General features: G+C 41.7%; 1 long non-coding RNA gene and 1 pseudogene across 2 annotated transcripts; both read left to right on the forward strand.

The window, feature by feature from the left end:
* The first annotated feature begins 18,821 nt into the window (after positions 1-18,821).
* LOC130865239 (uncharacterized) lies at positions 18,822-40,763 on the forward strand. 2 transcript variants are annotated; one of them, XR_009056087.1, is made up of 4 exons: positions 18,822-19,255; positions 19,823-19,981; positions 24,275-24,397; positions 40,652-40,763. It is a non-coding gene; the product is annotated as an uncharacterized LOC130865239 (long non-coding RNA). The 2 variants fall into 2 exon arrangements; XR_009056086.1 differs by lacking the exon at positions 40,652-40,763 and adding an exon at positions 38,151-38,355.
* Positions 31,891-34,252, forward strand: LOC130865235 (melanoma-associated antigen D1-like; annotated as a pseudogene).
* Positions 40,764-65,979: the final 25,216 nt, after the last annotated feature.

Genomic DNA, 65,979 nt, shown 5'->3' on the forward strand with positions numbered 1-65,979 from the left:
TATCTGTGTGACAGCTAGAGGGGTGTCCAAGCCAGTAACCAACCACATCCCTGTCAAAGTCCTTGTCGGGGGGGGATGAGGGACAAAACTGCTACCAGGGCCTAGACTGTGGTGTGGCAGGGCTGAGAGCAAAGCAGAAGGCTCCCAAACAGGAGGGAAAGGCATGGGTCGAAGACCCTTCAACCACTGCAGCAGGTTTTTAAGTTCCCGGCTTCCTCCCTCTCCTTCTGTGTCTCTGTCTCTCTGTGTTTCTGCCCCCCCCCCACCATATCCAGGATCTCATGTAGCCCAAGCTGGCCTTGAACTTGCTACTTGAGAATGACCTGGAGTTTCTGATCCTCCACCTCTGCCTTCACAGTACTGGATCACAGGCATGCATGACCACACTAGGTTTTTATTCAGGGCTGGGGATCAAACCAGGACTCAAGCACTCTTCTGAGATACATCCCCAGTCCATAAAAAGAAGTTTTAAAAACACTCGCCCACCTTGGGTTGAGGATGTGGCTTGGTAGTGGAGCATTTGCCTGGCATGTGGAGGGCCCCGTTCTTGACACCCAGCACTGAAGAAAACCTAAAAATAACCCTTCATCTCATTCTTCAGTGGCCTTCATTTCCCTTTCTCCGGTGCTTTTGCTGCAGTTCAGACCTGCTGGTTCCACCTGCTGCTCTCAGCGCCATCTGCCTGCTGTCGGGTGGCCTCTGTGGTGGTGGTACCGATGCCATTCGTTCTCAAGTTGCTAGCCAGCGTGTTGTCTGCAAGTGTGGGGGCCAAGCTACGTTCCCTGTCACTCCGTCTCTGTGGCCCAGCCAAACACTGGGGCCTGTTTGACTTCATAGGCAGCTGTGTAAACTTCAATCCAGACTTTTTTTTTTTTATTGAACCTGGGTTTGTGTACATGTAGATTGATGGTTCTCAACCAGTGAGTTGCAACCCCTAGGGGGGGAAACATTTCAGATATCCTGTATGTCAGATATTTACATTACAATTCATAACAGCAGAAATAGTTATGAAGAAGTAATGAAAATAACCTTATGACTGGGGGTCACCACAGCATGGGGAACTGGATTAAAGGGCCACAGCATTAAGGAGGATGAGAACCACACTGTAGATTATAGCTGCAAGAAGGGGAAAACTGGGGCAAAAGATACAGGCTTTTCCCACGCTGCTTGGGCTTGTCCTTCCTCCCTGTCTCTACTGTCCTTGACATGGAAATCTTTATCAGCGTCCAGCCAACTGGACACTGAGGGGAGGACACAATGCCAAGTATGGTAACCATCCTGGGGAAGCCACGTGACCCGCTGTGATAATCTGGTTGGACTCCAAATAACAATGTCTGTCTGCCTTGGATACCTGCTCCAAACCATGTTCAGTTTCTCCTACTGCACTCCTGGGGAGGTGGGCTAGGAAGTCCCATCAAAAGCCAACACCCCCCAAAACCCACCAATCTCACACCATGGTCTTCAAACGAGAGTACTACCACATCCCTAGGAAGATGTAGGCCGCACTTCCCTGAGAGTTGAGCTACTTACCCCTCGGTCTAGGATGGAGCTGGAAATGCCCACAAGGGCTACTGACCCAAGAGTCAGACTCGGAGAGCTCCCTGGCTGGAGGAACCCATCTCAGGAGTGCCATGGAAGGCTGCTACCTACACGAGGCCTCTGTTTCATCTGTTACCTTCTCTTCTAGATGAAGCCAGTGGGTCACAAAGATGAACTGTTTGATGCATCGGAGAGAGACAGGCTGGAATGTCCATCTCAGGTAGGAGACACTGGGCTGGGTGAGGTGAGGTGTGGGTGACAACGTGAACTTCACTGAAAAGTGGGGTGTTACTGAGACTTTAGCCCTGAGAGTCTTGGGCCTGCTGTTCTGGACCTGAGCACAGGTTGTCCTAAAACTGATTCCTGTGCACTGTGAGAGCAAAGTGAAGACCCTTCATACCTGTGGGCATCACAGGAACAAGGCCACAGCTCACCTGGCCTCCAGTTATGGTCCCGCTAGCCTTCTTGGGGCCCCAGGTGCCACATCAAGGCCTTCCTATACCTCGGGAGGCAGAGCTGATGAGGTCCTAAGGAGTCTTGAAGGTTGTATCCTAAATATGTGCCCAAAATGTAATAAATCTATAGATAATTTTTCCAAAGACATGGATGAGGAAATAACTAAACATCAATGACGGAAATTTCTTCTCTCATGGAATGCAGGTTGATTTGGGGGGAGGGTTGCTTTCTTGATAGCAGAATTAGTAAGTTTTTTGTGATTAGGCAAACCTCTTTTCCTCTTTGTTCTGACTTCCAAGAAGCCTAAAATGAGGTCTTCTGTCTGAGATTTCTGTGTTTAACTGGGTGATACAGACCACTGAGACAGAGAAGGAGGAAGTATCAGAGATGAGTAGCTTGCAAGTGGGCTGTTTCAAAGCCCTGGGGACCTTCTTCAGGAGGCCATCAGGAAACAGAAAGAGAAGGGGCAGGGAAAGGTCTGGATTCACGGAGAAGATAGGTGTGAAAACTCAGTGTTAGAATCCAGCCACTGCCCAGGCCATAACACCCTCAGCAGCCTTTTCCCAGTCACAGAAACTGACAGATACCTACCAAGTCCCCGGCTAACAGACCCCTGGGGCCAGGGTCTCTGCACTGGGAAGAGAATTTATACGCAAGGGGATGGGGATATTATCACATACCTTCTTCCCCAGCCCTTTCCCTGGCTTATGTCCAGCTCACAGACTTCTACTGTGAAACCAATCCCCAATCTCATTCTGCACCAAGGCTCTGTACAACTCTTCAGAGACCCCACCAGGCTGTCTCTCTCTGGGCTCTGAGCTGTCCTTGGAGCCCTCACCATGTATGTTTTATCTGTCTGCTTGTCTGTGACACTCCTAACTTTTTTTTTTAAAAAAAAATAAACTCCTTACTCCCCAACACCCCTCCTCAGTGTCTCTCTTGGACCCTGCCCCCACCTGAAACCTTATATCATGAACGTTTCATTGTAGTTGGGAGCTGCGGGCCTCTTCCCACAGCCCGGCTCATGGTTGCCTGGCTAGCTTATGCCCCAAAATAATGACACACAAACTCTATTCTTTTAAACACTGCTTGGCTCATTTCTATTCATTTGTGTAGCACCCCAAGGTGTGCTTACCGGGAAGATTCTAGCCTATGTCCATCCTGGGTCGGAGCTTTATTGTGTCTGCCAGGGAGAGGGGAGCATGGCGTCTGTCTCTCAGAGGAGCTGCCCTGCATCTGAGCTCACTTCCTCTTCCTCCCAGCATTCTATTCTGTTTACTCCACCTACCTATGTTTTAACCTATGAGGGCCAAGCAGTTTCTTTATTACTTAACCAATGAAATCAACAGATTGATATATGACACTCCCACATCATTTCATTTAACCATATCGAAGATGATGGGCTTGATTATTATGGGATGGAGAGCTCTGGGTCATGGCTATATGTTACCTTTCTCTGCAGGAGAGCCCCTATCTGTTCACCTACAGAAATAGCAACGACCAGGCCAAACAGCTGAAACCCATAGGAAGACTTCAGGTAAGGGCAGGACAGACGTGAGTCTTTGTAACCTTCCACATGGTTCATTGTGTCCTAAAAACTCCACTGGCCTCTGGGCACACCGAGAGCTGTGGAGTTCTGGAAACTGCAACAGGTACCTGAAATTCAGCCAGGGAAGACTGGGGGGCAAAGGACCTCAAGTGTATGTGTGGCTTGCTCTTGGTGGCCCGGATCAACACCATCTTAGACCTGACTCCATGTAGCTCTCACAGCTACATGAGGTAGTTGGGGTTCCACGGCACTGTGGCAATTTGAAAAGAGACCTCGGATCCTCCACTAATCTTTGGCTAGTCCTTGAGCCTTTAATCTGAGGAGGAAGAAAATAGAATTGTCAGGGTAGAGGGAGAAGGGAGTTGAGGTCTGGAACCAGGTAGTTTGGGGACCAGATAGCCTTAAAGTCCAACCTTACCTGCACTGTACACATCTGGATTGTGGCTTATCATCTCAGAGTCACCTGGATTCTTCCTGCTGAGATTAGATAGGACACTTTGCACTCCTCAGGGCTCAAACACCGAAAGACTGACGTCTTTGCTCTCAGAGAACCAGGACAAAGGTGGATAAAGATGACTTGGTCCTTCCCTTTCCATGGGAGCATTCGCTCCAAGTGGTAGAGTGAGCTTCTACTCTTTAAGAAATGCAACGAGAAAGATTCCTGAGTTACCAACGGGCCCCATATTTTCTAATATCATAAATGCACCTAGAAGGAAGCAGGCACAGTGAGATGAAGCCACTGCCTCTACCTTCAAATCCAGAGTCTTCCAGATCCTGGCTGTGTGTGGATAAGAAAGGCCCTCAACCTCCCAGCGCCTTTGGTTTTCATTTGGGAAGTTGTGACTGTGATAGTCTCACCATGTGGAGTTACAAAGTGTATTAAGAAAGAGAAAGCATTTACTCCAGTGTCTGGAATGCAGGGAATCCTATCAAAGTGTTGCTATTGGTTTCTATATATTGCTGTTTTCCCTCAGGATGCATTATTAAGTCTCTCCTATACCTCTAGAACGGAAGCTCAGAGGGGCAAGGACTCGGGGCCAGGGCCGAGTCGTGATCTGTTAGCTGATGAAGAAGATGTATAGGTGAATCCTAGACATGAGATTTTAAAACATGAATAAAGCACACTGCTAGTCTAAAAGGACACAGTTTGGTAGAGAAATGGACACACCAGCCAGCAATTACAAACACTATAGTAACTGGAATTAAAATTTTGTGTTTGGTCTTCTGGGAATACAGATGAAGAAAAACCAACTCAAAAAGTTAAAGATGACTTTCCTAAAGATGATCTCAATTTTGAAGGATGACTAGGGGTGAACCTGGGAGGCAGAAGGGTAAGAAAATGAAGAGGAAAGAGTTGGAGGAATGCCTTAAGCAAAGGCTCAGAGGTATGGGAGGGTATCAAGACTTTGGTCAAGGACAGACTAGAGTCGGGAAGTGTTAGGATCAATGGATTTTATGCTGAGGTTAATATATGGCAGCAATTTATTTGTCCAATCAACGAATAGTATTTCCTAGATGCTTGGCACCATTGTCATCCTGGAGGACACAACAATAGGCAGCATGGACAGAAGGGCCTGGCTTGGCTGAGAATCTAGGCAGGGGAAGGTCACAGTTACATCTTCCTGAGAGAGAGAGGGAGACCATTGCGAAGGGAGAGGAGGGGACCTCCAGCCTAAAGGAGGTGACACTGATGAGGACCTGCAACACTGTAGACAGGACTATTAACGGCTTGAGCTCAGGTGAAGGAGGAGGAGGAGACAGATTGGAGCAATGTGTTATGGACAGTGAGCTATGAGGTTGAAAGAGAGAGAGATCTTAACAGACATAGTTCTGTTCTGTTTTAATTGTGAGTGGTCGTTTCCAGTATATAGGGCCAACCCCCAATCCTCTCCCCCAAGTTCTAGTCCAGTTGGTGCATTTGTTCATCCCCTGCGTGTCTCATATCAGGTGAGAGAAGGCACAGAGTTTAGCTGTTTGGACAAGGATCCCTCGGACACTGTCCCTACCACAGGTACATGGTTATTTGTTGGTGGGTTTTCCCCTCCCTTGAGGGCTGGAATTCAAGTCAGAGCAACTTTAAGATAGCAAGGACTCCCAAGATCAGGGTGAAGGTGGGTGAGAAAGGTCCAGGACAGGTGTTTATGGCCCTGCCCGAGGCTATGAGGTCATGTTTATGTGTGATTATTATTTAACTAAAATAATAGCATCCTTATCAGAAAGCTTTGACTGGGCATTGACCCCATGTCAGCCATGTTATGTAAGGAGCCTAAGGATTGCTGAATGCATTGTTCCTATCTTATAATCTTGATGGGTGAATTTGTTCTTTAAAAAAAAATACTTGTAAACAGAAAGCAAATTAGCCAGTTCATACTTCTTACCCAAGGAACGTGGAGAATGTGTTCAAAGTCCGCACAGAATGAGGATGCCCAGCAGATTAAAAAAATTGGCATTGCTCTCTATATTTCCTTTCCCTTTCTTTCTTTCTTTCTTTCTTTCTTTCTTTCTTTCTTTCTTTCTTTCTTTCTTTCTTTCTTTCTCTCTCCCTCTCTCTCCCTCTCTCTCTCTCTCTCTCTCTCTCTCTCTCTCTCGCTCTCTCTCGCTCTCTCTCGCTCTTTCTCTCTCTCCTTCGTTCCTGCCTTCTTCCCTATCTTCCTATCTCCATTTCTCTCAAGACAGCGTTTTATCTGTATAGCTCTGACTATCTTAGAACTCACTCTGTAGACCAGGCTGGCCTCAAACTCAGAGAGCCACCTGCCCCTGCCTCCCAAGTACTGGTGTCAAAGGTGTGCGGCATCACTCCTGACTTCGCTATATTTCTGAAATGCTGCTGGACTCTGAATAGGAGCCTCACAGAATGTTCTAGGCAGTCATTAACATCTTCCTGAAGAGGAAGCTACTTAAGCACTGCAGGTTTTTCCACGGGTGAAGCAGCTTGAGAAACGATGCCCATACATATGGGAAGTCATGTGATGGTATTAGTGGGACTCTGGTGACTCAGAACCTTAGCTACGACATTAGTGCTGTAAGCTCTCATGCTGGCCATTGGAGGATAATTAGATACACTCATTTCTCAGTCTGCTTGCTTGTTGATTTGTTGGTGAATTGTTGGGTAGCTCCTGTAAGCCGTTCAGGAGTATCCATCCTGGCTGATCTAATTTAACTTCTGACGTGGATTACTGAAAAGGGAAAATTGAATTTGGAGAAGTCACAATACCTACAAGGAATCTTACATCTGTTGTAACATTGTCTCCTTGTGTTGTGAGCAGAGCAAGTCAGGACCATGGTTTAATTTGCCTTTTCCGAGCATCTTGCTTTTTCACAGGCAGATTAAGACATATAATTGTCAATTAAAAAAAACAGAGCCTAGATACAAAACATATTCTTTTTCAAAGCTGTAATGTAACAGAATAGGCGTTTGTGTTTATTCTGGTATCTAAAGTACAAAGTATCTGAAGTCAGGACCTTAAGAAGAAATCTATTTAGCCCATGGTTTTAGAGCCTGAATATCCAACATTAGATGGCCTGTCTCTTTGGCTATGCCCCTTGTGGCAAAGTTAAAACATGGTACAGAGATGGGAAGAGAATTACTCAAATCCAGAGGTTAAACTCACAGACCGTGTGCTATGTGAATTATTTAACTACAGGCAGGCGGCAGCATAGGTTGGACTCAGCAGGGGCGGCGAGGAGGGGACATGGAGTGGTCCTGTGCGTGGAGGGCAGCTAACAATGGCACTGTGTGCGGGTCCTGCTGCTGCTGCTGGGCACAGGCAAGTATGGCGGGCGTTTGCACTGGGCGGGGCCGCAGTGGGTTGGCTGGGCTGGAGACAAGTCATGTTTCCTGAGCTTCATTCGCTCACTCGCCAGTTCCACAGCGGTGGCAGAGTAGTTGCACACAGAGGGCTGCTCTGGGCTGTGTGGAGGGGAGGGAGGCCCCGGTGAGAGAAGTGGCTGGTGGGTATCCAAAAAGCCTCATGTTTGGGTGCCAACTGATGGGGGCGTGGTCTACCGATAAGTTAGAATTAACCAGACCAGCTTAATATAATAGATTCAGCTTTTAATAAATGGAGGAAAGAAAACTTACACAGCCAGGGTTCCAGCGACCAGGAGCGCAGGGAGCAAAGAGGAAGAGGCGAGCGCACCTTGATGTTTTATTTGTTTTTTTGTGGCCCCAGGGGGACATACCCTAAAAAGAATGTGATTGGCTGAAGTTCCCCATCACCCTACCATCCTCCTCTCTTTGTTCTTCCTCCTCCTTCCATTCTCCCGGATATTGCCTTCTATATATTCTCTCTGCCTGCTGACTCTGCCTGTCTTTACTCCTGTCTTGCTATTGGCCATTCAGCTTTTTATATATGAACCAGGTGAGGTCAAGATCATGATGGGAAAATCCATAGTGACAGCTGACCTGAGCTCATGAGAACTCACAGACTCTAGACAGACAGCTAGGGAGCCTGCATGGGATGAAACTAGGCCCTGTGCATATGGACAACAGTTGTCTGGCTTTTATCTGTTTGAGGGGACCCTTGACAGTGGAACAGGAATCTGTCCCTGGTGTGTGAGCTGACTCTTTGGAGCTAATTCCTTATGGTGGGATGTCTTGCTCAGGCTTGATGCAATGGTGAGGGTTTTTATCCTGTCTCAACTTCATATGTCAGACATTGTGGACTCCCCATGGGAAGCTTTACTCTTTCTGAGGAGTGGTTGGTGTTGAGGTGGGGGAAGGTGAGGGTATTGGAAGGAGGAGAGGAAGGGGTTATGGGACATGAATAAAAATTTTAAAATAAAATAAGAAAAAAGAAAAATCAATTATGGTGAGCATTGAATCAAAATAATTATATAGTAGTTGATGGTAACATCTTTAAAATTATATCTATTAATATGACTTACATACATTTATTTAAACCAGAAAAAAGAGTGTTGTATTTCTTGATTAGTTACTTGATTGTTAGATAATCTCTTTCAAGGAAAAAAAAGCCCAGCCTTATTCTGTCATAAAATAACAATATTTCCAGTACATGAATCTCACAATATCATGTATTCTTTTCTGGAAAGTCATTTGTATCACTGGACACACAGTAGCATAGGCATTGAGTACAAGTTTCTGAAGACTCAGAAGGACGGGGTCATACCTCCAGAGCAACGTTGAGTAGGATGAAATGATAAGGTTCATCCAGTATACGGCCACAAAGACACTCACCAGAGCCAGGATGGTCCAGGTGGCTCTTTGCTCTGGGGAGTGTCTTACAGAGAAGCTGCTTCTGTGGAGATGCAGTGATCGCCTATGATGCCGGAACAACAGAAACACCATGTATGCACTAGAGAACATCATGAGCCCCACAAAGAAGACATCCCTGGAAAATGTCAAGATAAAAAACAGTCCCCTCCTAATGGGGGTACTTGGAGATATCGAGCAGTATTCACTGATCACAAGGGGATTTGTCTGGCTTGTGTTGGAATAACCTAGAGTGTACAAGATGACATTACTACTGAAAGACAAATTGAGAAACCAGAAAAACAAGAAAATACACATGATATAATTTGTAAGTGTTTGTTTGGTTTTAACCACCCAGTCAGTGTTTGGGCTGATGATGATGGCCTGTAACACACTCAGGAAGCAGGTGATACATATGGAGAGGCCCCTCATCACCCTGTGCAGGTAAAACAATGCCTTGCATTTGGAGTCATTCTGTAAATTCAGTGACTCAAACAGGTTTGGAGACCAAAAACCTAATACAATGAGCAGCATCACAATATGAATGAGGGCCAAGTGACATGTGATCAGATCCATGGGCTTAATTCTGTAGTCTTGAAGGACCATGAAGACATGCAGCAAAAGAAGGAAGGTGCTGGCTGAGATTCCAATGCCAATTTGGAAATAACAAATGTTCTTAATGATGACATGAATGTACATTTCATTTATCTCCATGACAGAGGGAAATATTCTGTATGTAGAAAGAAGGAGATGTAGGTTGAGAAAGGAAGGAAGAAAAAACTCAATGTCATCATTAAGATTTTCTTTAAAATAACAATTTTTGAGAATTTTGTACAAATGTTTTTATTATATTTTCCGCTTACAAATACTCCTTGATCACCCATCTTCCCTATGTGCCCAACTTTGTGTCCTCTTTTAAACCCATAAAGTCCAATTTGAAATTTTATTTTATTTATAGATATGAATGCTTTGCCTGCATTTATTTCCATATAACACTTGTGTGCCTGATACCTACATAATCCAAAAGATTATATAGGATCCTCTGTAACTAAAGTTACAAGTGGCTGTGAGTCTCTATGTGGGTGCTGGGATTTGAACCCAGGTTGTCTGGAAGAACAGTCAGTATTCTTAACTTCTGAGCCATTTCTGCAGCTTCCACATCAAGCTCAATTTTTGTTGTCCATATACTCCTGGATGTTCAGCCATTACTGGAGCACGGTGACTTATAAGTGAATACTAAGAAAACTGACCCTTCCTCCATCCACAGCGATCAATTGCCTGTAACCCCTTTGCTAGGAATGGTCCTTCCTGCCCACCTCCCCTCTGCATTCTGGGATTTGGTTGGTTTAAATTTGTACAGGTGTTGTGTCTGCTGTCATAACTGTGAGTTTAAACTGTGTGGCCTCCTGGCTGTGTGCAGAAGGCACTGTTCTAATCCTCCAATACCTCAACTCTTGCACTCTGTCCCCTCTCCCATAGTGACCCCTGAGTGCTTGGAGAGGAGTGTGTGATACAAATGTACCTTTTAGGGATGAGAATTCCTTATTCCTTCACTCTCAAGAGATTGATCTTATGTGAGTCTCTGTGTTACTCACCCTCTACTTAATATAGAAGAGTTGAGAGCTGAATTAACCCATGGTTATAATGACAAGTCAACAGAAAACCTGTTTAACACTAGCAGAATAGAATTTATCAGAATAACGGCAGTAGGGCCCACGAGCTATCCAGCCTGAAATGGTGCTGAGTGTGGTTTCTGTCCTATCGCAGTTTCCTCAGAGATTAAACCTTCCATCTTGGAGGGAAGCTCCTTAAAGACTGGATGTTGAAGGAGACATAAAACCACTAATATCTTAAGACAGGATTTTTACTGAAAGGAGAAACAGCTGGATGGTCTAAGGGAGATCAAGCGTTCCTTCTTGTAAGAAAACTCAAGCACAGGAAGTAAACAACTCAAAATAGGGTCAGGAACTTTTTAAAACTGGCCAAACTCTCCAGTCCCTTCCCTTCCCAAGCATATAGAAGCAGTAAGGACTGCTGAGACACCCTCAAAGAGGGTGAGGCGACCCGAACAGCCTGGAAAGGATACTTTTCTACCCATGAGCTGTGTATGCAGGGCATGTAGTGAGCTCCAGATTCCCAGCTTTGGGTGATGTAAGGTGAACTTCGGTGGTATCTGTCATTAGTTCACTGTCTAGAGTGATTAGACAATTGTTTGTGTCTCCCTTGTATTGTTACACAACAATTTCATTTTGTAAATTAGGCCTTAAAACTGATCATAAAGTGGTTGATTACCCCAAAATCCAACATGATGAATTTTATTGTGTTTACTTACAGGCATACAGGTAAGGGGTTCCTTATAGGAGTAGAGATGACTCAAAGACAATAGACAATAGACAATCATCACAAGAGCAACTGTGTTACCTGTTTTCTCTTCTATCAGGTTCAGAGTATCAAGTGTTATGCTGATATCCAAAAATCATCGTCATATGTGCAGTTTTTGACCATCTTTAATACACATCAAGGTGATTTTCTAGAAGCCTTTCTTGAGGTTCCACTTAATACACCATTGCCCTTGAAACACCTCTGGCTTCAGTAAATAGAGATGACGCCCCTTGTATTTCAGCAGAATATTTCTGCTAGAAATTAGACATTTAGCAGTAATGTCTAAGTACCTTGGACACTGCTACTGAAAAGAATGACAGGCACCATACTGCACTATATTGCTAGGATTCAGGGCAAACTACTTTCTCAAATTATCCTAGTTAAACTTTACAACAACTGATTATATATAATTATACATAGGCACATTTATATAATACATTACAAGCCTCCACTAAACTGGGATAAAATAGTTGTAGCTATATAAATAACAAATATAATGTTTCTATGCCATTCCAAGATCTTCGGCTCACCTCTTTCAGTCATGCATCCTTCTGTAAATGGTGTTGAAAAGGCTTGAACTGCTGGATCATCAGACGGCATCCTCTATAAAGTTCACACGGTCCTGGCTGCTGAACTTGGGCAAGAAGAGACCATGGTTATCACGGGGCAGAGGCAGGAGCTACCATGCAATCATTTTATGGTTCCTCTTGGAAATTTGTCTACACCCACAGGAACTAATAACCGAACATTTTAAACAATATGAATGTTCATCTAAAGGCATTGTGTGCTGATTATCTGATTTTTAAAGTTCACTTTGTGTTCTGCTCTCAACACTGAAGCATCTTGGAATTTAGAATAATACAGACATGACCTGTGAACAATGTGTAAGAAGCAGTTTCAGAGAAGTCACCTATAGGTTAGTCGTAAAGAAAAGGAAATTGAGTCTCCTTAATATGCCAGGGAAATCAAAATTTGGACACACCAATTAGTATTCACTATAAAAAGAAACAAGCATAGATTGCTGATCTCAGGATGAAAATCCATGAATCTCAGGAGATGCATGAGGCAGAACAAGTTCACCTTCCTAATTCTGGTTTTCCCATAAAATTTGTGTAAATTTAATTTAAACCTAAGGTGTAGGTATGTGTAAATGTGTACATACATGTACATACACAGAGTATTCATATGGATAAAGTAAGGAGCATCACTATTAAAAAGACTAGCAAAACTATCTGTACCAGAAAATTTTTATGTCAACATCATCTGGGAAAAAAAATCTCAATCGAGAAAATGCCTCCATCAAATTAGCCTGTAGGCAAGTCTACAAGACACAGAGATGCTGAAAACAGTGTTTGTGAGTGGCCACTCTCAACTCTAGTTCTGAGAAAACAGTAGGTGGCAGAAGTGCCAGTGTAGAGACAGAACACAGAAACCCGGCACAGGATCCTGAATGCAGCCGTGTGGTGAAGTGGAATTCTCTATAAAAAGCACTCTCTCAAAGTCTTACAATCTCAGGATGTCAGGAAACCAATAGGGCATGACACTGTGGTCCCTAAAACCAGGACATGCATCCTGTACTTCTCCATGGAGACAACAGGAGACTCCAGTGCCTGTGTCAGATGCTTGACTTGAGGGAAAGGAGCACTAAAGCCTTCACATTGCAGGCTCCTTGCCAAGGGCATCCTGGCTTCATGGCATTACCCTTCTAAGTGCATAAAATACAGACTTTCCACATTAATAATTGAAGGCAAACAATCTGCAACATTTAAAACTTAAATGAATATTGATATCAAATTCCTGGTCAAATGGACAATCCTGTGACAGCATTTTTTCCACTTTTACAAAACCTTCTCTGCCTTCCATTGTAAAGACACATAGATATTAGAAAACTTCTTCACTGAGTTCAGAAATTGTCAATAATATAATAACTCAGAAACTAAGCAGGATTTTAACTTATAATTCAGTGAATAAATCTTTAATAAATTGACCTAGTTTGATATTTGGGGTGAAAAAAATCAAGTTCTAAATATTTCTATATTATGCTTTCTCAAACATATGTAATCTTGTCTAAAGGTTGAAAACTGTATTTATTTCATTTCTATAATCCTTACCCAAATTAGTATTCTGATCAGTATTGTAAGTTCCATTTAATGTGTAAAATACTTAGAGATCTTAAAATAATATTTGAACATCACAAAAATTATTAATAGCAAAATATGTTACTTTGAGATAATTTAATGGTCTCCAAAAGTTACTTTGATAATCATTATGTAGTAAAATAAAATGATTAATTTGGCCACAGGCCAACATCTAATTATTGTATAGCAATAGAACACTTTTGCAATGATGCAATAAAATAGCCTTAAAATATGAAAGGATTACATAATACAATCAGTGAATATACACATGAAATTTTTATTGAAATGATTTTAAGTGTCTCCTGACTTTCAAAATATGAGTACAGCACAGTGAATTCCTTCAGAAGTGGTGTATTCTACTAGAAGAATTGCAAATGGATACAAACAAAAAGATAAACTGTAGTACGACTAATAAAAACTCAGAGACTGATACTGGGGTTCAACCTGAATGTCAGAAAAGCAAAACAGTAAGCCACTGACACTTACTTCCACCTCAGTCCAAAACGACAATCCTAATTTTGGACTGAGGTAGAGGGAACAGCCAGAAGCTGACAGTTTTACATTGCTGATCTTTAGATTGAACCCCAATATCTGTCTCTGGGTTTTTATTAATTGTCCTACAACAAACCGTGAAGGTATCCTTAAAAAGCCAAGATATAAATCCAATCTAATATTTCAGAAAGATATAAAAAACAAAAGCCCTTATCAAAACTACAGATATATGTGTTATAATTTTTTGTGAAGTTGTTCTTTTCATGTATGCTACTTACTAGGATTCAGTGAGCACACAGAAAATGTCCTGGACAGATACAGCTCTGTTGCTTTAGTAGAAACCATCCTAGTGCCCCAGGCTCTCCCCCAGGTCTTCAGCCTTAAGCACTTACTGCAAATGAAGTAGAGAAATAAGCACAAGGCAGCCTGAGAATTTTCTGTGAATGAAGTGAAGGGAGGCCCCAGATAGGGTTATATAGAGGGTGCACCATCCACTCCTCTCCCACTGCCCTGCTAGTCAAGTCCTGCTCTTCACCAGGACAGCCCTGGCCTGGGAATGTAGAAGGGGGCGCTACCAATGGGAAAACTCAGCTTACCTAGTTTGTAAAAAAACAACATAGAAGGACCAGCTGGGCTGTCACCTCTTCCCTGTGGGAACTCATTTTCCCAGCCACATCTGTCTGGTACTCTGGATAATCCCAGTCTCATCCACTGGAGCTAATTACAGCTAAGAGTCTGTCTCTGACGAAAAAGTGACGCTGTGTCAGACACCCAGCGATCTTTGGGAAGTTCCTGGGAGCCTCTGCACCTATTCTGTGCCTTGGGAGGCTCCACAGAGGACAAGGTGCTGTTGTACAAATTAAGCATGCATAGAAAAGTGCTCTGAGAACATGAATTAAATCAGGCAGATGATTTCCAACATGCTGGGAAAACAAGTTCAACTACAAGGCAACCAGCACTGATCACACTCAAATATAGAAAAACACCCTTGAACTCTGTCAGTCCTGTGTTAGGAGATGAAACAAGACCCTCAGCCCTTACAGGATGTAAAGTGATGATGTGAGTAACTGCTAGTGCATCATATAAAAACACTAACTGTGAACTTGCATCTTCATGATATCCTTAAAATGAGAAGGGAACTGAGAGAAACCAGAAACCTAACAACATATCATACTGTTTTCATAAACTGAAAAGACAACAGATAACAAGTGTGTCTGCACCACTACCAGGATCAGAAAATGTAAGTTCAAGCTTGTACAAGACAGGTACAAAAATTATTTCTCAATAAGCTCTTTAAGAACCATGAAGGTTCAAAATAAAAATGACGGAAGAACTATTTCAAAATATGATCATACATATATACATATAAAATCCAAATGAATTATTGTGTTTATATGTATAAGTTATTATTGATTCATATTAAATTATATACAAACTTTCTGTGGTGATCTCCTTTCTCTCTTTATCTGTCTTCCTAAAGGGTGAATATAAAGATAAATAGAACCATACACATAGAGATAAAATAACCAAATACTATGAATGGGTACTTGGAAATCCAAAATTAACTAAAATTAATTATGTAAATATAAAAATGATACACAGGCAGTATAATTGGATTTTGTATCACTGAGTGCAGATTCTAAATTAAATTTATCTCTAGCGAAAATTCATCAACTGACCAAATACCATGGACTTAGTTAATTTTTACCCTAAAAAAAGTTATGCCTTCGTAACTACCATTAATACTCTGCCCATAATATCAGAAAGGTGGTTTAATATTTGTTAGAAATGAAATATGTATTTCTACTGTTGTCTTACAGATCTCATCATGTCATGCCCCATGTCATACCCTGCCTCCACGCTGACCCTGGTCTGAAGTTTAGCCCAGCTTATGAGTTCACAGTCACAACCCTGCCCTAAACACAATCTTCAGACAGAACCACAGTACCATACCCCACACCCCAGGACAGTCTGAGGAGCCCTGCTCCTGCCCCAGCTTGCTGTGTCCACATCAGACACACAAACAACAAAAAGTACACATAACTCAATCTCTTCACAAAACACAAACAATATGAAAGGTCAAAACAGGACGTCTCTGCCCCCAAACCCACCTGTCCTCTAGAAATGGTCTGCAGTGAGAATTATGTAGTTAAAATACCAGGACACAGATCTTTCAAAGTACTATCGTACACTAAATCAAATTAATAAGTAAATTTTTAAAAGACACAAATAAGAGAATAAATTAAAGAGAATAAATGCCCAACTGATATCCAGGAAAACACAAATATAAGGCTGAAAGAAAAAACAAAACAACAACAAAAAAAAAACCCGGCAATCCAGGATTTGAAAACCAAACAGTGAAGAGAGCTAAGTCTGAAATGAAGATGGAATGGAAAACTCAATGTCCCAGTAACAGAACTCCAGGAAACACCTTACAAGTAGAGGATAGAACACCATGTTACAAAGTAGAGGAATTAGACCACACAAGTAAATATGAAAAAATTCAAATACTAGAAAAGAGTATGCAGGAATTTTTGGGCGTTATGAAAATATAAAATACTTAAATTATAAGCATTGCTAAGGGAGTAGTCCAGGTCAATGGCATAGACCAGATCAAAAAAAATATGGAAGAAAACTTTCCCGAATTAAAGAAAGACATGCCCGTACACAGAATACCAAATAGACAAGATGAAAATAAGAAACTCCCCAAGTTGTACTATATGCATAACACTAAATATATATAACATAAAAAGAATATTGAAAACTACAGGAGAAAAAACACAAGCCACAAGTAAAAGAAAGAGCTCATCAGAAAACCAACTGATTTCTCACATAAATCTTTGGAAGCCAGAAGAGCCTGAAGCAGTGTACTTCAAATTCTAAAACACAATGCCAACCTAGACTCCTATGCCCAGCAAAACTACCTACCATAGTTGATGTCAATAGGAGACACTTCTATGATACAAACGATTAAATGAATTCATGTGCAACAAGCCAGCCCTGTAGAGAATGCTGGAAGCAATAATTTGGTGTAAGAGACAAATAAATATAGGCTAGAGACTGTGGAAAGAAATCAAAGCAAAAACTGCAGAAACAAAAACTGTCTAGGCACACAAGCTACAAAAAATGCCTGAAATCAGCACACAATTTTCAATAATAGCTTTAAATATTAGTGGCCTTGAATTCTTAATCAAGAGATATAGGCTAGTTGAATGGATTAAGAAACAAAATATATCATTCTGTTGCCTAAAAGAAACTCAGATCTAAAGGAAAAACACCTTCTCAAAGTGAAAGGATGAAAAAATATTCCAAGCAAATAGGACCAGGATACAATCAGCATTGCTAGCCTCGTATCTGAGAAAAAAGTATTTTAAACTAGAATAAATGAAAGGAGATAAAGTTGGACAGTACATGCCAATCAAGAAAATAGTTAATCAAGAAAACGTTTTGTACTTTTTAATTTAAAAACTATCTTTTTTCATTTTACATACCAAAACCAGTTCCCACTCCCTCCCTTCCTACCATACCCTTCTCTTTCCCACACCCCACACCATCCACTCCTCAGAGAGAGTAAGGCGCATTAATTTGAGGAAAGACCAAGGTCCTCCCTACTATATCGAGGCTGAGCAAGGTATTCCTCCAAAGAGAACAGGTTCTAAAAAGCCAGTACAAACAGTAGGGATAAATCCTGCTGACAGAGTCAGCGGCCCCCTCCAGTCTGCCCAAGCCATACAACTGTCATCCACATTCTAAGGTCCTAGTTGGTTTTATGCTGGTTCCTTCCATGTCCTGCCAGAGATGGTGAGCTCCTATATCTCAGGTAAACTGTTTTAGTGGGTATCCCCACCATCTTCTTCACCTCTTTGCTCATATTCTCACTCTTTCCATTATTTGACTGGACTTCAGGAGCTCTGCCCAGTGCTCAGTTGTGGCTCTCTGACTCTGCTTCCATCAGTTGCTGGATTAAGGTTTTATGGTGTCATTTAAAATAGTTATCAATCTGACTACAGGGTGAGGCTAGTTCAGGCAGTCTCCAATACTGCTTAGGGTCTTAGCTGTCTTTTGAATTCCTGGGAATTTCCCTAGTGCCAGCTTTCTTGCCTGTCCCATAATGGCTCCATCAATCAAGATATCTCTTTCCTTGCTCTCCCTCCCTGTTCTTTCCCCATCTCAACCATTTTGTTTCTTCATATTCTCCTTCTTGCTCCCCTTCTTTCTTCCTCCCCGCACTCGTGCCCTCCCTTCTCCTTCACTCCCACGTTCCCAATTTTCTCAAGCGATCTTGTCTATTTCTCCTTCCCAGGGTGATCTATGTATGTTTCTCTTAAGGTTCGCCTTGTTACGTAACCTCTCTGGGGCCATGGACTACACGCTGGTTATCTTACATCTTATATCCACTTATGAGGTAGTACATACCATGATTACCTTGAATAAAGCCTGTGTTACCTCACTCAGGATTTTTTTCTAGTTCAATCCATTTGCATCCAAATTTCCAGATGTCATTGTTTTTGTTTTTGTTTTTTACCACTGTGTAGTACTCCATTTTGGTTGAGGGGCTTCTAGGCGTTTTCCATGTTTTGGCTATTATACATACTGCTGATATGAACATAGATGAACAAATGTCTGTAGTATGTTTGAGCATATATCTTTGGATATATGTCCAAGAGTGGTAATGTCCTTTTCTCTGAGTGCTTCCCTGAGGCTGTTATTGTCAGGTAGATGGAGACCAAAGCCACACTTATTCCAGTTCCTGTGGAAATGGAGGCATGGTGAAGAGGTGGGAAGGAGTCAGACAGAAGGACCATCGACTGCGTGGACCACTCTGTTATCCAGCAGTGTGATCCCAATGGTAGAGCCAACTAAGGTCCCTGGAAGTTGAATTGGTCTGCAGACCCAGGGAGGAAACCCAAAGACAGGCTGAGCCATTCAGAGCCAAGCCAGCCTGTAGCTCTTCACCCCTCCCCCATCCCGGCCACCCTCCGACAGGAAGTACTAGACACACCTCTAACGTCCAATTCCTGATGGGAATCCTCACCAGTAACTGTTCAGCACACATGGCCTTCAGCATCTGGAAGACGTGGAGCGGAGCCACATCAGACTCAGCAAGACCACCATGATCCTGGGGAAACATAGGCCAAGCTTAGTGACACATGAGAGCCTCCATGAGCTGGGCCAGCTAGGCCACCAAGCTGAAATCCCATACAGGCACGCAGGAGTTTTCAGAACAGCAGATGGGGGCCAGAGGGGTCCTGAAGCAGGCTTATCTGCAAGTAGTGTGAGCTCAAACCCTGACCCTCGACTTCTCTCTTGAACACATGGGGTCGAAGACAGCACCAGCAGCCATTGCAGCCTTGCACAGCTCCTCTGTTCCCAGCACCTTCTTCGGCTAAAGGGCCCGCTTCTGCAGTGTCTCTGACTCCAGTCCTGTGGCAGTCCAGACAGAGTCCAACCTCACAGACTGCCACAGTTCCTGCAGCTTGAAAAAAGGTGAGCAATGGGCCCAAGCTGCACAGCGCCTCCTACTGTTCAGCTGTTTCCATGCAGGGTCCCTGCAGGTCCCACACAGACAGCTCCACCATAAGGGCGGGGTCCAGAAGGACGGTTTATAGTTGATCAATTGGCTGGTACTGAGCACTTAGTGTGCACAGAGCAGTGTGATAGGTGTAGGGATAGTGTGGTGAAAGCGGCACTCAGAGAACCGTGCCTGGCATACTGGGTTTTAGTAAATGCCTGTTGGGTGAGGGGTTTCAGGATTGCATGTAATTATCTCTTCTGCCGAGGGTCACTAAACAACTTTTGCTTTCATGCGCAGACACATTCCTTGGCCCTGGGATGCATAAATTTAGGCCTAAAGGGGAGCTGACCTCATCATTGCACGCACATGCCATTGTGGCCAACTGCTCTTGGTTCCATACTTAATGGGGTTTTGTATTAAACATGTGCATTTCCCTGGCGGTTTTTTCCCAGTAGGCAGGGGGCGTGGCATAATGACACAGTGTAATGTTGCCATTCCCAGTTAGTGTGGCTGGCTGATAGTGGCACCTATTTTTGCAGATGGGTGGACACACACAATGATCAGAGATGAACTCAGCAAGTCAGCTTGGCTTGTGTGATGAGAATGGTAAATGTCTGACCCGCCACCATGAGACAAGCGTCACTGCCACCCGTGCAGAGTGGACCTGAGGATGTAGTCCAGGAATGCGCGTGCAGAAGGTAGAGAACCAGGAGGGGCATTTTGGATTTGTGCAGAGGCACTCTGGGAGATGATTTCTCCCATAATGCTTTGTTTGGGCATTTTTAGCCTTGCAGGTCCTTTGCTTATATATGTTTCCATGTATGTGTTTTCATGGGTTTTGTGTGTGTCTCTTTGTGCATGTTTTTATGCTTTATTTTTATTGTTGGTTTGTTTTGTTTAATTTGGTTAGATTTTTTTTCCAATATGACTCTTTGTGTGTGTGTGTGGGGGGGGGGGCTTGGATTGAATAGGTAGGTAAATGGAGAGGATCAGGGAGAAGATGAGAGAGGAGAAACCAGGACTGGATTATAGGGTATAAAAATTATTTTCAGTAAAAATAGATATATGGGATGAAGAGTCTCCATTCTTAGAAAACATTGTCCATTGCTGAGAGTTTAGAGCCTCTATTTAGTACTCAGCCTGTCTTCTTTCTTCCCTGCACTGGGCACAGATATCCTGGATCTGCTTGTCCTCCTTGCTTCTCACCACCTACAATGTGAACCTCTGGCCAGTCACCAGGGTCCAGACCTCAGGACTAAACCCTGGGGTGAATTTGCAGTTCTGGCCCTCCAGGCTGCAGACATGGCTTTCCATGTTGAATGTGGCATCTGTCACAAATGAGGATCATAGTGCAGGAAGCTGCTGGTGACTGTGAAGAGCCAGGGCAGGTCGTGGGGAATGAGTTTGGCTCCAGGAACAGACATTACAGGATGCATGTGCATCTATCTGGTCCAGCACCTGCTTCCCAGGGCAGAACATCCAGATGCTTGCTTGCAGAATTCCATAACATTTCCTCAGGATTTTTGCATAACTATGGCCATGATGTACCTGTAGGTCCTGTCTCTTCAGTTTCTCATGGGGCTGATGGACTTGCATGGGTGGAGGTGGTGGCTCCAGGATCCAGCTCCTATTGCTCAAAGCCCCTAATCCTACTAACAGGAGGTGGATCCCGATGTTGTGCAGCACTATGCTAGCATAAGAGCTGTTATCTCTATGAGATCAGCTGTGACTGTAAGAGTGTATTTCCTCAGCCCGCAGATGGCTCTAATCCTTCATAGAAGTAAGGGCAAGGAAGGTTCATTGGACTTTCCCAGGAGTCACTCTACCTGGCCATTTCCATACGATTCTGCCCTAAGCACACATGGCCTGGACTCCAGAAGATACCAGAGGGTGAGACTGAATGAGCTGAGGGAGGTTAATAGAGTGTTCTAAAGACACACTTAGGCACTCAAATATTTACACACTTTTTCAAATACATTAACATGGCCACAGATAATCTCTCTCTCTCTCTCTCTCTCTCTCTCTCTCTCTCTCTCTCCTCTCGTAGTTGGCTAGTGTTTTGTCAAGATGACATAAGGTAGAACATTTGGGAAGGGGAAATACCTTAGTCATATTGGCCTATGGCCAAACCTGTAGTACATTTTTTCATTGATGATTAATGCCAAGAGTGCCCAGCTGACTATGGGCAGTACCAAACCTGGACAGTTGGTCCTGGATGGAATAATAGACCAGGTTGAGCAAGCCATGGGAAACAAGCCAGTAAGTAACACTTCTCCATGGGCTATGAATCAGTTCCTGCCTCTGTGCTCCTACCTTGAGTCCATCCCTCACTTCCCCAGAAGATGGAGCATAACCTACAAGTTAAAGTAAACCATTTCCTCTCCAAGTTGATTTTGGTCATGTACTTTATCACAGGAATGGAGACCTTAGCTAAGGCTCCCATCTTTCCACATTCTTTCTTCTTTAGAAATACACACTGTTCTACTCTCATAGGCTCACATAACTTACACATCATATACTCACAATTACTCCCATTTTTCATGGAATTATATTCTGACAATATTGAAAGCTCACACCCCATCACATATAAATGAACATACTGTCTTGTTCGTGCCTGTAAGAGTATGATTTAGTGTACATGGGTTTGAGTGTAGGATTGTGGTTTCTGGGTATGTGCTTGAAAGTATAATAGAATGGTGTGTGCCTTTAATCATTTGACACAGAAATGACTACAGACATGTGACATTGCCATGTATACACACAATCACAGTCCTACCTTTACACATTCTTCATACATTATTGCACATACTTACACACTCTGTGCTAGTTAGTTTTGTCAGCTTAATGCAAACCTAGACATTAACTGAAAAAAGAAATCTCAATGGAGGAGCTGTCTCCGTCAGTTTGGACTGTGGGCACATCTGTGAGGCATTTTCTTAGTTACTGTCAGGGAAGGAGGGACCAACCCACTGTGCACGGTGCTGTTCTTAGGCACACGGGCCTGGTCTATGTAAGAAAGGTAGCTGAGCACACCAGGAGAAACGAGCCAAAAGAAGCAAGCCAGTGATCTCCTTTTCTCCATGGTTTCTGCTTCCAGGTCCTGCTTTGTGTTCCTCCCTTGGCTTCCCTCACTGGCGGATTAACCTGTGAGCTGAAACAAACACTTCCTTTCCATGTTGCTTTGGTATTGATGTCTATCACTGCAACACAATATGAATTAGTCATGATGATACATACTTTCACACTACAAAACACACACTCAATATACGTACTGCCACTGACGCTCGTGTGAACTCAGACACACATGCATACTCTTCCCTCAAACAGTCACACATTCATACTTCATTCTGGGCTCATAAACACACATTCTTGCATGGGGTCACAAACTCCTTACATTTTGCACAGCTACTGCACTGACACTTTCACTCAGCATACTTATGCACTTGTCCATTGTACACTGTCACTTCTGTGCACTACTTCACTCACACACAGGCACATGTGCGTGCACACACACACACACACCATTCCATTATACCACCAAGCACATACCAAGAGAAACACCATTCTATACTCAAATCCTTGTACATCAAGTCATACTCCTATTATAGGCATGAAAAATACAGGCATATAAGCACACACATCATGACACTGAAATGTGCTATTGTACTTACCCACATCATGCTCATACACATATGGTCTCATGCTGTCTTAAAATCTCTGACTCTGAAATATCCCTAAGCCATTAATGCTCTTAACCATAGCCCTAATTCTAAACCAAACCCTAATAGTATGCCTAACCCTAACCATATCCCTATCCTTCCTTCAAGATGCACTAGGGTAATAGTGACACAAAGCTTGTGGGAATAACCAACCAATCTGATTGGATTTAAGGCCCAATCCATGAGATGAACCATCCCTGACATTGCTTGGGGCTAAGAACCTTAGACTGGTTAGCCCTGGGACCTGGGAAAAGAAAATACTACTGTTCTGCCAATGGAAAATAGTAACAAAAATACTCCTAATGGCATTCTGTTATCTTGTAGATCAGTGTCTTGCTCGGTTGTCACAAACTTTCTTCTGTAGTGATGGAAACAATAAAGAGACCCACAGTCAGACAATTTGCAGATAATTAGAGACATTGAACACTTAGTCCTAAATGGGATGTCTCCATCAAATCTCTCCCCTCAGGCCTTAGAAAACCTGCAGAAGAGGAGGCAGAATGAGTGTAAGAGCCAGAGAGGATGGAGGACACTGGAAAGCAACAGTGTCTTCCGTACACAGCAGAATCAGTGGAGATACGAACCCAAAGAGACTGTGGCATCAAACAAAGGGCCTGCATGGGTCAGGGTCAGATGGGGTCCCAGGGCTGTGTGTGAGTGACTGCATCGACATGTGTTTCTTCTACTTTTTCTTCTTACATGTTTTGGCTTCTTGGTTTGTACTGTATCTTATTTTGTTTTATTGTATTGCTATTTTTAGATGCCTGTTTGTAGTGTTATGAGAGAAACACAGGGTGTAGTTTGGGTGGGATGAGAGGACATGTGGGCCATCTCCCGTCACAGCTATGAAATGGCACTTGTTCCCTCCAGAGTTCTTATCTCAGACTGAGCCTTTAAATCTCATCAGCACCGAAATCTCACAGAATTTTGGCCAAATTGCTGTGACGGACAGTTTCTTTCTGGACCCAAATAAAGCCACTGCTTGTGCTGCTTTCCTTGACAAGGTGACTACTACATTTTGATTCACAAAATTTCTGAGAGGAACAACAAACAGCAAAGGGCAGCAAAACCCCCAAAACCCTGTGCTATAAGAATTCTAATTTATTCTCATTTAGCTTTTAGAAGTTTATTTACATTATAAAATATAAAATGAGATACTCTCAACCAGTGACCTATAAATTTTTTGAAGTGAGTCTGTGGTGTTATAATTTTCCTTAGGAGGACTGATCTAAAAATACTACGAGTATAGACAGTACCTTCCTCATTTTCTAGGTTAGACCTACTGTTGGCTTAAGAAACACCATGACCTCCTACCAGAAAGGCTACAGAGATCCACAAATTCCCCACCAAGCTATTCCTATGTTCTAGAAGAAATTGGAATCAGAAATGGATAAGGTAAATATATTTACATTTTTCAGAACATAAATACTAATGTCCATGTATGTGTTTTGTGTTTGTGTATAATTTTAAAGAAAACTCGGTTTTAGAAAGCATATAAGAACTGAGATGTGTGGACTTTTAAGAGAGCCAGTTAAGTAGTAGGTGAGCTACACCCACTTGTCAGCTTTTTATCTGTAGCATAAAAAAAGGTAAATTCTCAAAATCTATTTCATTCCACTAACATCAGCTTAAGGAACAAAGCCATGAGTTCTTCCTTTAGAAATCCCTTCTGTGTTTGCTCCGTCTGCATTCCTTATTCCATGATATGACAAGATAGGAGGAATTCTGTACTGGCCAGGAAACTAACACCCAAGACACACATACAAGCAACTAACTGGTCATTCTTCATTGATGTACTGTAACACAATTAATAAAAACCCAGTGACAGATATTGGGGAAGGGGTTTCAACCTGGAGGTCAGCAAAGCAAAACAGCCAGCCATTGTGTCTTACCTCTGCCTCAGTCCAAAATGGCTATCAGAATGAGATTGTGTATGAGAGCTGTCCCCTGCCATCTTATGTTCCTCTCTGAAGCTCGGATTAAAGGCGTGCACTGCTACTACCTGGTTTCTATGGCAAACTAGCGTGGCTACTAGGATTAAAGGTGTGTGTCACTACTGCCTCGTCTTTAAGGCTGACCAGGGTGGCTGTTTTACTCTCTGATCTTCAGGCAAGCTTTATTTATTAAAATACTAATGATTTACAGTATTTATGTCTTGGACATTTCTTTAATGATAGTTCATGTCCCCAATATCTCCATAGTGCTCACCTAAGCAGCGTTTGAGAGGATGATAGATTTCAAAATTTAAGAACAGGAAAATCCAGCTGTAATAATAATTGACCTAAGGGATCTCACAAAGATACTATGTTTGATCTCTTCTCAATGTTATTGGTACACCTAGGAATTCAGGGCATCTGTGACACCCCAGACACCTCATGATCTAGGACCATCTCAACCCAAGAAGCTTCCCACCCATGAAAGGAATGTCTGGCCCATATGAACAAAATTCACATTCGACTAGTGATTATCCTTTCTATACATCACCTACAATGCAAGAAGTAAGAGCAAGATGAAGAGGAAAAGATGTGACAGGCTTATGGGGATGATTCTAAAATGTGTTCAGTGAGGTTCAGAGTCTGCTGTACTTTTAGGAGGCTGGTGAGAAGAATGTAGCTGTATGGGGGCACTGGGTAGATTTGGAATCAATGCTCTAAGTAAACAATCCCTTAGAACACTCTGGATGGTGTTAAAGAGTGTAGTTGGTTGTTTTGTCAGTCTTTACTCTTTTGGGAGTCCACCAGCCAGCTCCCAAATGAATACACATGGAAGCTTATTATTACTTATAAGTCCTCCTGGGCTTAGATTGGATTATTTCTAGCCACCTTTTCTTAACTTTAATGAAACCATCCACCTTTGGCCTCTGGGATTTTTCCTTTCTCTTCTTCTGTATATCTTACTTTTGCTCCTACTCTGTGAATGGTTCTGTTGCCTGAAACCTGGACCCTACCATCCTCCTCTCTTTGTTCTTTGTCCTCCTTCCATTCTCCAAGACATAGCCTTCTATGTATTCTCCCTGCCTGATGGCTCTGCCTGTCCTTACTCCTGCCTTGCTATTGGCCATCCAGCTTCTTATTAGACCAATCAGGTGTATTAGATAGGCAAAGTAACACAGCATTACAGAGTTAAACAAATGCAACATAAAAGAATGCAGCAGATTTTTGTATCATTAAACAAATGCTCCACAGCATAAACAAATGTAGCACAGCTTAAATTAATATTTGACAATGAAATAGAGTGATGAGTCTTTTAGTAATGATGGGGAGAAATAATAAATCAGCAGAAATGGAGGACTAAGGCTAGAATCCATGTTGCTTTAAAATGAGGAGCAGAAGGAGGGAGAACATGAGCAAGGAAGTCAGGACGGCAAGGGGTGCACCCACTCCCTGAGACAGTGGGGCTGATCTAATGGGAGCTCACCAAGGTCAGATGGACTGGGACTGAAAAAGCATGGATTAAAACTGGACTCTCTGAACACTGTGGACATTGAGGGCTGATGAGAAGCCAAGAACAATGGCACTGGGTTTTGATCCTACTGCATGTACTGACTTTGTGGGAGCCTAGCCTGTTTGGATGCTCACCTTCCTAGACTTGGATGGAGAGGGTAGGACTTTGGACTTCCCACAGGGCAGGGAACCCTGACTGCTCTTTGGACTAGAGAGGAAGAAGGAGGGGAGTAAAGGGAGGGGGAAGGGAATGGAAGTCAGGGGGGAGGTGGAAATTTTTAATAAAAATAAATAAATAAATATAAAAAAGGAAAAGGTTACTAGAAGTATTGTCTTAACTATCTCTCCCCTTTAAATGCTTGTGTTGAAATATAGCCCAACAGAGACTTCATCTGAAACCAGAGTCATTTACATGGAAAAATCTTGAATGGTTAGGTAGGTGATCTTACAAAAATATCATTGGAGCGCCTGCTCTTGTTTTCTGTGTCAACAGTGAGAATATACCATTTGTAGCCAGTGTGGACTCCCAACAGACTCTGGATCCTCTTGAATTCCCAATTTGTACTTAACAGGCTCTATAACTATAAAATTTAGTACCTTTGGTTTGTAAACTTAGATTCTTAGGGTGTTCTGTTTCAGCTGGCCAAATTCTGTAGGATTCAGGAGGAAGCCAAGAGACCAATCAAGACCAGGTGATGTCACATGAAGTGAGAGAGAAACAGGATCACCACACTGACTTATATCTGAAGCCAGTAAAAGGCACTTTACACTCTAGTTTATTAAAGCCTTCATAAATCAGAAATCAATGTGAGGAGGGAGGACTGGACAAGGCTAGGACATTCCAAGAGTTGGTTTCCAAACTTGACCAAGGGCTGTTATGGCTGTCTCTGATATGACTCTTGTGTGAGAGATCTTCATTTGGATAAGAAAAGGAGTTGGTAGGATGGGGAATTGAGATACTAGGAGTTAGATCCCCAGGGGGACAGATAGGGAGAGTGGCCATGACTAAGTAATACAGATAGTGTATTTCCAAAACTTCTGGCTTCACACTTAGCCCCCTGAACTGACACAAAAGCCTGATGGCTCCAAAGATTTTCTAGGCCTTATTCTCCTGCCAGCAGTCCCTCTTCAGATGGACTCACTCAGTAAGCTCCTTGGAACCAAGAACCGGACACTTTACACAACAGTTTTGTCCCATGACTCATCCTGTCTCTCTTCAAACTGATCAGATCAAGTGAGGAGAGGAATACTCTTCAGAAGCTTAAAAGACCCAGCCTGAGAAGAGAATGGCGTTTGATCTTCCTGAGCTCTCCTTTTCTCTGTGTGCTGCATGTGTGTTTCCTCTCCCCCAGGGAACTTCTTTCTGTCTGCTGTTGTCTCTGTGTGTACACAAACAATGTTTTGGTGTAGGTGCATGTAGAAACCCCAGAAAAGACTCTGCTTGTTCCTCAGACATATTCACTGGTGTGTGTGTGTGTGTGTGTGTGTGTGTGTGTGTGTGTGTATGTGGAGACATAGTCTCTCAGTCTCTCATATATAACAAGGGCTCAGTCATTCAGGTAGTCTGGCAGGTCTGTGACCCTCAGGAATCAGCAGGTCTCCACCTTCGCAGTGGTGATGCTCCAAGCCTATGCCAGCATAGATGTTTCTTTCTTTTTTTTTTATTGAAAAAAAATTTTTCTGCCTCCTCCCCGCCTCCCATTTCCCTCCCCCTCCTCCCGCCCCTCTCCCCCTCCCCCCACTCCTCTTCTCCTCCCTCTCCAGTCCCAGGAGCAGTCAGGGTTCCCTGCCCTGTGGAAAGTCCAAGGTCCTTCCCCCTCCATCCAGGTCTAGGAAGGTGAACATCCAAACTGTCTAGGCTCCCACAAAGCCAGAACATGAAGTAGGATCAAAACCCCGTGCCATTGTCCTTGGCCTCTCGTCAGTTCTCATTGTCCGCCATGTTCAGAGAGTCCGGTTTTATCCCATGCTTTTTCAGTCACAGTCCAGCTGGCCTTGGTGAGCTCCCAATAGATAGGCCCCACTGTCTCAGTGGGTGGGTGCACCCCTCGTGGTCCTGACTTCCTTTTTCATGTTCTCCCTCCTTCTGCTCCTCATTAGGACCTTGGGAGCTCAGTCCGGTGCTCCAGTGTGGACCTCTGTCTCTATCTCCATCCATAGCTAGATGAAGGTTCAGCTTTTGTTGAGATGAACAAACTGATTCTGTCATTCGTGTGTAAATGTCAGATCAGAGTGATGCTTGACAGGGCTTACACAGCAGTGCCATGTAGAATCAACAGCTCCTTTACCTGGAGACATTGAGGTATCTGTGACATCTAGAGATAGGAATTGGTTTTCTCCCTCTACTATGTGGGTCCTGGGATTGAACTTAGGTCATCAGATTTGATGGTAAGCATTTTACCTATGGAGCCATTTCTGGCCTAGTGCCATTGTCCTTGGCTTCTCATCAGCCTTCATTGTCCGCCATGCTCAGAGAGTCCAGTTTCAACCCATGCTTATTCAGTCCCAGACGAGCTGGCCTTAGTGGGTGTCACAGTGGGTGGGTGCATCCCTCGTGGTCCTGATTTCTTTGCTCATGTTCTCCCTCCTTCTGCTCCTCATTTGGACCTTAAGAGCTCAGACCATTGCTCCAAATTGAGTCTCTGTCTCTACCTTGATCCATCGCCAGATGAAGGTTCTAAGGTGATATGTAAGACATTCATCAGTATAGGATAGGGTCATTTCAGGTTCCTTCTCCTCAGTTGCCCAAGGTACCAGCTGGGGACATCTCCCTGGACACCTGCGAACCCCTCTAGAGTCAAGTCTCTTGCCAACCCTAAAATGGCTCCCTTAGATAGGATATATACTTCGCTGCTCCTGTATCCACCCTTCCTATATCCCAACCATCCCAATCCCCTGAACTCCTCCCATCCTCCCCTTCTCATGTTTCTCATCCCATTTCCCCTTTGCCCCATGCCACCTCCCCCGCAAGTTCCCAGTTTTTGCCCTGCAATCTTGTCTACTTCCCCTCTCCAGGCGGATGACTATACGATTTTCTTTGGGTTCACTTTCTTATTTAGCTTCTCTAGGATCACAAATTATATGCTCAATGTCCTTTATTTATGGCTAGAAACCGATTATGAATGAGTACATCCCATGTTCCTCTTTTTGGGTCTGGGATACCTCACTCAGGATAGTTTTTTCTATTTCCATCCATTTGCACGCAAAATTCGAGAAGTCATTGTTTTTTACCACTGAGTAGTACTCTAATATGTATATATTCCACACTTTCTTCATCCATTCCTCTATTGAAGGGCATCTAGGTTGTTTCCAGGTTTTGGCTATTACAAACAATGGTGCTATGAACATAGTTGAACAGATACTTTTGTCATTTGATGGGGCATCTCTTGGGTATATTCCCAATAGTGGTATTACTGGATCTTGGGGTAGGTTGATCCCAAATTTCCTGAGAAATCGCCACACTGATTTCCAAAGTGGTTGCACAAGTTTGCATTCCCACCAGCAATGAATGAGTGTGCCCCTTTCTCCACAACCTCTCCAGCAAAGGCTATCATTGGTGTTTTTGATTTTAGCCATTCTGACAGGTGTAAGATGGTATCTCAAAGTTGTTTGGGCATAGATGTTTCTTAAAGGAGCAGGAGTTGAAATCAATGCCTCATTCTTCCCTACTGAGTACATTACAGACAAGGCTAATTAAGGGTGCCCCTCCACATTTGTGAATGCCAGTGATGTCAACTCTGGTCAATTGTCAGACTGTTGGAGAATCTATTAAGTTCTCCAAAGAGACTAGAAAATTGGAGATGGATGAGACAGTATCTCTCCAGTCTAATGCACAGAATCTACCCACCCCAGCACCGTATCCACCCTTCTCTCCATCTCAACTATTCCATTCCCCCAAGCTCTCCCCAATCCTCCCCTTCTCCCTTCTCTCTCCCCATCTCCCCTTACCCCCAACCCACCTTCACCCTGCTCCTCCCAACTTTTGCCCAGTGATCTTGTCTACTTCCAATATCCAGGAGAATAACTATATGTTTTTCTTTGTGTTCACCTTCTTATTTAGCTTCTCTAGGATCATGAGCTATAGGCTCAATGTCCTTTGTTTATGGCTAGAATTCCCTTATGGTTGAGTACATACCATATTTCTCTTTTTGAGTCTGGGTTACCTCACTCAGGATAGTGTTTTCTATTTCCATCCATTTGCATGCAACATTTAAGATGTCATTGGTTTTACCTCTAAGTAGAACTCTAAAATGTATACGTGCCACAGCTTCTTTATCCATTCTTCTATTCAGGGGCACCTAGGTTGTTTCTAGGTTCTGGCTATTACAAATACTGCTGCTATGAACATAGTTGAACAAATGTTTTGTAGTATGGTTGGGCATCTCTTACGTATATTCCCAAGAGTGGAATTGCTGGGTCCTGAGGTAGGTTGACTTTCAGTTTCCTGAGAAACCGCCACACTGATTTCCAAAGTGGTTGCATAAGTTTGCATTTCCACCAACAATGGATGAGTGTTCACCTTATTCCACAACCTCTCCAGCAAAGGCTATCATTGGTGATTTTGATTTTAGCCATTCTGACAGGTGTAAGACGGTATCTCAAAGTTGTTTTGGTTTGCATTTCCCTGATCGCTAAGGAGGTTGAGCATGACATTAAGTGTCTTTTGGCCATTTGAACTTCTGTTGAGAATTCTCTGTTCAGTTCAGTACCCCACTTTTTAATTGGGTTAATTAGAGTTTTAATGTCTAGTTTCTGGAATTCTTTATGTATTTTGGAGATCAGAATTTTGTCTGTTGCGGGGTTGATGAAGATCTTCTCCCATTCAATAGGTAGCCTTTTTGTCTTAATGATAGTGTCCTTTGCATTACAGAAGCTTCTCAGTTTCAGGAGGTCCCATTTATTCATTGTTGCTCTTATTTTCTGTGCTACTGGGGTTATACGTAGTGGTCTCCTGTGCCCATGTGATGCAGTCTACTTCCCACTTTCTCTTCTATCAGGTTCAGTGTGGTCAGATTTATTTTGAGGTCTTTAATCCATTTGGACTTGAGTTTTGTGCATGGTGATAGATGTGGATCTATTTTCATTCTTCTATAGGTTGACATCCAGTTATACCAGCACCATTTGTTAAAGATGATTTCTTTCTTCCATTGTATAATTTTAGCTCCTTTGTTGAAAATCAGGTGTTTGGCTACCGTGCTGGCATTTTCTCCTGGACACGGAGAGAGTGCGGAGTGCGGCTGCCAAGAGCGGAGCCCAGCAGTCCTGATTCTCTGAGTCGTGAAGAAGGAAGGCAGCAAGGGGGCTGGGGTTAGAGCCTGAGGCAAGGCTCTGCTCTTGCCACCAAGACAAGACCGGTGGCTCAGAAACCGGACGGCGGTGCAGGCCTCCACGGCTTCCAGGCTGAGGCCCCTGTTGAAGACCGCGCCTTACATGTGCAGACCTTGATGGAAGCCATCCAGATCTCCGAGGCTCCACCCACCAACCAGGCCATGGCAGCTGCCAGTGGGCAGAATGCTAGTCCCCAGAGTTCACAGCCCCCAACTGCCAATGAGGTGGCTGATACTGAGGTTTCAACAGCTGCTGCTAGGCCTAAGACAGGCTTTAAAGCTCAGAATACCAAGGGTCCAAATGATTTCTCTCAGGCACGTAATGCCAAGGAAATGCCCAAGAACCAGTCTAAGGCAGCCTTTAAGTCACAGAATGGCACCGCTAAAGGCCCAAATGCTGCCTCTGAGTTTTCCCAGGCAGCAAGCGCAGGCAAATCAGCAGCTAAAAAGTCTGAAATGGCCTTTAAGGCCCAGAATACTAAGGCAGGCCCCAGTGCCACATACAATTTCTCTCAGTCTCCCAGTGCCAATGAGATGGCCAACAACCAGCCTAAGACAGCTACTAAGGCTTGGAATGATACCACTAAGGTCTCTGCAGCTGATGCCCAGATCCGGAATGTAAACCAGGCCAAGATGGCTGACTTAGGGACCAGCCCAGGTATCTCTGAAACTGATGGCGCAGCTGCACAGACCTCAGCAGATGGCTCCCAGGCTCAGAATGTGGAGTCCCGGACTATAATTCAGGGCAAGAAGACCGGCAAGATTAACAACTTGAATGTGGAGGAGAACAGCAGTGCGGATCAAAGACAGGCCTCACTGGCTTCAGGGAAATGGAGGTCTGCTCCAGTTCCAGTGACCACTCAGAACCCACCTGGCACACCCCAGAATGTGCTGTGGCAGACCCCACTGGCTTGCAGAACCTGTCAGGCTGGCAAAACCAGAAAACCAAGCAGACCCCACCAGCACGTCAGAGTCCCCCAGCTAGGCAGACAGCATCAGCTTGGCAGAACCCAGTTGCATGGCAGAATCCAGTGATCTGGCCTAACCCAGTGATCTGGCAGAATCCAGTGATATGGCCAAATCCCATTGTCTGGCCCGGTCCAATTGTCTGGCTAAACCCAATGGTCTGGCAGAATACAACTGGATGGCAGTCCCCACCCACCTGGCAGGCTCCCACCCAGCTGGCAGAACCCTCAAGATTGGCAAGGCCCTCCAGATTGGCAGTTACCCCATGACTGGTCACTGTCTCCTGACTGGGCAGTTCCCACTGATTGGCCTTATCCACCTGACTGGATCCCTGCCGACTGGCCAATTCCACCTGACTGGCAGAATTTACGACCCTCGCCCAATCTGAGATCCTCCCCCAACTCTCGTGCCTCACAGAACCAGGGTGCACCACAGCCCCGAGATGTGGCCCTTCTTCAGGAAAGAGCAAATAAGTTGGTCAAGTACCTGATGCTTAAAGACTACACGAAGGTGCTCATCAAGCGCTCAGAAATACTGAGGGATATCATCCGAGAATACACTGATGTTTATCCAGAAATCATCGAACGCGCCTGCTTTGTCCTGGAGAAGAAGTTTGGAATTCAGCTGAAGGAAATTGACAAAGAAGAGCACCTGTATATTCCCATCAGTACTCCTGAGTCCCTGGCTGGTATACTGGGAACGACCAAAGATACACCCAAGCTTGGTCTCCTCTTGGTGATTCTGGGCATTATCTTCATGAATGGCAACCGTGCAAGTGAGGCTGTCCTTTGGGATGCACTGCGCAAGGTGGGACTGCGTCCTGGGGTCAGACACCCCCTCCTTGGTGATCCAAGAAAACTTCTTACTTACGAGTCCGTGAAGCAAAAATACCTGGACTACAGACAAGTGCCCAACCTCAACCCTCCTGAGTATGAGTTCCTCTGGGGCCTCCGTTCCTACCATGAGACTAGCAAGATGAAAGTGCTGAGATTCATTGCAGAGGTTCAGAAGAGAGACCCTCGTGACTGGACCGCACAGTTCATGGAAGCTGCAGATGAAGCATTGGATGCTCTGGATGCTGCTGCTGCTGAGGCAGAAGCCTGTGCTGAAGCATGAACCCGCATGGGAATTGGAGATGAGGCTGTGTCTGGGCCCTGGAGCTGGGATGACATCGAGTTTGAGCTGCTGACCTGGGATGAGGAAGGAGATTTTGGAGATCCTTGGTCCAGAATCCCCTTTACCTTCTGGGCCCGATACCACCAGAATGCCCGCTCCAGATTTCCTCAGGCCTTTACTGGCCACATTATCATCCCCAGTGGTACAGCTACTGCCAACTTCGCCGCCAAATTCAGTGCCATTGGCTTCTTCTGGGTTGAGTAAAATGTCCAATCCTGCTCATCATTTGCAATAGTTTTCCCTCTGAGTAAGGCTGAAGCCTCAGATTCCTTCAGAACCCAGCTATCTAGAGAGCCACATCCTCTTGACTGAGTGGTATGCAAGATAAATTTATTTGCTATTCTATTACTTTTTTTTCTTGTGTGTTGCCAAGTTTTGGTATCAGAAATAAATGTTGAAATTGCAAAGTGAAAAAAAATCAGGTGTTCATAGGTTTGTGGGTTAATATCCAGGTCTTCAATTCAATTCCATTGGTCAACATCTCTGTTTTTATGCCAATACCAAGCTGTTTTCATTAATGTTGCTCTATAATAGAGTGTGAAGTCATGGATGGTAATGCCTCCAGAAGTTCCTTTATTGTATAAGATTGTTTTGGCTATCCTGGGTTTTTTGTTTTTCCATATAAAGTTGATTGTTGTTCTCTCAAGGTCTGTGAAGAATTTTGTTGGGATTTTGATGGGGAATGCATTTTTACTATGTTGATCCTCCCAATCCAAAAGCATAGGAGATCCTTCCATTTTTTGATATCCTCTTCAATTTTTTCTTCAAAGACTTAAAGTTCTTGTCAAATAGATCTTCACTTCCTTGGTTAGCATTACCCCAAGATACTTTATGCTATTTGTGGCTATTGTGAAAGGTGTTGCTTCTCTGATTTCCCTCTTTGCTTCTTTATCCTTTGTGTATAGTAGGGGACTGATTTTTTGGAGTTGATCGTGTATCCTGCCACATTACTAAAGGTGCTTATCATCTGTAGGCGTGTTTTGGTAGAGTTTTTGGGATCGCTCATGTAAACTATCATATTATCTGCAAATAATTAAAGTTTGACTTCTTCCTTTCCAATATTAATCCCCGTTCTCTTATGTTGTCTTATTGCTATTGCTAGAACTTCAAGCACTATATTGAAGAGGTATGGAGAGAGTGGATAGCTTTGCCTTGTTCCTGATTTTAGTAGAATGGCTTTGAGTTTCTCTCAATTTAATTTGATGTTAGCTGTTGGCTTGCTGTATGTAGCTTTTATTATATTTAGGTATGATCCTTGTATACCCAATCTCTCCAAGACCTTTATTATAAAGGGGTGTTGAATTTTGTAAAATGCTTTTTCAGCATCTAATGAATTGATCATTTTTTCTTCCAGTTTATTTATATGATGGATTACATTGATATATTTGCATGTGTTGAACCAGCCCTTCCTCTCTTGGATGAAGCCTACTTAATCATAATGTATAATTTTTTCGATGTGTACTTGGGTTCAGTTTGCCAGTATTTTATTGAGAATTTTTTTTTGCATCAATGTTCATGAGTAAGATAGGTCTGTAATTCTCTTTCTTGGTTAAGTCTTTGTGTAGTTTTAGTACCAGGGTAACTGTAGCTTCGTAAAAGGAGTTTGGCAATGACTCTTCTCTATTTTGTGAAATATATTAAGGAGTATAGGTATTGGCTTTTTAAGGAAGTTCTGATAGAATTCTGCATTAAAACCATCTGGTCCTGGGATTTTTTTTTTTTTTTTGGAGGGAGGTTTTTGATGACATCTTCTGATTCGTTGCTACTTACAGGTCTATTTAAATAGTTCACCTGGTCTTGATTTAATTTTGGTATATGGTACCTATCTAAAAAGTGTCCATTTCTTTACCATTTTCCAATTTTGTGGCATACATACTTTTGCAGTAAGATCTAATGATTCTCTGAATTTCCTCTGTGTCTGTGGTTATGTCCCCCTTTTCATTTCTGATCTTATCAATTTGCCCGTTCTCTCTCTGCCGTTTGATTAGTTTGGATAGGGGTATTTCAATATTGTTGATTTTCTCTAAGAACCAGCTTTTTATTTTATTGATTCTTTGAATTGTTTTCTTTGTTTCTATTTTGTTGATTTTGGCCCTTAGTTTGATTATTTGCAGTCTTCTACTCCTTCTGGGTGAGTCTGCTTCTTTTTTTTTTCTAGAGATTTCAGGTGTGCTGTTAAGTCTCTAATGTATGCTTTCTCTGTTTTCTCTATGTGGGCACTTAGTGCTATGAACTTTCCTCTTAGCACTGCTTTCATAGTGTCCCATAGATTGGTTTTGTTGTGTCTTTATTTTCATTGAATTCAAGGAAGACTTTAATTTCTTTCTTTATTTCTTCCTTGACCCAGGGGTGGTTCATTAGTTGACTATTCAGTTTCCATGAGTTTGTAGGCTTTCTGGGGGTAGAATTATTGTTGAATTCTAACTTTATTCCATGGTGATATGATAGTACACAGGTGGTTACTACAATTTCTTTGTATCTATGGATGTTTGCTTTGTTAGCAATTATGTGATCAATTTTTGAGAAAGTTCCATGAGATTCTGAGAAGAAGGTGTATTCTTTTCTGTTTGGGTGTAATGTTCTATAGATGTCTGTTAAGTCCATTTGGTTCATTACATCTGTTAGTTCTCTTATTTTTCTGTTAAGTTTCTTTCTGCTTGACCTGTCCATTGGTGAGAAAGGAGTGTTGAAATCTGCTACTATTAGAGTGTGGAGTTTGATGTATGCTTTGAGTTCTAGTAATGTTTCTTTTATATATGTGGGTGCTTTTATACTAGGGGCATAGATATTCAGGATTGAGACTTCCTCCTGATGAATTGTTCCAGTTCTAAGAATAAAGTGGTCTTTTCCATCTCTTCTGATTGATTTTAGTTTGAAATCAATTTTGTTAGATGTTAGTATAGGGACATCCACTTGTTTCTTTGTTTCATTTGATTGGAAAACCTTTTCTCAACTATTTACTCTGAGGTAGTGTCTGTCTTTAAGTTTGAGGTGAGTTTCTTGTAAAAAGCAGAATGTTGGATCCTGTTTTCGTATCCTTTCTATTAACCTGTGCCTTTTTATAGGTGAATTGAGTTCATTGATATTAAGTGATATTAATGACCAGTGGTTGTTAACTCCAGTTATTTTTTGTGGTGGTAGTGTTTGTTTGTTTCCTTTCTTTGAGTTGTGCTGGTGGAGGGTTGTTAGTTCCTTGTGTTATTATGGGTGTTGTTAGCTTCCTTGGTTTTTGGTTTTCCTTCTAGTATCTTCTGTAAGGCTGGGTTTGTGGCTATGTATTGTTTAAATCTGTTTTTGTCCTGGAATTTTTTTTCTCCATCTATGGTGAATGTAAGCTTTGATGGATATAGTAGTCTGGGCTTGCATCCATGGTCTCTTAGTGCCTGCAGCCCATCTATCCAAGACCTTCTGACTTTCATGGTTTCCATTGAGAAATCAGGTATAATTCTGATAGGTTTCCCTTTATATGATACTTGACCTTTTTCCCTTGCAGCTCCTAATACTCATTCTTTGTTCTGTATGTTCTGTGTTTTGATTATTATATGGCGAGGGAATGCTTTTTTTTTTCTTTTGATCCAGTCTATTTGGTGTTCTATATGCTTCTTGTACCTTCATAGGAATATCCTTCTTTAGGTTTGGGAAAGTTTTCTTTTATAATTTTTTTGAATATATTTTCTGGGCCTTTGAGCTGTAATTCTTCTCCTTCTTCTACCCCTAATATTCTTAGGTTTGGTCTTTTCATGGTGTCCCAGATTTCCTGGATGTTCTGTGTTAAGAATTTTTTGGATTTATTATTTTCTTTAATCAATAAGTTTATTTCCTCTATAGTATCTTCGGTGTCTGAGATTCTTTCTTCTATCTCTTGTATTCTGTTGGTTATGTTTGTCTCTGCATTTCCTGTTCATTTACCCAGATTTTTCATATCCAGTCTTTCCTCGGTTTGTGTTTTCTTCATTTCCTCCATTTCATTTTTAAAGTCTTGATTGTTTCCATTACCTGTTTGATTGCTTTATTTTGTTTTCCTTGGGTGTTTTTGAGAAATTTACTCATTTCTTCTACCTTTTTGTTTGTCTTCTCCATTTCATTACAGCAATTTTTCACATCTGGTTTAAGGTCCTCTATTATTTTCATAATGTTATGTTTAAAGTTGATTTTTACTACTTCTTCTGGAATAGGGTGTTCAAGTCTTCTTGTTGCATGATCCCTGGAATCTGGTTTTGTCATGTTGCCTTTCAGGTTGTTGGAGGAATTCTTGCACTGAAGCCTGTCCATCTCTTCCTTCAAATGCAGCCAGGAGAGTCGTGGCTTCTTGATCCAATCTACACTGTGACTGACTCTGGGAGGATCTCCTTAGTGCAGGAGCAGGAACTGTTCCTGGGCCAAGGACCAGTCTGAATTGTTGTCCTCAGCACAGGGACATGGACCCTTGGAGGTCCAAGGACCCCACAGACAAAAGGGTGAACTTGGGGGAAGGGGAAGGTCGTGTGGAACTAAGAAGTTCCTGCAGCAGGAGCTGGAGGTGCCCTGCACTCCCCTCTGGCCAGGCAGGCGCTCACTCACCCCTCTGGGTGGATAGCCTCAGTGCCGGGGTAGAAACTTTTCCTGGGCCAAGGACCTCACAGACAGTAGGACAGGCTTGGGGGAGGCAGGGTCATGTGGAACAAAGAAGCCCCGGCAGCAGGAGTTGAAAGGACTTGTGCTTCTTTCCTGGAAGTTCTGCCCTGCCCCAGGATGGCACCCAGGGAGTTTAATCTTAGATTATGTGTTTGGGGTCTATGAAAGCCACACACATAAATCCCACCAACAATACTGCCTACACCTGAGATGAAGAAGAAAAAGAGCAATAGACATGACAATGTGGCCTGGTTGATGGGTGGAGCAGTGAATGCTGGATGTCTCATCCCTACAGAAAAACCTGTAGGCAACTTGGGAATGCTCAATTCAAGAGCCATTGTCTTCCTGGGGAAGTGTTAACTGATTGTTCAGTATCAAATGGTCAGTCCTGAAAACATAAACATATGTACAAATAACATCCAATGTTGTTTGAATTTATTTCTTAGGAACACACGTGGGCACACACACACACACACGGCACCACCACCACCACCACAACCAGCAGCAACAGCAGTAATAAAAACTGATGTAAAAAGAAGCACAGAATTTGAAAGCCAGAAAGGAGGGGTATATGAGAGGGTTTGGAGGGAGAAAAAGGAAGGAAGATATGATGTTGTTATATTGCAATCGCTTTAAAAAAGAAATAATATTAAAATGTTTTCATTTTTTCCCTATCATGATGATGATCATTTTAACTATGGATATGAACTTTTCACCTTGATAATATTTACAATGGGATAAATCCATAACCATTGCTTTTTACTATGTAAATTATTAACCAAACAAGATGAACCTGACTGAGCCCATGCATATCTAAAGCAAATCGGCCAACTTAGGTCTGAGAGGCTCTGGTTTGTATATTGCATACAACCCCACCAACTGGCCACTCAAGTGAGGCAACAATCACTACAACTGATTTTTCTAGTTAACCTTTACAGCTGTCATTTCCTTTACAGACCAGTAGGAAGCAGGTGGCTAGAACAGCACAACACAGTAACAAAGGTGGTGCAGGAAACATCAGAGGTAACTGGACAGAAGCAAAGAGCAATCTCACTCAGATAATTAAGGACATCTGATAAAAGATGAATTTACCAGTAAATACAGAGAGGCCATGAGTGATGATAGTAAAATCTCAGAGAGGCTTGTTCAGCCTCAAATTTACAGACATAAAAATAGCAAACAAACAATAAATATCACTCAGACATAGCTCTGCCCTCTGCCCAGCTCCCTGCTCCACTTCCCTAGTGGTTTCTCATCTGGGTTGGATTCACAGCTTCCTTTCTTTGTTCTGTCCTCATTTCCCACCAGCACTTCTTCCAGTGACTTCCGTTTTTTATACCAAGGGGCTCATATCAGAAAAATTTAGATGTAATTTTTGAGAACTTCTATTGCACCTCTTTAAATATGACTAACCACTTTTCTTTCTACTTCCAAGGGTTTTATTGCTATGTTTTTTCTGTAATTTCTATATAATTAATTTTACTTTTGACACTAAAGAATAATTTCACATTTTCTACATGCCTCAACCACTCCCATTCACCCCATGCTCTCTTTTAAATCATGGTCTCATTTTCTTTCATAAAATTGGAATTGTTTGTTATACATAAATACAAACAGTGCATTCTATAATACACTTTTTACTTCTCTGTATATTCTTTTCAGATCTGACTGCTTGCTATTGGGTAGTCAACTGGGGCTTTTTCCTGGCGAAGTCTATTTCTCCTGCTCTCAGCATTTCTTAGGAGCCTGTAGTTCTTTGTAAGAACGTGGGACTCCATAATTATTCCTCTTCTCATGTAAGGATGTGTGTTGGTGTTGTTTATGTTCAGGAAACTCTGTTGATAAGATTTCCTTCTGCAGTTCCTTCTGACATTCCTAGGAGACATAGTCTCAGAGGAAGCTTCATGGCCTCTGACTCTTATAGTCTTTCCTCCCCTTATTCCTCTATGACCCCTGAGCCTTATGTATGGGAGCTGTGTAGTACATGTGTCCCTTATATCAGTACATGGGTCGGGCTAATGATTGCTTCCCTCCCTTGGAAGTTTGCACAGTATCTCCTGGTACCATATAAGCTAGTCTGGAAGGAGAGAGCTTTCAGGTCAAATTCAGCTTGTATCTTCCAGGTTCTGTATGGGAAGGACAGAACATGGTGTCTTCATCAATAGGGACTTTTAGCCTATAACCTTTTGAGAATGTCTTGAACAACCTTGACCAACAACTCAAGAGGATTTTCATGCTCGGTGTTAGAGGTGTGATTGATGGTCCATCAGTCTTGAAGGGAGCGTTGCCAGCCAAGGTGAGAAATTTTAATATATGTGGATATTTATATTCACACTCATGTGTAAGGCAGATTTACACTGATATGATCCTTTATGACACTTTTAGACATCCTTACTATTCTTGTATTCTCCTCCCTCTTTTTTTCTGTATTGATTTTTTCCTCTCCGTAATTAAAGACCTCCAGTTTTCCAATTTCCCTCTGCCCCACACTATTGATGCCCTCCATAGTCCCTTTTGACTTCCCTGTTTTCTGTGTCTATTCACATAAAAAGATTTGGATCTAGGAAAGACATATGAGAAAGAACTTATAATGTTTCTTATTCTGGGTCTTGGTTTTCTCACTCAGCAAAGTATTTTCTAGACCCTTCCATTTACCTATAAATTTCAATATTTATTTTCTTTTATAGCTAAGTACTATTCCTCAGTGTGTATGTACCACAATTTCATTATCTGTTTATCAATTGAAGGATGACATTTATGCTGTTTCCATTTCATTTTGTGAAAAGAACAGAAATTAACATAGCAGGGCAAATATCTGTGGAGAATGATATTGACCCAGTAATATTGCTATAGGCATACTTTTATCCACATATCCAAATTTCCAAGAGAATCTTTTCTTGGATTTCTGGCCCTTCACTGTACCCTTGTTGACTTTTCAGGGGCCATGCTCATAGAGAAAACGAACTCCCCTTCCCCCTCCAGATACCAACAGCAGCATCTGGCTAGTGGTGGGATTAATGGCCAGGTCCCCTTTCCATGTTAGAATTTTGTCGGGTTTCAACTTTCCCATGTCTTGTGTTTATTGCCACAACTGCTATGAGTTCAAAGGTGCGCCTACCTGCTGTGTCCAGAAGGCACATTCTTTGTAGTCATTCACAGATTTGATATTTTTCACCCTTTCTACTCTCTCTTCTGCAATGATCCCCGAGCCTTGGGGAGGAGCATGTTTGGTATAGATGTTTATTTAGTAATGAGCCTTCTGCTCTCACTTATTCTCCACACTGTGGGCAGCTGCGAGTTCTCTGTGTTAATTGTCATCTACTGTAATAGAAGCTTCTATGATGATGGTGCAGATATGCATATATAGGTATAACATCAAGCAATTAGGAGTTTATCTAATACTATTTCCCATTAGGAGAACAACAGTAATGTGGTCTCCCCTACCATCTATGACTTGTATAGTCATATGTTTTAGCTTAATAATCATGCCAGGTATGGTATGGGTTTCAACTTCTGGAGTGTTACTTAAATTCAAGTAGAAAATTGTTGATTATTCTTAGGGTTTCTGTTGTGATGCTAAAATTCCATGACAAACCAATTTGAAAAGGCAAGAGTTTATTTCATTTAAACATCAACATCACATCCCCTCATTTAAGAAATTCATGGCAGGAGCTCAAGGCAGGAACCTGAGAGAAGGAACTGAAGCAGAAGCCATGGCAGAAGCCTGTTTACTGGCTTGTTCTCCATGACTTGTTCAGCCTGCATATTTATACAACATAGAACCACTTATGTAGGAATGGTAGTGCCCACAGTAACCTGGGCCCTCCCACATCAGTTATTAATCATAAAATGCCCCTACGTGCTTGACTACTGATGGAGGAGGGTCACATGTCTATTGATTAATAAAGAAAACTGCTTGGCCTTTGATAGGACAGAAAATTAGGTAGGCAGAGAAAACAGAACAGAATGCTGGGAGAAAGAAGCTGAGTCAGGCAGTCACCATGTTTCTCCTCTCTGAGATGGATGCCCGTTAGATTCGTCCCAGTAAGCCACACTCAAGTGGCAATACGGATATTAGAAATGGGTTAGATCAATATGTAAGAGCTAGCCAATAAGAGGTTATAACTAATGGGCAGGCAGTGTTTAAGAGAATACAGGTTCCGTGTAATTATTTCAGGTGTAAAGCTAGCCGGGTGGTGGGAAGCGGCCCGTCGCTCCTTACAAGTCCACAGACAATCTCCTTGTAGCATTTTCTCAGTTGAGGTTCTTACTTCCAAAATAAATTTAATTTGTAACAAGTTGACATAAAATCAACAGCACAATGGCACAGATATACTATAGTTTCATAACATTTTTCTTGCATTTACACAAGGAAAAGTTAATTTTTGAACGCTTTGTCTCAGACAACAAATCCTACAGATACTGGGACCTACTTATCATGCTATCCAGGGAAGAAGGTAGTGATCTTCAAATATTCAGTCTACCATCTCTCTCTCTCCATCATATACAATTCTCTAATCTCATCCCAGCTATACACACCTGTTATATCCATAGTACACCTGTTCTATTACCTCCATTACACCTGTTATATCTCATCCCAGCTATACACACCTGTTATATCCATAGTACACCTGTTCTATTACCTCCATTACACCTGTTATATCTCATCCCAGCTATACACACCTGTTATATCCATAGTACACCTGTTCTATTACCTCCATTACACCTGTTATATCTCATCCCAGTTATACACACCTGTTATATCCATAGTACACCTGTTCTATTACCTTCATTACACCTGTAACACCTCATCCCAACTATACACACCTGTTATATCCATAGTACACCTGTTCTATTACCTTCATTACACCTGTAACACCTCATCCCAACTATACACACCTGTTATATCCATAGTACACCTGTTCTATTACCTTCATTACACCTGTAACACCTCATCCCAACTATACACACCTGTTATATCCATAGTACACCTGTTCTATTACCTTCATTACACCTGTAACACCTCATCCCAACTATACACACCTGTTATATCCATAGTACACCTGTTCTATTACCTTCATTACACCTGTTATACATCATTCCAGCTATACACACCTGCTATATCCATAGTACACCTGTTATATTACCTTCATTACACCTGTTATATCTCATTCTAGCTATACACATCCATTATATCCATAACACACCTGTTCTATTACCTTCATTACACCTTCTATATCTCATTTCAGCTATACACACCTGTTATATCCATATTACACCTGATCTATTACCTTCATTACACCTGTTATATCTCATCCCAGCTATACACACCTGGATATCCATAGTACACCTGTTATATTTCCTTCATTACACCTGCTATATCTCATCCCAAACAGAAGACTGTTGGAAGCAAAGACCTGTATTTTGAGATCTGTATTTTGTTTATGCCATCTCAAGTTCACAAGTAAGATATTCAACTTTGTAGGGCAAGGACTAAGAAATTAGCCTAGTGAGACCTGTAGGCCCCAGGCTTTAGAAGTAATTAGCATTTCCTTTGTTAGTTAATAATTACAGACCCTCAGTATTTCCTTATTAGCTAGGGATGTCTCCAGGCCTGAGTTCCATCAGACCTGACACACCTCCCCTTCCCCTTGCCAATTTGCTATATAACAGCTTCTGAAGGATAAAAAAATCGGCAGCTTGATCAGAAATCCTGCCTTTCATCGTTTCTCATGTCTCTTGTTCCTTCCATTCTTCTCCTCCAGGTTTATCAGGGACCCCTGTTCATATCCCGCTGGCCAGGATAGAAGATCATCTTTTTGTTATCGCCTTGCTCACCACTACTTCCCTTTGTCTCAGCCTCCAGCACTAACAGGCGTTCACTGGGAACCATAGGCTTCGATGGACAGAGAAGCAGATAGGACAGAGAAGCAGTATCCACACCTACAAGGATGTCAACCTAATTCCTACCAGGCCACCCCAAACCACCACATTCTCCTTAAACTAGAGAGGGAATCAGAAACCAAGGAATCCACCAACAAACACAAGACCAGATCTCCACACCTAAAAATAGAATCATCCTAAATCCAGATGCCTACTTCTGAGTATAAAACACAATTAGTAACTACCAGGACAATATATGTCAACCAACAACAATAATCCATTTAAAGTAAGTCCTGAGAAATGTAATTTTACTGAAGTAAAAGATACGAACTTGAGAATAGCCATTAGTAATATGTTAGAGATCATTAAAGAAGAAGTGTATAAATTCTTAATTGAAATCTATGAAAATACAAAAACTAGAATTTAGGAAAAGAACAGTTTAAGACTTGTAGATGGAAATAGAATCAGTAAAGAAAAAACAAAGTAGGAAAAGTTGAAAATGAAAAATTTAGGAACTAGAACAGGAACTTCAGATACAAGTCTTTTTCAACAGCATTAAAGAGATGGAAGTAAAAATCTCAGTCATTGTTATCAAGGTAGAGGAATGAGATATGTTGATATTGGAAGACCCTCGGAGTTGGGAGACTCTCAAGTCTTGGGATAACATGACCCCCAAGAACTCATGAGAGACCATTATTACAGTAATCACACAAGGTTTATTGACAGGAACCAGTGCGGTGGGGCCTAGAATCATCCCACACAGGGGTAGAGGAGTTCAACCCCAAGTATCTGGGAGAAGGGGTATTTAAGTGAAGAAACCACAACCCAAAGAGGATAGGGAGGGCATCATTGGAAAATCCAAAAATACCAGTGATAGTCACAAGAGGGTAACTCCCCATTTCTCAAGATTATAATATAACTTTGTGCTTAGCCAGTTCCTAAAACAAAGTCACAGAACCGGTTAACCTAGACTTTTGGCTCTTCTCTTCCCACTAGGGGGTCTGGATTTATCCTTGTCTTTCAGTATAAGAAAATGTTAAATCTACAAAATCCCAGGTCAAAAAAATAGAGAAAATCTGGTACACAAAGAAAATAAAAAAATGTATAAATGAGAGAAATAGGAAACAGCAAAGAAACCCAGGGTAAAAAAAATTTTTAAACAAATTCATAGAAGAAAATATTCCCAATCTGAAAGTGGATATACTTATCATGGTACAAAAAACATGCAGAATACCAAATAGACTGAGATAGAGAAGAAGTTTCTTTCATCACATAATAATCAAATATTAAACTCAAGAACAAAGGAAAAATATTAGAAACAGCAAAGAAAAGCTAAAATAACATGAAACATATAATCTTAAACCTATTAGAATAGTCTTTGGTTCTTCAGTGGGGACTCTAAATGTCAAAAAGGCCAGAACATATGTTCTACAAACTCTAAGAGACCACACATATCTACCCAGATGACTATACTCAGTCAAGCATTCAATAATAAGAGATGAAAAAAAATCTCATAATAAAACAAAATTTGAGCAAAATCTATCTGCAAATTCAGCCAAACAGAATGAGCTAAAAGGCAGACACTTACCCAAAGAGATTAACAATACCCACAAGTACCAACAGGAAAAAATAAGAGAACATCCAAAGCAAATCAAAAGAAGGGAGAAAAATCTACACAACAACAACAAGATAGCAGGAATCAACAACTGGGACTCATTGATAATTCGCAACATCAATGTTCGGTTTTACCCAATAAAAGATCATACATAGACTTAAGAATGGATGTGAAAAAGATACAACCTTCTGCTGCATCTAAGAAACACACTTTAAAACCAGTGATAGGCATCCCCTTTGAGTAAAAGTACAGAGAAAGTTATTCCAAGAAAAGAGACCTAAGAAGCAGTCTAGTGAAGTCATTTTAATATCTTGTGAAATAAACATCAACTGAAAACTAATCAGAAGAAAGGCAAAGACAATGTACTCATCAAAGGAAAAATCTACCAAGAGGACATTGCAAATATTAACAGCTATACATTGGACCCAAGGGCTCAATTACTAAAGTTTGTAAAAGATGCTCTACTATAGCTTAAATTCATATCAAATCTCCCACTGTTGGAGAACTGGCTCAGTGGTTAAGAGCACTGTCTGCTCTTCCAAAGGTCCTTAGTTCAATTCCCAGAAACCATGCTCCAGGATATGATTCTGTAAGACATATGCAATTTTCTATGCTGAAGAGAACAGCTTTGATTATTATAACATTAAATAGGAATATCAGGAATCAATCACATATTACAAACGTGATCTATCAGTCTCTCTGTCCCATAATCTATCTTTCTTTGTTTTTCCTTTTACCCTATCTTTCTCTCTGCTTTCTTGATTGGATGCTAGCTGTACGTAGGTTACACAGTGACTTTAAAGGCTCAAAGTCAGACTTCAGCAGACTTCAGCTTCAGAAGCAGGATATAGAATGAAAACATAGTCTGCAGTGAAAAGGGAAGAATGGAAATCAAGACTTGGTAGACCTGGGAAAACAGCCTGGGGGTAAGATTAGAGTTACAGACTTGACTCCAGCTGCAAAAGAAAGAAAACAGGACAAGGTCCAATGAAGGACTAGCCAGACATATGGACATCAGGTTCTACAAGTGGAAAAAAAGAAAATGGCAGTGGATTAAGCTATATGAATGGGATGAATCACCCAAGCTGAAATTCTAGGGACAGTCATGAGTTCTCCATCTATCAATCCTTGAAAAGTATACAGGGTTGACAACCAGAAGTTTTGTATGAAATCTGTTAAATGATACTTTTATGATCTTCCTTCAATTTAGACAGTTTGTGTCCATGCAGAACAGAGAGGCAGATCATGTCCAATGCCTGGAGAAACCCATGTTGGTCATTTGAAGGTAATTGGCCCCTACAAACTCACATGGAGTGGCACTAATAGAAGGTGTGGCTTTCTTTCTTAAAAAAAAGGCATGACCTTTTGGACAAATTATGTCACTGTTGGGTAGGCTTTGAGGGTTCATACAAGCCCAAACTACACCCAATGTCTCAGTTTGCTTCCTACTGCATTCTGATCAAGATGTAGCTCTCAACATGTCTGCCTTCACTCTACCAAGTGCCCTGCCATGTTGATAATTAATTGAATCTCTGAGCTATAAACAGACACCTCAATTAAATGCCTTCTTTTATAAGGGTTGCCATGGTCGTGGCATCTCTTCACAGCAATAGAAATTCCTAACTAAGACAGAAGTTGGTACCATGAACTGGGGTATTGCTCTGATAGGGCTGACCATGTTTCTGTTTGGAGTAATGTGGGCTTTGGTGATTTGGGTTAAGAAAGCAATAGAATACTTTAAGTACTGCTTAATGGGCCATAGTAAACCATGGAAAACAGTGGTGCTATGAGTTATTTGAACTGTCAGGGACTGGCCTGAGAGGATTCAGAAAAGTTTAGAATGATGCCTAGAGATTGTTCTTTTGATATTTTGGTAAAGAATGCAGCTGCATTTTACCATTGTCTGAAGCATCTGCCCGAGTCTAAAGTGAAGAGATTAAATTAATTCCACTGGCAGAGAAATCCCAAAACTTCCTAGTACAGGCTAGGTCCTGTGAATGTTAGTGGTAACTCTAAAGAAGATTGATAGTAAAAAGGAGCAGGCTGAGGAGGGAAAATTATAAAATATAAAATTTGAAGGGAAAAGGAACACAGAAAGGGGAATGGAACTAAGTCCTGTGTTCAAAAAGATAAACAGATTAAAAATGGGGACATATTCCTGGACACCTGCGAACCCCTCAAGAGTCAAGTCTCTTGCCAACCCTAAGATGGCTCCCTTAGATAGGATATATACTTCGCTGCTCCCGTATCCATCCTTCCTATATCCCAACCATCCCAATCCTCCGAGCTCCTCCCATCCTCCCCTTCTCATATTTCTCATCCCATTTCCCCTTTTCCCCATGCCACCTCACCCGCAAGTTCCCAGTTTTTGCCCTGGAATCTTGTCTACTTCCCCCTCTCCATGCGGATGACTCTATGATTTTCTTTGGGTTCACTTTCTTATTTAGCTTCTATAGGATCACACATTATATGCTTAATGTCTTTTATTTTATGGCTAGAAACCGATTATGAGTGAGTACATCCCATGTTCCTCTTTTTGAGTCTGGGATACCTCACTCAGGATAGTGTTTTCTATTTCCATCCATTTGCACGCAAAATTCGAGAAGTCATTGTTTTTTACTGCTGAGTAGTACTCTAATATGTATATATTCCACACTTTCTTCATCCATTCCTCCATTGAAGGGCACCTGAAATGACCCTATCCTATACTGATGAATATCTTGCATATCACCTTAGAACCTTCATCTGGCGATGGATCGAGGTAGAGACAGAGTCTCAATTTGGAGCAACGGTCTGAGCTCTTAAGGTCCAAATGAGGAGCAGAAGGAGGGAGAACATGAGCAAAAAATCAGGACCACGAGGGATGCACCCACCCACTGTGACAGTGGAACTGATTTATTGGGAGCCCACCAAGGCCAGCTGGTCTGGGACTGAATAAGCATGGGTTGATTCCGGACTCTCTGAGCATGGCGGTCAATGAAGACTGATGAGAAGCCAAGGACAATGGCACTAGGTTTCGATCCTAATACATGAACTGGCTTTGTGGGAGCTTAGCCTGTTTGGACGCTCACCTTTCTGGACGTAGATAGAAGGACCTTGGTCTTCCCGCAGGGCAGGGAATTTGGACTGCTCTTCAGTATCAAGAGGGAGGGGGAATGGAGTGGGGGGAGGAGAAGAGGAGTGGGGATAGGTGGAGGGAAGTGGGGGGAGGGCAATATTTGGGAGGAGGGAAGGGAAATGGGAAATGGGGAGCAGGTGGAAATTTTAATTAAAAAAGAATAAAAATAAATAAATAAGTAAAAAAAAACAGATTAAAAATGAAACAAAGGATGTGGTGATCAAGGGAAGATTCCACCCAACTAAGTTTCCAACTTGTGAGAGGAAACTGAAGAGAAGATTAGAGATGGGTATAGTGGCACACGCTTTTAATCGCAGCACTCGGAAGGCATAGGCTGCAAGACCTCACTAGATACATTGTGAGGTCTTGCAGTCCCCGCCCATTGAAGGCATTGGCCAGTCTGAGTCTTGTTCTCACACTGCAGAGAAGGTGTTCACTTGTTGGTTTCATGGAATTTGAACTCAGAATTTGGGTCGTGTTCACAAGGTTATTATTGATCACTTGGAAACAGACATGTTGATCTGTTATTTATTTATTTATTTATTTATTTATTTATTACAGATTTCTGCCTCCTTGCCACTACCGCCTCCCTTTTCCCTCCCCATCCCCCAATCAAGTCCCCCTCCCTTGTCATCCCAAAGAACAATCAGGGTTCACTGCCCTGTGCGAAGACCAAGGACCACCCACCTCCATCCAGGTCTAGTAAGGTGAGCATCCAAACTGCCTAGGCTCCCACAAAGTCAGTACGTGCAGTAGGATCAAAAACCCATTGCCATTGTGCTTGAGTTCTCAGTAGTCCTCATTGTCCGCTATGTTCTGCGAGTCCGGTTTTATCCCATGAATTTTCATACCCGGGCCAGCTGGCCTTGGTGAGTTCCAGATAGAACATCCCCATTGTCTCCATGTATGGGTGCACCCCTCACGGTCCGGTCCTGAGTTCATTGCTTGTGCTCTCTCTCCTTCTGCTCCTGATCTGGACCTTGAGATTTCAGTCCGGTGCTCCAATTGTGGGTCTCTGTCTCCTTTCATTGCATGATGAAGGTTAATATTCAGAAGGATGATTATATGTTTTTCTTTGGCTTCACCTTTTTATTTAGCTTCTCTAGGATCACAAATTATAGGCTCAATGTCCTTTATTTATGGCTAGAAACCAAATATGAGTGAGTACATCCCCTGTTCCTCTTTTTGTGTCTGGCTTACCTCACTCAGGATAGTGGTTTCTATTTCCGTCCATTTGTATGCAAAATTCAAGAAGTCATTGGTTTTTACCGCTGAGTAATACTCTAATATGTATATACTCCATACTTTCTTCATCCATTCTTCCATTGAAGGGCATCTAGGTTGTTTCCAGGTTCTGGCGATTACAAACAATGCTGCTATGAACATAGTTGAGAATATACTTTTGTTGCATGATAGGGCATCTCTTGGGTATATTCCCAAGAGTGGTATTGCTGGGTCCAGGGATAGGTTGATCCCAAATTTTCTGAGAAACTGCCATATTGCTTTCCAAAGTGGTTGCACAAGTTTGCATTCCCACCAGCAATGGATCAGTGTACCCCTTTCTCGACAACCTCTCCTGCAAAGGCTATCATTGGTGTTTTTTACTTTAGCCATTCTGACAGGTGTAAGATGGTATCTTATAGTTGTCTTGATTTGCATTTCCCTCATCACTAAGGAAGTTGAGCATGCTCTTAAGTGTCTTTTGGCCATTTGAACTTCTTCTGTTGAGAATTTTCTGTTCAGCTCAGTGCCCCATTTTATAATTGTGTTGATTAGCCTTTTACGGTCTAGTTTCTTGACTTCTTTATATATTTTGGAGATCAGACCTTTGTCAGTTGCGGGGTTGGTGAAGATCATCTCCCAGTCAGTGGGTTGCCTTTTTGTCTTAGTGACGGTGTCCTTTGCTTTACAGAATCTTCTCAGTCTCAGGAGGTCCCATTTATTCAATGATGCCCTTAGTGTCTGTGCTGCTGGGGTTATACGTAGCAAGTAATCTCCTGTGCCCATGTGTTGTAGAGTCCTTCCCACTTTCTCTTCAATCAGGTTCAGTGTGTTCTGACTGATATTGAGGTCTTTAATCCATTTGGACTTGATTTTTATGCATGATAATAGATATGGATCTATTTTCATTCTTCTACAGACTGACATCCAGTTTTGCCAGCACAATTTGTTGAAAATGCTCTCTTTTTTCCATTGTATACTTTTGCTCCTTTATCGAAAATCAGGTGTTCATAGGTTTGTGGGGTAAAGTCAGGGTCTTCTATTCGATTCCATTGGTCGACTTCTCTGTTTTTATGCCAGTACCAAGCTGTTTTCAATAAAGTAGCTCTGTAATAGACTTTGAAGTCAGGGATGGTGATGCCTCCAAACAGTTCTTTATTGTATAAGATTGTCTTGACTATCCTGGTTTTTTTTCCATATAAAGTTGATTATTGTCTTCTCCAGATCTGTGAAGAATTTTGATGGGACATTGATTGGGATTGCATTGAATCTATAGATTGCTTTTGGTAGGATTGCCATTTTTACTATGTTGATCCTCCCAATCCAAGAGAAAGGGATATCCTTCCATTTCTGGTGTCCTCTTCAATTTCTTTCTTCAAAGACTTAAAGTTCTTGCCAAATAGATCTTTCACTTCCTTGGTCAGAGTTACCCCAAGATATTTTATGCTATTTGTGGCTATCGTGAAAGGTGATGCTTCTCTGATTTCCCTCTTTGCTTCCTTATCCTTTGTGTATAGGAAGGCAACTGATTTTTTGGAGTTGATCTTGTATCCTGCCACATTACCAAAGGTGTTGATCAGCTGTAGGAGTTCTTTGATAGAGTTTTTGGGGTCGCTTAATTATACAATCATATCATCTGCAAATAACAAAAGCTTAACTTCTTCCTTTCCAATTCGAATCCCCTTGATCCCGTTATGTTGTCTTATTGCTATTGCTAAATCATCAAGCACAATATTGAAGAGGTATGGAGAGAGTGGACATCCTTGTCGTGTTCCTCATTTTAGTGGGATGGCTTTGAGTTTTTCTGCATTTAATTTAATGTTAGGTGTCGGCTTGCTGTAAATAGCTTTTATTATATTTTGGTATGACCCTTATATCCCTAATCTCTCCAAGACCTTTATCATAAAGGGGTGTTGAATTTTGTAGAATGCTTTTCAGCATCTAATGAAATGATCATATGGTTCTTTTCTTTCAGTTTATTTATATGGTGGATTACATTGATTTGCATATATTGAACCAGCCCTGCATCTCTGGGATGAAGCCTACTTGATCATAATGGATAATTTTTCTAATGTGTTCTTGGATTCGTTTTGCCAGTATTTTATTGAAAATTTTTGTGTCGATATTCATGTGTGATATAGGCCTGTAATTCTCTTTCTTGGTTGGGTCTTTGTGTGGTTTTGGTATCAGGGTATTTGTAGCTTCATAAAAGGAATTTGGCAGTGACTCTTCTCTTTCTATATTGTGAATTACATTAAAGAGTATAGGTATTCGGTCTTCTTGGAAGTTCTGGTAGCATTCTGCATTAAAACCATCTGGTCCTGAGCTTTTTTTGGAAGGGAGATTTTTGGTAACAGTTTCTAATTCTTCACGACTAACAGGTCTATTTAGATCGTTCACCTGGTCTTGGTTTAGCTTTGGTATATGGTACTTATCTAAAAAAATGTCCATTTCTTTTGCATTTTCCAGTTTTGTGGCATACAGGCTTTTGTAGTAAGATCTAATGATTCTCTGAATGTCCTCTGTGTCTGTGGTTATGAAAGGAAATTGAAGAGAAGCTTAGAGCTGGGTATAGTGGCACACACTTTTAATCCCAGCACTCGGAAGGCATAGGCTGGCAGATCTCTCAATTTGAGGCTGGTCTGTTCTACAGAGTAACTTCAGGACAGCACAGCATACCTAATGAAAGTAACCATTAGAAAAAAGATGCTGAAGATGTAATTAATAAGGGGATGGTGGGTTCCAGGCCCAGCAAGCAGCAGAACTTGGCAGTTTGGTCACATGGTTCTTGGTTGAGAGGTGAGGTCAGAAAGAAGAAAGGAGTTATGAAGTGAATCTACTGAGCCAGGTATGTGTCAAGAATGTCCCTGATGGAGGCAAAGATAGGTCATTGGGTAAAACAGCAAAGTTGAAGCCTGGACAGCCTTGGAGACTCCAAGATGTTAGAGATGTAAGAGCTGTAGCATATCTGCTGAAGAGAGCTGCTAACAGTAAGTGGAAACAGCCCAGAAAAAAAAGAAGTATGGTATAGTCAACAAAACTGTATGGAATTGAAGATCTGAAGAAAGTTTTGACATCAGACATGGAGATGTATAGAGTTTGGAAGTTGCCCACAGGGTTGGTCTTGTTTTGGTTCAGTATTTCCTCACTATGCTTGATCATTTACCTATATATTGGAATGGTAATGTATGTACTGTGCCATTATTTATTGGAATTGGTGATCTGCTTTTTGATTTTGATTTTACTGGGGATTACCGTTAAGAGATTGCATGAATTGCTGAGCAGTAGTGATGCATGCCTTTAATCCCAGCACTTGGGAGGCAGGGGCAGGCAAATCTCTGTGACTATGAGGGCAGCCTGGTCTACAAGAGCTAGTTCCAGAAGAGCTAGGGCTCTTTGTTACACAGAGAAACCCAGAAAGAGAGAGAGAGAGAGAGAGAGAGAGAGAGAGAGAGAGAGAGAGAGAGAGAGAGAGAGAACGAATCTCAGAAGGAACTTTAGACTTTAAACATTGTGGAGATTGTGATAAACTGTGGAGACTTTTGAAGTTAGACAAAATCCATGTAATATTATGGTGTTGTCATAAGCTTTTGGGGACCAGGGATTGGAATGTGGTGGTAATAAGCTCATAAGTGTGGCACTATTCCGAGGTATAGTTCTGTTAGAATAGGTATGACTTTGTTGGAAAAAGTATTTCACTGTGGGTGTGAGTATGTGGTCTTCCATATGCACATGCCATGCCCAATTGCTAGGTTTACTTCTTGTTTCCTTGTGATCAAGACATAGACAGCACTATGCCTGCACGCCTGCCTGCTTCCAAGTGCATCACCATGATGATAATGGTCTGAAGTTCTGAACTGTAACCTGCTACCTCAAAAAGATGATTTCCTTTATAGGAGTTGCTGTGGTCATGGTGTCTCGTCACAGCAGTAGAAATACAAAAGAAAACACTACCTAACAAAGTAAGCAGAGTGTAAGCCACATAAATAAAGGACTGAGTTCATTCCTTCTGTTGAGTAAGCAGGAGACAAAACAGAATTACAAAGAAAAAAAGCAGATAACTTCTACCCTTCATCTCTTGAGAGGTTCGTCCTGACTTCATTATTGTCAAAATAACAAGAAATCTATTTTCAAAGTGTAGTAATGATGGAAACAAAGAATTTAATCAGAGGGCAAGGATGGCATGGCTCCATCACATGACACTAGAAATAAAACATTTTGTGTAGAGTTGGTGTAGGAGTTCCTTCTGTTTGTGTGTTGCTTTCATTGGTTAATAAATAACAAAAACTGCTTTGCCCTGATAGGGCAGAACTTAGGTAGGAGGAGAACACAGAACTGAATTCTGGGAGGAAAAAAAGCAGAGTAAGAGAGAAGCCAGGGTTCCTCCAACTGAGACAGATGTCGCCGGTTAGCATCTTTACGGTAAGCCACTGCCACATGGAGATATACAGATTAATAGAAATAGATTAAATCAAAATGTGAGAGATAGCCAATAAGAGGCTAGAGATAATGTGCCAAGCAATGACTTAATTAATACCATTTCTCTGTGATTATTTCAGGCCTAAGATAGCCAGGTAGCTGGGATGAACAAGTGCCCCCCCCTTACAAGATATAGTACTCTGGAATGACTAGACTTTCTCATTAATATTGTGACAATCAATCACTATTTTATGAGATCTATGGATTCTGATGGGAAATCAGATCAAGGTTGTAGTACTAATAATAAAATCCTAGAGACAGAAATTGGGGTTCAACCTGAAAAGCAGAAAAGCAGGCAACTCACTAAAGAAGTCTTACCTCTACCAAGGCTTGATGGCCACAGACTAAGCAGACCAAGCCTCTCTCTCCTCTCACTTTTATGACCTATACTACTGGGATTAATTATGTGACTCTCTAGTACTCGGATTAAAGGTGTGAGGCACCACTACCTGGAATTGCTTGTGCATTGGTCTTGTGTAGTCCAGGGTAGCAATGAACTCTCAGAGATGTTTTGTCCTCTGAATCCCTAATCCTGGGGTGGGGGGGAGATGTGTTCCAGCATTATTTGAACTTTAGTGGTTTAGCTATGCCTCTGGTCTTCAGGCAAGATTTATTTATTAAAATATAAAAAATATAACTTAATATTGGTTCTTATGATACAATTATGATGAAGCTTCATCCTCTGAGGCCCACAGAGGTTCCTCACATGGCCTTTGTTGCATTGGAAACAGAACATCTTATTAGAGCCCTCTCAGTGCCAGTAAGGGACCACATCTTTTAAATCTGTCAGTTTAAGTTGAAAGCAAAAGGAATTGAATACTCTTGATACAGAGATGATGAGGATTGGAAAAACCAAATGTTGATACAGAATTAAAGGTCACAATTCTCAAGGCCATTAAAGAATCCTACATAACTAATCAAAATCAGTCTCCATAACCCAAGGAACCAGAAATCTTCCTGAGTCTATCATTTTCTTTCCCCTTATTTATTATTACCATTGAGGGTAAAAGGTCTTTGTCATGGGTTGAATTTGATATATCCTCTACTGTCTCATATGCTTGATCCCTTGTGCCCCTTAGGCAGTTCTGTTTGAGTAATTAGGAAATTCAGGGATGTGTGGCCTGGCTGGAGGTGGTTGGTTTTTAAAATCCCTGGGAAACTATCAATACAGTGGTAACAGCTGCCTCACACTCTTCTGTCAGGGCCAGAAGCTGAACCCAACACTAAGCCAAGTCTGGCAGTCAGAAAGCATACTACAAGACAACCTGTGCCTCTCGAAGTTGTATTTTGACATAGATTTGGGAGGAGCCATGAAAAGAACTAGAAAAGAGTGAAGGATTTTGGCTAGCTGTGATTGGTCCACAGCTTGTATGACCTCACAAGGAGCCACTATGAGGAAAGACTGTCCCCAGCCTATATAAGGGAGCAGCTTGGCCTGGACCTTGTCCTTATACTGCAGCAAAGTTATTTGTAAGCTAAAAAGCAGTGGGACTCAGACTTTTGTTCTGAGAGAATTAGTACTGCATCCATCTTTGGAATTGAACATCGGTGATCGCCACTGACTGGAACACAGTGAGTTTGTTACCTGGGGCACTGGAGTGGAGGAACAGTTGATATTGCAGTATAGACTTGGGTTTACTGTTTGTAGTTTTGGATTTACTTTGTGAATTTACTTCAGATTTTCTCTTTTTATTACCAACCATTTTCTACTACCTGCCAATTTATCTTAGCCATTTTGTACATTGGTTTATTTCTAAACCTAAAGCTTTTGTCAGTCCATATTAGCTTTAGAAAATAGTTTGACTATACCATGCACTTAGACCCAACTCAATAGTTTTGCTCCTTCGCACAGCATTTCATTGGCCTTATGAATTCCCTTATCATTGTAAGACTCATCCTCTGGCACCATCCTACTCATAAAAAATATGAATTTGGACATCTTGACGAACAACACATTTCCTAATGGCATCACAGTGTTTAGGACAGGATACCATATGATTCCCATAACTGGGATTTAATAAAAAAGGACTGTGTATCATGCATAAAGAAACAAGGAGGTCTGCAGCAGTCAGAGTCACTAGAGAATTTGAGGTTCTAGGTGGAAGTAATATTGACAAAGCCCATGTGTCCGCTGTCCAGTGAATAACACATCACTAACTCGGTTCAGCAGGCAGCTCACTGAGTCTATTCTTGGTGTTATTGCTATTGTCCTTATACTCAAAATGTTCTCATGAAAATTTGTAAGACAGAGATTATAACACCATTTCATATCTCTGAATTCCTGGTCTCAGCAAGGGGGTGATATCTGGGAAGGATGTGAAACACCTGGGTGGTAGAAACCAGAAGGAAAAATTGGGTCATTACAGGAAATGGAACCCAGAACAGCCATGCAAGCATGCTTGAGATCCATCTTCCCAAGTCTCCATTCATGCCTTTCCTATGCATTGTGAGCCAGAGAATGAGTGTAGGACTTATAGAAATGATGTTTCTTCTCAAAAATTTGGTCACAGCCAGGGAGAAAGAAATGCCATTCTGGGAGATAGAAGGAGGAAAAATTCTTAGGTTCTGAATAGCATGAGTACTTTCTTGCAATGACCTCACTGGATACATTGTGAGGTCTTGCAGTCCCCGCCCATTGAAGGCATTGGCCAGTCTGAGTCTTGTCCTCACACTGCAGAGAAGGTGTTCACTTGTTGGTTTCAGGGAATTTGGACTCAGAATTTGGGTCGTGTTCACAAGGTTATTGTTGATCACTTGGAAACAGACATGTTGATCTGTTATTTATTTATTTATTTATTACAGATTTCTACCTCCTTCCCACCACCGCCTCCCTTTTCCCTCCCCATCCCCCAATCAAGTCCCCCTCCCTTGTCATCTCAAAGAACAATCAGGGTTCACTGCCCTGTGCGAAGACCAAGGACCACCCACCTCCATCCAGGTCTAGTAAGGTGAGCATCCAAACTGCCTAGGCTCCCACAAAGTCAGTACGTGCAGTAGGATCAAAAACCCATTGCCATTGTGCTTGAGTTCTCAGTAGTCCTCATTGTCCGCTATGTTCTGCGAGTCCGGTTTTATCCCATGAATTTTCATACCCGGGCCAGCTGGCCTTGGTGAGTTCCAGATAGAACATCCCCATTGTCTCCATGTGTGGGTGCCCCCCTCATGGTCCGGTCCTGAGTTCATTGCTTGTGCTCTCTCTCCTTCTGCTCCTGATCTGGACCTTGAGATTTCAGTCCAGTGCTCCAATTGTGGGTCTCTGTCTCCTTTCATTGCATGATGAAGGTTAATATTCAGAAGGATGATTATATGTTTTTCTTTGGCTTCACCTTTTTATTTAGCTTCTCTAGGATCACGAATTATAGGCTCAATGTCCTTTATTTATGGCTAGAAACCAAATATGAATGAGTACATCCCCTGTTCCTCTTTTTGTGTCTGGCTTACCTCACTCAGGATAGTGGTTTCTATTTCCGTCCATTTGTATGCAAAATTCAAGAAGTCATTGGTTTTTACCGCTGAGTAATACTCTAATATGTATATACTCCATACTTTCTTCATCCATTCTTCCATTGAAGGGCATCTAGGTTGTTTCCAGGTTCTGACGATTACAAACAATGCTGCTATGAACATAGTTGAGAATATACTTTTGTTGCATGATAGGGCATCTCTTGGGTATATTCCCAAGAGTGGTATTGCTGGGTCCAGGGGTACGTTGATCCCGAATTTTCTGAGAAACTGCCATATTGCTTTCCAAAGTGGTTGCACAAGTTTGCATTCCCACCAGCAATGGATCAGTGTACCCCTTTCTCGACAACCTCTCCAGCAAAGGCTATCATTGGTGTTTTTTACTTTAGCCATTCTGACAGGTGTAAGATGGTATCTTATAGTTGTCTTGATTTGCATTTCCCTCATCACTAAGGAAGTTGAGCATGCTCTTAAGTGTCTTTTGGCCATTTGAACTTCTTCTGTTGAGAATTTTCTGTTCAGCTCAGTGCCCCATTTTATAATTGTGTTGATTAGCCTTTTACGGTCTAGTTTCTTGACTTCTTTATATATTTTGGAGATCAGACCTTTGTCAGTTGCGGGGTTGGTGAAGATCATCTCCCAGTCAGTGGGTTGCCTTTTTGTCTTAGTGACAGTGTCCTTTGCTTTACAGAATCTTCTCAGTCTCAGGAGGTCCCATTTATTCAATGATGCCCTTAGTGTCTGTGCTGCTGGGGTTATACGTAGCAAGTGATCTCCTGTGCCCATGTGTTGTAGAGTCCTTCCCACTTTCTCTTCAATCAGGTTCAGTGTGTTCTGACTGATATTGAGGTCTTTAATCCAGTTGGACTTGATTTTTGTGCATGATAATAGATATGGATCTATTTTCATTCTTCTACAGATTGACATCCAGTTTTGCCAGCATAATTTGTTGAAAATGCTCTCTTTTTTCCATTGTATACTTTTGCTCCTTTATTGAAAATCAGGTGTTCATAGGTTTGTGGGGTAAAGTCAGGGTCTTCTATTCGATTCCATTGGTCGACTTCTCTGTTTTTATGCCAGTACCAAGTTGTTTTCAATAGAGTAGCTCTGTAATAGACTTTGAAGTCAGGGATGGTGATGCCTCCAAACAGTTCTTTATTGTATAAGATTGTCTTGACTATCCTGGTTTTTTTTCCATATAAAGTTGATTATTGTCTTCTCCAGATCTGTGAAGAATTTTGATGGGACATTGATTGGGATTGCATTGAATCTATAGATTGCTTTTGGTAGAATTGCCATTTTTACTATGTTGATCCTCCCAATCCAAGAGAAAGGGATATCCTTCCATTTTCTGGTGTCCTCTTCAATTTCTTTCTTCAACGACTTAAAGTTCTTGTCAAATAGATCTTTCATTTCCTTGGTCAGAGTTACCCTAAGATATTTTATGCTATTTGTGGCTATCGTGAAAGGTGATGCTTCTCTGATTTCCCTCTTTGCTTCCTTATCCTTTGTGTATAGGAAGGCAACTGATTTTTTGGAGTTGATCTTGTATCCTGCCACATTACCAAAGGTGTTGATCAGCTGTAGGAGTTCTTTGATAGAGTTTTTGGGGTCGCTTAAGTATACTATCATATCATCTGCAAATAACAAAAGCTTAACTTCTTCCTTTCCAATACGAATCCCCTTGATCCCGTTATGTTGTCTTACTGCTATTGCTAGAACATCAGGCACAATATTGAAGAGGTATGGAGAGAGTGGAAATCCTTGTCGTGTTCCTGATTTTAGTGGGATGGCTTTGAGTTTTTCTGCATTTAATTTAATGTTAGGTGTCGGCTTGCTGTAAATAGCTTTTATTATATTTTGGTATGACCCTTATATCCCTAATCTCTCCAAGACCTTTATCATAAAGGGGTGTTGAATTTTGTCAAATGCTTTTATAGCATCTAATGAAATGATCATATTGTTCTTTTCTTTCAGTTTATTTATTTGGTGGATTACATTGATTTGCATATATTGAACCAGCCCTGCATCTCTGGGATGAAGCCTACTTGATCATAATGGATAATTTTTCTAATGTGTTCTTGGATTCGGTTTGCCAGTATTTTATTGAAAATTTTTGTGTCGTTATTCATGAGTGATATAGGCCTGTAATTCTCTTTCTTGGTTGGGTCTTTGTGTGGTTTTGGTATCAGGGTAATTGTAGCTCATAAAAGGAATTTGGCAATGACTCTTCTCTTTCTGTATTGTGAATTACATTAAGGAGTATAGGTATTAGGTCTTCTTGGAAGTTCTGGTAGCATTCTGCATTAAAACCATCTGGTCCTGAGCTTTTTTTGGAAGGGAGATTTTTGGTAACAGTTTCTAATTCTTCACGACTAACAGGTCTATTTAGATCGTTCACCTGGTCTTGGTTTAGCTTTGGTATATGGTACTTATCTAAAAAAATGTCCATTTCTTTTGCATTTTCCAGTTTTGTGGCATACAGGCTTTTGTAGTAAGATCTAATGATTCTCTGAATTTCCTCTGTGTCTGTGGTTATGTCCCCCTTTTCATTTCTGATCTTAGTTTTTTGTGTGTTCTCTGTCTGTCGTTTAATTAGTTTGGATAGGGGTTTGTTGATCTTATTGATTTTCTCCAAGAATGAACTTTTTGTTTTATTGATTCTTTGGACTTTTTTCTGAGATTCTATTTTGTTTTTTTTTTTTTTTTTGGTTTTTCGAGACAGGGTTTCTCTGTGGTTTTGGAGCCTGTCCTCGAACTATCTCTTGTAGACCAGGCTGGTCTCAAACTCACAGAGATCCGCCTACCTCTGCCTGCTGAGTGCTGGGATTAAAGTTGTGTGCCACCACTGCCCGGCTGAGAGTCTATTTTGTTGATATCTGCCCTCAGTTTGATTATTTCCAGTCTTCTACTCCTCCTGGGAGCATCTGCTTCTTTTTCTTTTCTAGAGCTCTCAGGTGTGCTGTTAAGTCCCCAATGTATGCTTTCTCTGTTTTCTTTAAGTGGGCACTTAGTGCTATGAACTTTCCTCTTAGCACTGCTTTCATCATGTCCCATAGGTTTGAGTGTGTTGTCTCTTTATTTTCATTAAATTCAAGGAAGACTTTAATTTCTTTCTTAATTTCTTCCTTGACCCAGGTGTGGTTCATTAGTTGACTGTTCAGTTTCCATGAGTTTGTCGGCCTTCTGGGGTTAGCATTGCTGTTGCCTTCTAACTTTAATCTGTGGTGATCTGATTAGACACAGGTGGACACTGATTTTTTTTGTATCTGTAGAGGTTTCCTATGTTTCCTAGTATGTGGTCAATTTTCGAGAAGGTTCCATGAGCTGCAGAGAAGAAGGTGTATTCTTTCCCCTTTGGGTGGAGTATTCTATAGATGTCTGTTAAGTCCATTTGCTTCATTACCTCCAACAATTCTCTTAATGCTCTACTAGGTTTCTGTCTGATTGACCTGTCCATTGGTGAGAGAGGTGCGTTGAAGTCTCCTACTACTAGTGTGTGTGCTTTGATGTCTGCCTTGAGTTTAGTAATATTTCTTTTACATAAGTGGGTGCTTTTATATTAGGAGTGTAGATATTCAGGATTGAGACTTCATCCTGATGAATTGTTCCTGGTATGAATATAAAGTGTCCATCTTGATCTCTTCTGAGTGATTTTAGTTTGAAGTCTGTTTTGTTAGAAATTAGTATGGGCACACCTGCTTTTTTCTTAGGACCATTTGCTTGAAAAACCTTTTCCCAATCCTTTATTCTGTGTAGATGCCTGTCTTTGTGGTTGAGATGTGTTTCTTGTAAACAGCAGAATGTTGGATCCTGTTTTCGTATCCAATCTCTTAGCCTATGCCTTTTTATAGGTGAATTGAGACCATTAATATTAAGTGATATTAATGACCAGTGGTTGTTTACTCTGGTTATTCTTGTTGTTTTTGGTAGTAGAGTTTGTGTGTCTCCCTTCTTTGAGTTGTGCTGTTGAAGGGTCGCTAGATGCCTGAGTTATTGTAGGCAGTGTTGGCAATGTTGGATTCCTTGGACTGTGATTTTCCTTCTATTACTTTCTGTAGGGCTGGATTTGTGGCTACGTATTGTTTAAATTTGTTCTTATCCTGGAATGTCTTGTTTTCTCCATTGATATTGAACGATAGCTTGGCTGGGTATAGTAGTTTGGGTTTGCATCCATGGTCTCTTAGTTCCTGCAGTACCTCTATCCAGGACCTTCTGGCTTTCATGGTTTCCATAGAGAAGTCAGGTGTAAGTTTGATTGGTTTACCTTTATAAGTTACTTGCCCTTTTTACTTTGCAGCTCTTAATATTCTTTCTTTAATCTGTATATTTTATGTTTTGATTATTGTATGGTGAGGGGATGTTTTTCTTTGATCCAGTCTGTTTGGTGTTCTGTATGCTTCTTGAATACTCAAAGGAATATCTTTATGTTGGGAAAGTTTTCTTCCATAACTTTGTTAAAAATATTTTCTGGGCCTTTGAGCTGTGACTCTTCTCCTTCTTCTATCCCTATTATTCTTATGTTTGGTTTTTTTTATTGTTTCCCATATTTCCAGAATGTTTTGTGATGAGAATTTGTTGTTTGCTGTTTTCTTTGGTCAGTGTGTTTATTTTTTCTATCATGTCTCAGAACCTGAGATTCTTTCTTCTATCTCTTGTATTCTATTGATTATGCTTGTTTCTGTAGTTTCTGCTCATTGACCTAGATTTTCCATATCCAGCTGGTCCTCAGGCCTGCGTCCTGGTGTCTAAGCCGCTTGGGCCTGTGTGCCGGTGTCTCCACCGCTTGGGCCTGCGCACCACCTGTCCAGACATGTTGATCTGATTAGACCAAAAGAATTTGTGATTCTTTCCTGGATTGTTGGCTTTTATCTATATCTTTTGAATGGTGTTTGAATTAATTTGTGCTTTCAAATTAGTTTCTTGTTTTAAACCATGCTTAATTCTCATCTTAAATGAGCATGATACTTTGACATTTTTAAAATATTCTTTTCTGATTTTAAGTCTTCACTAGATAATTACAGAAAGTAAGCCTCACTATGGTGTGCGCTGTCAACACCCCGGCACGATTCTATTCTCCAAGCTATGTTGAGCCCCACATGTCATCTATTCTCTCGATGACCTTCCTGAATAGCCATGTCCCATTCACCACAAAACAAAACCATGCCATCTCAACTAGAGACAACCCAACACACTGCTATGTTCAATGAGGCCTACCACCTTTTAGATACATCCATATGAATTTAAGGGAAAAATTGAATATCAGGTGTGGAGAGGTGATGATGTCTATCCTAGTGAGTTCTTAGAGAACTTACAGGCACAGTGAAAAAACCACTGACGCAGTTCCAACCTCAAGACCCAAGTCCCTAGTCTAAGTCAGCCCAGAGTTCCTGAGTCTGTCATTTTTCTAACTTGGGGCTTACCTAAGAGTTGAAAATGTCCTCAAGGTTTGATGTGAAAAGCCTTACAATTCCTCATGTGCCTGAATGCTTGGTCTCTAGGATGGAGTGCTGATTGGTTTGGGAAGTCATAAATCAATAAAGCACTAGAGCATCAAGAGGTATTAGGTGACTGGACGCAACAAGGGATTGCCAAAGCCATGGAACCAGTTACTTCAGCTGCATATTCCCAAGGCCAACTTCCCCATCTCCTCCATCTTCCATGCCTCTGCTGTTCTCAGAAGGCATGAGACAAGGGAGTCCTTATGCCCCTTAAGTTGCATTCTGTTAAAGAAATGTTCACTGCCATGATAAAAATAATGCAGTCGCTCTTATGAGACAGAGAAACTATCTTGGGTTACTCCTTGCTGTTACTGGTCCAACCTTGGCAGTAACATAACTTGTCCTTTGTGAGAAATGATAGGAATTTGTTCCTAAAGGACATTCAGTGCATCCTGCAGCTGCAGAGAAAGTCATGTTGGATAGAGAGCATTTGTATCTAGCATCTGTCCTCATACACTTGGGATTTCCCAGTCTCATGGACCATGACATTGGGAGATTTCTTCTATGTTGCCATGAGGTTCATATTCTGTGCAATCTTTGAAGTCACAGAGTCACTGCTGGTGTCTGAGACATTGATTTCTGCTTGTTCCCATTTGACAGTTTTTTTCTAAATTTGGTCGTCCCTTTTCAAAAATTTTGTTTGGCCATGTGATACTATAATTTCTTTTGGGGTTTGTTGTTTTATTTCAAACCTTAACTATGAAAAGTAGAAAATATGTCTTGAGACATGTATCTATACATATAGTGAGCTGAGCATGGATCATTTTCAGCTGCTGTGTTATATTGCAAAAGCCCCTGGCATGTGCTTACTGCACTCCCCTTTTAAGAATCCACAAACACATCCACAGCTCTAGTTAGCACAAGATATGTCTGGAACTTGCACAGTACATCCGAAGCTGTGTCCATGTGTATTTCAGAAAACTACATTTCATTCGTTGTGAATGAACATGGACTCTTCCCGCTAAACTTGTCTCTTAACTGATGATCAGTTTTTGTGTGGATTAACCCCTAGTACTCATTGCTGAACATACTGAGAACATGAGGTATCTCTAATGTGTTACTGAACAGTGTTGAATAGGGAATCTCACTTCAGATGATGGGCAACAAGTACATAATATTATACATTTTGACTGTGTGTATTTGAGTGTGCATGTAAGTTTGTCTGTGTCTGGGTTTGTGTTTTTGTGTGAGTGTGTAAGCCCACAGTGTGCACAAATTTGTGTGTGTGTATGAGTGTGTGTGTGTGTGTGTACATTCACTGTTTTGGCATCAGGGTACTACTGCCATCTTAGAATGTTTAGAACGATCTTTTTGTCTCTGGTAAAGCAGCTTTTGAGGATGAGTGATCTCCATTATACAGAAAGACCTATTCTCTTTCAATCTTGTACTCATATGGATCTTAGCATATTTTATAAGCTCCTGAATTCCTCATCATACTCAGGTGCAGCAGTGGGAGGCAGCTGCTATTGCATTATAGGTAGCTTCTTATATCTCTGTTTGTGTTGGCTTTGTGAATTAAGTAATCTCTTTGAGGATTGTCAACACAAAGTTTTCTCGCAGCTCCTAGAGTTCCCATGGATCTTACTCATCTCTGTCCTGTCTCATATTTCAATAATATGTGTCTTCCTTTGGGGGGTTCATATCGAGGGATGACATTTTGATCATCCTTTCAAAGGACCAGCTCTTTGTTTCAACTGCCAAGTGATCTCTAGCTCTGTTCTTTCTTATCCTTTCTCATAACAGTTTTGAGGCTGGAATGTTGTGCTTTGTTTGTTTGCTTTTTGCATCTTTGACCACCAAGATGTGTCATTAGGATGTTTGTGAGACTTTTGATTTCTTGACGTACAAACTGATTGTCAGAACTTTGTCTCCTAATGTTGATTTTGCTTTTTTTTTCATTTCTAGCATCTTATTGCAGAGCCAATCCCCACCAGAAAAGGTGGAGGACATGGCAGATGAAGTATCCTGGGTCCATCTCACTGATGACAGTTTACAGTCTTCCAAACAATTAGCGTCGGAGTACTCTATTTCAAGCCTTGTCAACACAACCTGCTCACTGACTAACATAGTGGCAGAAGAGAACTGTGACACAATTTTGCCAAATAGATTTTATGAGACCTTAGCCAAAAATGACGCCCTTTTTCAGAAAAATCATATCTACAGGTGGAAAAG

Source organism: Chionomys nivalis, chromosome 23 (genome assembly GCF_950005125.1).
Source record: "Chionomys nivalis chromosome 23, mChiNiv1.1, whole genome shotgun sequence".
NCBI classification, from domain to species: domain Eukaryota; kingdom Metazoa; phylum Chordata; class Mammalia; order Rodentia; family Cricetidae; genus Chionomys; species Chionomys nivalis.